We start from the raw sequence: 72,089 nt of genomic DNA on the forward strand, positions 1-72,089 counted from the left end.
TGTGTACTTTTAGATGGTGGGCCGTAATTACGAGCTGTCTTGGTGACTTGCTGCAGCTCACAATCTAATCATAGCTAAGCTTCCAAAACCTCCACCTGCCCTCATACAAGATTCTGTGACCACACTCCCATTTATACAGCACATTCATTTATAATTATAACCCCTTATTCTTAAAACTTTTTTAAATCAATAAGGTTGTTATTATAGTGATTAAAAAAATCACAAAACTGTCATTAAAAACAACCTTGTTATGGAGAATAACATGCTTCAAGTAGCCTAGATGATTCAGTCTTCATTTCCCAAATATGCCCTGAATTTGCAGGGTTAATAAAATGCTTTCTGCCACTGTATATTCATGTTACCCATAATGCCAGTTAATTTCAACTCCATTCTCTGTCAAACATTGACCTTTTCTTGCATTAGCCTTATTTTAAAGTAATGTCACACCATTTACGAGCCAGCATAAATGATCAATGTATGGCAGATTGCCCCTTCAAACATAATTAGAAGCCTATTAATAACTACCCAACAAATAACACTTATTTCCTTTGACTTAAATATCAAAGTAGCGAAAGTGTAGCAGGCCTTTTTGTACAAAAAGACTACTGGAAATGCCTGACATGTACTTTTATTCATTCAGTATTTACATTGCTATTACAAAATATCTGACATACCATAAACTTACATTTACTTGCTATGTAAAAGTTGTCCATTTGCATTTTTTTTTTCTTTTTCCAAAGCTGAACAAATGGCTAGGACTTGATGTACAATGACAAGACCATGTTGAAAAACACGTACAGATATCGTGATTAAAAACTGTACAGCATTTACATTCCATTATATTTGCATGAGCACATACTGATAAAAGTATTGATTAATTCCTGATCGAAAACAGAGGTCATTCTTTAAATAAAGCCATAAAACAACATACTGTGATTCTTGGGTTGGAAATGCACATCATGAAAGAAATGGGGATTGTTGGTCACTTTATCAACAGCAAATTATTTAAATAAAAACACCATTAAAAAGTTAAAATAAACAAATAAACAAACAAACAAACAAGTAAATCAGGCATCAGCAACCAATGGTGTAAATCGGGTCGGAAACTGAGTTAGGAGCCTAAATGCAATTAAAGTGTAAGATTTTAGCCTGCTCTAGTCAATAAAGTGTGCAGCTGCTAACCATTTGCAGACCTCTGCGTGCATGTTTTTTTTGTTGTTTTTTTTCCAAAATTCAAACAATCACCATGTTCTCCCAGCTGTTTGACGTCAACACCAAGAAAATAAATAAAATAAAACATTCTGCACACTAGTTAGTTTATCCAATTTACAGTGTTTATAAAAGGTTACAGACATTTCAGCTAAAAAGCTTCTTTAGTGTTTTTAGTCCCCTATTGCAGATTGTACAAAGAATTTAAACTTAAACTCAATAATCCTTATTATTTCAGAAACACATCACAGGTTTAAAACCCATTTTTGTGAAAGACAAAAAAAAAAAAAAAAAAAAAAACCTTCAGAAATATCTAAGATTCTGCACTATTTATATGATACTCATCAGATACATTTGTGATTAATCATGTTATGATAGGTAACATGGATCATCATGCTTCAAATATAAAGTGTGTAATCTTCCATTGAATATAAATAAACTTTTAAAAACATTTTTATAATTACATAATGATTGGGGGGGAAATTAAAAATGGCACTTCACAGCCAACCCATGCATGAAGTAAACAAATTGAATAGCTTTAGCACACTTTGTTTAAAGAACAGTGCTAAATTGCATCTATTTCAGCTTGAGAGCCCATAAAACACCTAAATGTAGGCACTCATTGAGTCATAATGTCTTATAATGTCCATCTACAGGATCTGCATGTTTACATGATCACAATGCAATAATAATAAAATTATGACGTAGAGCTGAAATGTGTAATATTTGTGCCACTAGTCACCAAATGGAATTGCAAGAAAAATTACTGTTTTCAAACAGGTTGTCGCCATTTTGCGCTGACATGTTTCTACAGTAGCCCTAAAGCCGGAGACACACCTAATGATTAGCTGAAACATTCTAAGAGTGAACTGAACACACATACCGATTGTTTCCTTCGACTGAAGCCGATTTATATACTCACACATGGAATTTGAACACCGACTGTAATCGCGGACTGAACGCAACTGGCTCTGACTGGACGCGTTTGAGCGCGATCAGTCATAAGTATCAATTTACATTCATAATCGGCCTTACAATCGTTAAGTGTGTGCGCGGCATAAATGGACAAACTGTGTTGGCCACCGTAGCTTCTCTATATTGCAATTCGCAATCTCACCGCTAGATGCCACTAAAATTTACACACCACACCTTTAATCATTAAAATGATTTATGTCTATGGCTTTTTAAACTATAGATCCTTTTCTTTCTGCTGACTACTTCTCAAATGGGGTTAAGCTGGATACAATTTTATAAATTACACCAGTAATGACTTTCTCAGCAGAAAGAAAAAAGGAAACTGTGTTATAGTGCAATTATAACCTTTATCTACAAGATTAATGGTCATTATCCTGTATAATAAAACACTATGTACAGAAACTTGAGAAATATGAATGCAAAATAAGATTTTTCAATGAAGGCTCCCTCAAAACATGATAAAAAAAAACAAGATAACAAAACAGATAATGTGTAGATCTAGCAGTGGATATTTCTGGCCATGTTTAAAATGGAACACAGCTTTTATCATTGGAAATGTCCTTTTTTCCACAAATAATTTGTGCTTTATTTTTTTCCAACCACAAAAAAATTGTCACGTCAAACCAAACACCTATTTCAGTGAACATACTTGTATCAGACAGAAAAAAGACACAACTTTATATAGCTCAGATACATTTGTGTACTTGTGATGTACACAAAAAATACAAGAGACATACATTGGCTGCAATTTAATGTGAAGTACCAATGTAACATGCATGATCATTTTTGTCATGGGCTTCAATAAAACTATTTAAATCTTATTTACATTGTCCTTCATAGTCGGTAAGTCAAAGGCATTCATTTCTGTTTGCTTAAAGGTGCACTCAGTAATTTTTCTTTTTAAAAGGAAACATTATAATTTCTTAAAGTTTTACACAAAGTAATTATTAAAAAATAATGTATGCTCTGCTAAAAGCTGTTTTATTTTACATAGAGTGGGCTGCCTCATAGGGGCAGACATGTTGAGATCACATGACTAGACAAATCTGACACTTTCACTCATGAAATAAATAAATTACATCTGACTGCGAACAGCACATTTCTACAACAAGCATAGCTAAACTGAAACCTTTTTGCTTAAATTGCATAATTCTGCACTCCAGGCACCTAGGTGTCAGTATAAGTCCAAGACGACCAGCGCAACATAAACAAAACATTACGGAGTGCACCTTTAAAGTCGTTATGAAATCAAAATTGACTTTGTTCGATCATATTAGTAGTCTTGTGGTGAACAATTAATCCGTGCAAGTTATTACACAGAAATAAATTGTTTGTCGTGGTAATTTTTAATCAAAATCTGAAAAGTTACTTCTGGTCTGGAATGGCGTTTCTTTGAAAATGCTTAACCACTCCCCTCCAACCGTTAGTCTGCTATGAGCGAGAGATGGAGAGGAGGTGCGTTAAGGTAAAACCCTGCCCTCTATTCAATATTCCGTATAACTTGGAAATACGTCACAACACTGGAGAAAAGTCGGTTGCAACTTCCAGTTCACGGGGACTTTAATATCTTTGTGTTCTGGCTTCATAATAACGCAAATAAGGTATTTTCACCTTATGTATACTTTATAATAGCAATCTCTTTATAACAATTTCTCAAAACAAATAAAAATTTGTGACTAAATAAATAATACTTGAATAAACAGAGCTGTAAGCATTTTGTAACCAGTTGCTCACAACTAAATTGATATAATAGTGTGATTTTGACATTCAGGTCCCTGCTTGCATAAAAGTCTCTGTGGCAACATCCAATTTTCGATCTCAAATTCACTTCAATTCTTTAATCGACAATTAATCACATTCACACTCCAACTCCAAAGAGAATAAACACACGTTTGCACACTCACTCCACTGCCAGAAATAAGACGCACAAATAAAACTCTACATTCATTTGAACCTTCATTGTCTGTAATGAGTTTTTCCGCTCTGCCTTAAAAGCGTGGCTTTGTAAATCCGTCATTTCACATGGCAGTGAAAGATGGCACTAACCTCTTATGAAATTTTCCATCTCTCCTCCTCTACACGTGCAGTGAATAATGTCCTCAGCAGTGCAATATCTTTATGAAAGCCTTTCTGAACTCCACATTGAAAGTGGTATATATGATGGGGTTGACGGCGCTGTTCACATATCCCAGCCAAGTGAAGGCATTGTACATTTCCAGTGGCACCACACAGCTCGTGCAGTGAGTTTTCAAAATGTGGGTAATAAAAAAGGGCAGCCAGCAAATAATGAAAACACCTGCAAAAGAGAAAATAAGCTGAGGTATTCTGAGGACAAGACCTCAATCTAGGGCTTACTGCTGAGCAATACTTCTATAAAATGACAGCATCGTGACCTCACCTAGAACAATGGCCAGCATCTGAGTAGCCTTCTTCTCTTTATGCTGAGATATCTTCCTCTTACTCATGGTTTTGGTCACTGTAGTTAGCGTTTTGCCATTGGGCAGTGCCTGAGTTTCAACAGGTTTGGCTTCTTTAGGGATCTGGACCTCCTTGGTATGCCCATTTTTCTCATCTCCATTTGACTGACATTCACCATGGGAGGGAGAGGCATGAATGGGGCTCGGGTTGGCCATCAGGTCGACGACCAGAGTGGATGCCTGTTTCTTTTTCTCTGGAGGGCTGGTGCCTGCCACGATATCCACCCCCACATCACCACCCGGGTGCAGGACCTCCTTTATCAGTTGCTGTTGAAGATGTATTTTTCATTAATTGTGTAATGAGACTTTGAATCTGTACTGTATGTCATGTACTAGTAGATGAACATGGGAAAAAGTACAGAAAAATTGAAAATGATGTTACGTGTGAAAATAAAAAGGGTATTTGAGCTTATTTGCTCTAACCTGACAGTTTCTGACAGCGGTAATTGGGTAATTGGTGAACTTATGGCCTCTCATTAACAATTCACATTTAAAGCAGTTGCTAAATCAATGCTTATTTAACACAGGCAGCCTGTCAACACAGATGTATGACTCACAGTAATCCAACAATAATCCATCTGATGTGATACATGACTCACAGTAATTCAACTGTAACAAACATGCAGTTCGTGAAAGAGGCATATCCACAGAGTTTACCTGTTATACTGTGTTTAATAATGTTTTTTTAAACCATGGTTTTAAAAAAACAATCTTTATCTTCTACTAAACACTGATTTTCCATGTTCCTACTATTATTTTTTAATGTAATGAGGAAAAAAAACATAAAAGGCTGTCATGGACACTAAGAGTGGATGTGTCTATATAATGTTGTTTGCAAAACCTGGGTTATCTCATTCATAGGTATTCGAACATAAAGTGTCCACATACATTTTTGTACATGAAGCCCCTAAGGGGACATGGTGATGGGAAAAATATGAGATGGGAGAAAAATATATATATTTTAATGTTTTTGAGCTCACTCACAAAAGTTTTATGTTCCCTTGAGAAACTTTGCATTTGCTCAAAAAACTTTATAATTTTTCCTACCATCTCATATTTTCCCATCACAATGTACCCTTAGGGTCTTGGTGTTTGAATACTGAACAGTACAAGATCTAAAACATAAATTTACTTATGTACAATTTAAGAAATACTCCAGAATACTCAAACACAATCACACAGCTTGGTGTTTATGAATAAATGACAAAGAAATAGAGTCCATTTTAATGGCATAAAATAGGGGTGAATTCAGGTTGATTGGGACACATTTCCCAATTCATGTCAATGGCAAAAAGTATCCCAATCACCCTGAATTCACCCTATAGATGGGATATATATATATATATATATATATATATATATATATATATATATATATATATATATATATATATATATATATATATATATATATATATATAATAATAATAATAATAAAATATATATATATATATATATAAGAGAGAGAGAGAGAGAGAGAGAGAGAGAGATCTAGTCTTTGTGGCGCAAAGTTTGTTTAAACATACCAAACAGCTCAACAATGGCACAACACTGGCTCAAATGGCATCTTATATATAAGTTATTTCACACGTGTTAATGATTTATTAATTTCAGCCTTACAAAGAGAGTGAATTATTTTACTTTTATCTTATGCTCATTAAGGCTGCATTTATTTCATAATAACTACAGAAAAAACAATAATATTGTGAAATATTTTTGTAATTAAAATTATGTTTTTCTATTTTAATATAATTTAAAATATTATTTATTTCTGTGATCAAAGCTGAATTTCCAGCATCATTACTCCAGTCTTCAGTGTCATTGAATTTTTTCAAAGTAAAATAAATAAAACAGATCATAAGAGTATGTTTTATTTGTTCTACTTCAAAATTTCATGTTTAATTCAATGTGTTACCACAGGCTAGTAGATGTGTTTACAAGAGAAAAAAAAAGACAATATTCATTTAAATATTGAAGACAAAGGACAGTTTTAGCTCTAAACTGCATTGTGGGTGGTTAGTAAACCCAGGTATTTGACATACCACATGTAAAAAAGGTAACCTAAAATGGTAACATCTAAATGAACTGATTAATATTTTGTAATATAGCTGAATTAACCTAAATATTTTAATTTATAGCACAAAAACTATGTGGTACTTAGACTTCCAAATGACTGGCTCGTTTTTCTGTACAAATTTTGTTTTATAACTGCACTCCTTCCCCATAATGAGGCAAAGAGCACTGGGGTGTAATTGTGTTGATGTAAAGGCGGATGCATACATTAATCTACAAATATCAATTTATAAGTAAAACACACTTACTGCTTTCTTGTTTTTGGCAGGTAAACCACCGTTGGTCTTAATGATAACTGTGCAGAGTTTCACATCTTCAGGATGAGTGCACTTTTCCTGTGGCAGAGGTAATAAGAATTTGATTCAGCATGTGGTCGACATTAAATTTCAAAGGCAGCATGGAGCCTTGGAAATCATTCAGAGGTATATTTGGTGCCACTTAATGACACACAATGCAAATAAATCCACTGAACACAAAAGAGCCTTTCTAGAACTAAAAGGGGAATGAAACAGTGATTGCTTCAGTAATTTGTTAGTACCACAAAAAGTCCTTGGGACTTAAAACCAGACGGCTGAACCCATTGATCCAAAGTGGCCATTAAAAACAGCTGGTGTAGGAAATCAATGACGAAAGAGCGCAAAGGTCAGAAGAGAGAAATAATTTGTAGCACTTCTGCATTGTGAAGAAAATAGAATATGAAGAAAGGGTAACCTGTATATCATATACGCAATACACAGTGGGGATGCTGAAATGAGACTAGGGCTGCATGCGTCTATACTTATCTGGACACATTTGAAAAAGCATCATTTTCTCTAAGATTTGGCCTTCCACCCATACTGAGATGGCGTTTTTTTTCCTGTGAAAAGTGAGCTTTTTGAAGACGCTCTCCCAAGTGAATAAATTTGAAAGTGCCATTTTTTAATTGTAGTGTGGACCTTGAAAATGAGGGAATTCGAAAATGTTTAGTCATGTGACCCATATTGTACCAACAGATACCTATGTTTATACCAGTATGTCCCTGCTATGTGCTATTCACATTCACAGTGTTGCTAAAGATTTGTACAATTTTCATATTACATTGGCGGGTTATCATTGTAATTAAGTCAGAAACAGACATTTGATATAGAGTGCTATAAAGCAGGATAATTAATCAGTTTTAAAAAGGTTATAATTCACCTGTATGTGTTTTAAACCTTTGACGCAGACAGCATTTTAATCTTTTGTTTGCATAAATTACGGTGGATTCATGTGAAATATCAACCCACACCTACACGTCCTTTACATAATCATCATTCGATCCCTCCTCAGTGAACTGTAAAGCCGCAAGATGCATAGATGGCAGTAATGCACAATTTTTGTTTGTGATCTAATAAGACGCCACGCGGCTTCAATGCACTGCAGGACAAAATGAAAAACAGAATGTAGCTTTTGGTCATGGTTACATAGCTACTTGCTGGAAAAATTTGTTAGTTACTGGAAAAGCTACACTTAAAAGCAACTGAGCTACCGGCAAGCTACTGAAAAATGTAGTTAAGTTAGTAGCATCGCTACTTGTTGTTAGCTATTCCCCAACACTACCTGGAAGTACCAGTAAGTGGTGGGATATTCAGCTAATAAAATGATTGCGCCAGAAAGAATAGTATGAGAATTTCAATGTGATCTCATGAGAAGAAGTATTTTTACATCAAGTGTGGTTCTACCACACGTACATTTACTTGCATTTTCATACACATGAAAACTTACAATATTAACGTATTTGTAGCACTAAAACGTAAAAGTACTTATGTATTGACAGCAATAACACAAATTATTTATGTATCTAAGTGTGGATGTGTATGAATTCCCATGTATTAATATTAAAATCAAGGCATTAAAGTTTTTTATCTGTTGTATTCAATTGTCATATCAATAAGTTTTTAGCACCATTTATTAAATGCAGTTTACTCATAGCCTACTTAATATGAAATGACATTTCTGTTCGTGACTTGTGCTGCAAATTTGTTTCGGAGGAATACATAATGTTAAACAAGACTACACTTTAAAACCTTGAAATGAGACACATAAGGTGTTTTCTCCTTTGCAGAGACAGACACCAAAACATGACACAAATTCACAAATCACACCAATTTTATTTGTTTACTGCACTCCAAATCTTTAGAATCCATATGTTTGCAAGGAACAGATCAAAATTCAGCCCTTTATCCATCGATCTTCATCTTCATTCTCAGCCGTGACTGTCACTGTCAAAGCCCACGCTCATTATGATTCAAATTAAGTTGCGCCCGCCCCTCTAGAAGCGTTACGACATGGTTTAAGGCACTGATATTGAACGCTCATTGGTTGCCATGTTTCAGTGGATTGACATTTGAAATGAGTATGCGTCTTCTTAGAGAGAAGCCGGATTCATATTTTCATGGATTAATAACTTAAATTCTGCTCTGTATCCCATAAAAACAACTATTACCGCCAGAGAGGACTGCAACTGCCGATTATGCTTGTTTGTCTGTTATTCTTTCATTTAGAATAGTTTGTAGTTTTAAGAAATGGTTAAGGATAGGTTTAGGAGTAGGTGTAGTATTAGCGGCTTAAAATATCATTTTAAAGCTAAGTTGTAACAAAAAGTGTCATTTTCCTGTATATTTGTTACACACACAAGGGGACGGAGACACAGGTAATAGTTAAGATGTGTTTATTAAACAACCAGAGGATGAATGGCAGAATGCAGGTGAGTAAATTGCCGGATAAGTTTGTGACTGGAGCAGTGACTGGATCTGATGAGGTTTCTTATCTTTTCCCAGGGAACGTGGATGCAAGCAGACGTGGAGCAGACAGCAGATATAAGGTAAGCATAACAGGTAGGTATGCGTTAACGAGACCGGACAATGACTGAGTGATCTGGACTGTCTTATGTAGTGCTGCTGATGGTGACTGTGATGAGTGTCAGGTGGAGCTTGTTAATACTCAGGGGAGGGAATGCATTGTGATTGGGTGAGTGAAGAGCCTGGCGTGTCTTTGACATTACCCTCCCTCCACGGTCCGCTCCTGAGGACCGTGTACCCCGACGTCGTGGTGGTTGACCCCTGCCGTGTGGAGCTGGACGGTTAGGATGTCTGGCATGGAAGTTATCGAGAAGGCTGGGATCGAGAATATGGTTCCTGGATCCCAGTCGACCAAGTACTCCAGGTGACCACCACGGCGCCGGGAGTCCAAGATGTCGTTAACTGTATAGGCCGCTCCTTCGTCCTTGCGGCGGTTGGGAATGGGCAGAGGTTGGAGCTTCCTGGAGGGAAGATGTCGCGGGGTCTTGGAGATGGCACATTCCCGGCACCCCTGTACGTACCTCCTGACGTCAGATGCCACGTTTGGCCACCAGAAGCGCTGTTTAAGCAGCGAGAGGATTTCATTGAACCCTGGGTGGCCAGTGCCCAGTGAAGAATGCGTGGAGTGAATCGGGGAGTGCGCCGTGTCCATGGGATATACTGCAATCCCTGGGGGCAACCCGGCGGGGTGTTGGTGGAGGCACTCGTCTCGGGGAGCGTTTCTCGGGGATGATTGGTTCTGGATCGTCGGAAGTTTCTTCAGGGCTATAGATACGAGACAGAGCATCAGCTTTCACATTCTTTGATCCAGGGAGGTATGAGAAGGTGAACTTGAACCTTGTGAAGAACAACGACCATCTTGCTTGGCGGGGATTTAGTCTTTTAGCGTCACGTAGATACTCAAGGTTCTTATGGTCTGTAAGAACCGTTGACCTCCGCCGGGTTGAGCTTGTGGGAGAAGAAGGCACATGGATGGAGCTTACGGGGATTCCCCTGCTGCTGTGACAATACCGCTCCCATTCCTGTGGTTGAGGCGTCTACCTCAACGACGAAAGGGAGCTCTGGATCTGGATGAGCCAGGAGGGGCAGGGTCGTAAAAGCTTCCTTGAGTGTGTTTCCAGGCTTGCGTGGCAGCTGGAGTCCAGGACAGAGTCTTGGGCTTGTTCTTGAGGAGGTTTGTGAGAGAACTTTTTATGGAACTGTAACCTTTGATGAAGTGACGATAGATTTGATGAAGTTTGCAAAACCCAGGAACCTTTTTAACTTAAGTAGGAGTTGGCCACTCTTTGACAGTGGATACCTTCCTCTCGTCCATGCGGACGCCACTGATTGATCATTGATCAATGATGTAACCCAGGAACTGCACTGATGAATGGTGGAAAGTACACTTCTCGGCTTTCAGGAACAGATGGTAGTCTCTCAGGCGTTGGAGGACCTCCGCAATGTGGCGGCGATGGTTGGCCATGCTCCAGGAGTATATCAGAATATCATTGATGTAGACCAGGACAGACTTGTGGAAGAACTCCCGGAGCACCTCATGCATAAAGTCTTGGAATAAGGAGGGGGCATTGACAAGTCCATATGGCATGACGACATACTTATAGTGGCCAGTAGGTGTCACGAAAGCTGTCTTCCACTCGTCCCCTTCACGTATTCTGATGAAGTTGTAGGCGCTGCAAGGGTCCAACTTGGTGAACACAGTGGCACCGCGTAGTTGTTCGAACGTTGATGGGACGAGAGGATGTGGGTACCTGAATTTGATAGTGATTTTATTTATAGCTCTGTAATCGATGCATGGCCGCAAGCCTCTGTCCTTCTTCGCCACGAAGAAAAAACTGGAAGCAGCAGGGGAAGTAGATGGGCTTCGTTAATGTACTCCTCCCATGGCCTTCTCCTCAGGGATTGACAATGAGTATATCTTTCCTCTGGGCACTGGCTCACCGGGGATGAGGTCGATTGCACAGTCCCATGGCCGATGAGGAGGAAGAGATTGGGTGAGTGAAGAGCTTGGCGTGTCTGTGACAACATTTCTGTTCATTATGTTTTATTCATTTAACACTCTCGGGTCGGCGGTCACGCCGGCGTGATCACCGCGTTTTTTTTCTAACCAGTGTGAAAGAGACTCAAAATACTCTGTCAATGTTGCACATACAATTAAGAGTTATACACCATTCTAATCTGTGGAATATCTTATTTTATTTGTGTACACTCAGAGTAACAACAAAATGTTGTGCTTTTTGTAAAATAAAGAAAACTAACATGATGCGTGATCTCTCGTCTCCCTCTGAACGAAGTCCAATCTGATAGTTCTCAGAAAATGAACTGTAACTTAGTGAATACGAATGACAAAAAAATTAGACTTATGTCTAAATAAACGTTGAAATGTCAGGTTTTAAATCATGTAAATCAAATCGAAAACAAACATTCTGTGTTTATGTAATCTGTATGAAAAGAGACCCGTGTCAGAAATCCGTGATTCAGCTCATTATCCGCTAATGCGGCCACGCCCATGCCCACGGAGCGAGCGCTATTCAGACACAAATTCTGAGTCAATGCATGCATTCATCGTCTCAATCGTGTATTTATTGTCTTGAAAAGTGTTTTGAATAGCCATAGTTAGCGATCTCTGGCCTCTGTTAGTTCAGTTATTTCCTGGATTGCCTATTCTTCTTTAGTGCTCAGGCATTTGTGGACTAAAGGTGTACAGAGCGCCCTCTGGCTGCAAAGTATGAATTGAAAACACAGTATCCAGCACTCATAGTAATGACTATAAATTCTGAATAAATATTACTCCTCTTTATAGAAAATTGACAAACATATGAGAATCCATCAGTATTTCTTCAAATGTGCATGCTTTTAAGCTAAAAGCCTATATGAAATGTCATAGAGGTAACATAATTGTTCAGACACTTTGCATCACAGAAATACATTATATTTTAAAGAATATAATGGAATACCATTATTTTAAATTGTAGTAATATTTCACAGTATTGCTATTTTTTCTGTATGTTTGATTTACACCATGATGAGATTTGAATCATGATTACAGAGGGTTTTTTCACAGCCTACCTGACTGAAAGAGCTCATTATTTATGCAACTCATTAGAGCTCTTTATGGAATTCTTTTGTCTTCTCAGGTGAGAATCATCCATTATTCATGATTATTCATGCCTCCACGCATACTGTGTTTCTTGACCAAAGATGTTTTAGAAAATTTAAATCTCTCTATTGTTTTATATGAACAAGCAGGCAGCATAATTTTTACCTCATTTTGAAGCAAAAACTCTAGTCTACAACCTCAAATACCCAGAAGTCTTGTGAACAAAGATTTAATATATATTGTTTGGCTTTATTTCAGTGACTTAAGTTTTTTGTTTTTTCAATAACCACACATAAACGTCATTCCTTCAAAAACACAAACATGTACATACATGTTCCTTACATATTATTGTAGCCTAGTTTGTGCTGAATACAGTATAATGACACTTTTTCCATTAATATGTTTATGAACAACTGAAAAAAGCACATACCCCTGAGGGTTAATATTCTGTATTGGTATATATTTAGGTTTGGGGTGGGGTTTAGGAATCTTACATTTATCTATAAAATGATAAAAGGGAAATTATACATATATCTTTATGACATGAAAGATTCGTAAAGCTTTTACAAAGTGAAGTATTTTTACATTTAAATGCTGTCAATACGTCCATATTGTGTCTTTGAAAGTTACATATTAATACCTACATATTAATGAGACCAGGCTGAGAATTTTGTCTGGTCTCTCTGTATCATCAAATGCTTAAAAATGCTAGTGTGGACAGAGAGCATTTTAAAATGAAAACGCCATTATCAGGTTAATGTAGATGTAGCTACATTATACATAGATGTAACTAAAGATAAAATCATTATTAATTTTCATCTGCATCCCTATTAAGATATACATCTGCCATTAGCCAAAATCAAGCATTCAATTAAACTTACAACTGATAACACTGATTCCAGGGGCGAGTAAAGGTTTTGGGGTTACTGTATCTCCAGTAGTGTCCTGTAGGTCCTGGTATTACCCCAGAAATTCTATAATTAACACTGAAAGCTGCTCCCCAAATTTTCTAGAAAGAGGCCAAATTAAAATGACACTGACACCATGTCTTGTCCTGTGGGGAGTGCTGGGTATTTTCCCTGAGGCTACTGTCTCACATGGTGAACATCACCTTGAGAGAGGGCTGAGCATCAGCATCTGTCTTCTGGCAGCTCCGTTTAGTGTTGACCCGTTTCCGGCGCTTGCGAAGAACTACGTAGATCTGCACGTAGACGAGGAGTGTGATGATGAAGGGCACGTAGAATGACATGATGGAGGAGTAGACAACAAAAGCAGGGTTGGCGATTTCACACACGGCACCATCCCGTGTAGCTGAGAAAGAGAGAGAGAGAGGTTACACAATTAATTATGGTTGCAAAACTAATTAGTTCAGTGTGGCACTGGCAAAAGCTTGTATGGCAAATTTCCCATATCAAGTGCAAATTAGCTCTAGATTATAATTAGATTAGAAACATACTGGAAAATGTATAACAATATGACAACAGTGTTGAGTGAACTCAAACCTAAATACTACCTAAGTGTTGTTATAGAAAATGGAGTTTATGTAAGGAAGTACATATATAGGTTGTGTTCAAAATGACAGTAAAGACATGATTCTAGACAAGATTCTAATTACAAATAAATTATTTCTATTAATGAAAGAATCCTGAAGAAATGTATCACAGTTTCTACAAAAATATTAAGCAGATTGTTAACCATTTTCAACATAGATAATAATACAAAATGTTTCGTGTGCACTAAATCAACAAATTATTTCTGAAGGATCTTGGGACACTGAAGACTGGAATAATGGCTAAATTACTATATTTTTAAATGTAATTTTAAATTATATTTAAAATATATTAAAATAGAAAATGTTTATTTTAAATTGTAATAATATTTCACAATTTAACTATAGTTTTACTATATTTTTGATCAAATAAATGCAGCCATGGAGAGCATTGGACAGCAGCCTAAAGTTTGGAGAGAGTGTATATATTTGACGAATTATTATAATAAAAATAAGTTAATATCACCAAAATGTCAAAAAGACAGTCAAGCATATTTTCATTTTCCATATCCAAGAATAAAGCTGATGGTGTTTGTGATCAAAAGAGATCCTACTAATACTAATCAGGATAAATCAGATTTAAAACATGGAATACTATGATAGTAAGTAACCACATTTATTTATTTTGCAAACTGTTCCTTTAAGAATGTTAGGTGAAAAAATCTGTCATTTACCTGTATTATTTAATCCAAACAGGAGGGGGCAAGAAATAGCGAACGAAAGCACCCAAACCACTGAGATCATTACAGTGACACGTCTCTTGGAGCTGTAGCGTGTGTTGTACAACATCGGCATGGCAACAGCCGTGTACCTGCACGAGAAGCCCAGAGGGAAGATGTAAAGAGGGTGTGTGGGATGGGGTGATTTCGAATTTAGGCAGACAAACAGAGGAAGAAACAATGATGGTCACACCTGACAAGCTGCCTCTGCTACCAGCTGCCATTATTGTGCCATCATCTCTCTTGCTTTTGTAACTGTAATAAATCTAAACCTCATCATCATCATTTCGAAAGCTTCAGTAGTCTTCCTACTCTAACAAAATGCTTGTGAAAGTGTTGTTTATTAGTGCTGTCTGCAAAGTTTTAGTACTGAATTTAGTACTCAATGTTTTTTTTCATGGCAGAATTCCCTGATCTTTGTAGCAAACTAATTTGACATACTTTACTGAGATTTTGCATCATCACTCCAGCATTGAAATGTGCCTATTTATAATGTTCTTCTCTATCAAATGGTCATCATTTGATGAATCACTGCTGACATGATCAATAAAACTGTAGACAAACATCTCTTCTTAAATAATATTCAGTATAACACCTTCTTTCTGTGGCAGGACTAGCATGTTTTAAGTGTGGAAAGTAATTTTGCACCTGACTAAACTGGTGACCACTGACTTCCATTATATTAGGAAAAATATAGACATTTCTCGAAAATATCTTTCTTTCAGTAACACAAAATCAAGTAGGTGAAACATGTTTGGAATGACATGAGGGTGAGTAAATTATGGCAGAATTTCTTGGTGAACTACCTTTAACTATCTTTCATTTTTCCCTCACTATTTTTAACAGCTGACTCAATTGATGCGTTTAAACAACATCTGGAGACTAGCACAGCTATATCAACAGAATCCAAGATGTCACCCCCATCCCACTGCCCACTGGAAGACTGATCTATGGTATTCTTTTCATTTAAGAGAATCATTACACTTTTCCAAAACTGATAGCAGAACCTACCTGTCAATACTAATAGCACACAGATTAAGAATGCTCGCCGTGCACATCATGACATCCAAGGTGACGAAGATGTCACAGTGGATCTTACTGAAACGCCATTCCCCCACCACCTGCAACATAGACACATGCATATACACAAAATCAGTTTTGAAAAGACAAGCTCAATTATTTACTGAGGTCAACATGAAGAATACTTGTCGGATAAATAAATTAATAATTAAGTTTATAGAATTCACTGGGAGAAACTCAAAACTGAATACAAATGTTCTGAGTAGCGGTACACACGCACACTACTGCTGAAATGTTAAAAAAGGCTGCATTTATTTGTTAAAAAATACAGTCAAAACAATACTATTGTTAAATATTATTATTAGAGAATAAGGCCGAAGCCTTATTCGGAAAGGCATAATGGCTTCAAAACGCCAAGGGATAGCACAGCATGATATTATATAAACATCTAAAATCACTATGCAGTAATGCGTGTGAAGGGAATGAGTGTAAACTTTATGAATTAAATGAGCAGATAGCTAATAAAACAGCCATGTTGCCATCTCTGTGCATCTCTCAGAAACCAGGGCTTTGACAAGAGTGATAACTAAATAACTATACACCATACACATTTATATGTCTGTTTAAATGTTTTAAATCTTGTATGATATGAAACATGAATGAGTGTAAACTTTATGAATGCAATTTTTAGCTATTTTTATCCAATGAAAACTTCCATCCACCTATTTTATGTAGAGTCCTCTTATTTGAGGTTGTGGATATTCCAATGGCATTCAAGGACGCAAATCAGGGCCGGAAACACGGCACTGGCTGTCATTTCCTCAGAATCTTTCTCCTTCATACAATAATGCAGAGTTCCTCAAATCTGGTCCTGTATTGCCACTGCCCTGCAGAGTTTAGCTCAAACCCTGATCAAACTCATCTACCTGTGATTTTCTAGTGATCCTGAAGATTAGCTTGCTCAAGTGTTTGATCAGGCTTGGAGCTAAACTCTGCAGGACATCACCCTCCAGGGCAAGATTTGAGGAACCCTGCAAGAATGTGACTTCGAGTCATCACTGAAAGTAGATTTTAGGACTGCAAAGAGCCCCTTGTGCATTCTGGTGACTAAGAATGATTTTGAAAACTTGTTCAGTCTGTGCAGGACTTATAGAGCTTCCTGATGGACACGAAATGTATGTCTTTTGCCTGGACTGCACCCATCAAGGGCTCTAATTGCCCCAGTGGGCGAGTGAGATGTCCATCGAAGGCATCTGCTCGGCAGCAGGATGGGCTTCCCCCGAGTGCTTTCGACAAATTTTACAATCTGTATGTTTCTTCACCAACTTCTCGTATTTTCTCAGTGCAGTAGGGCTATTTCAGCGTGTTAGCCTGTGCGAACTCTCAGCTCGTCTGATGTAACAGCCTGTCAAGAATCTATAATATGTTAGTGATCTGGGATTCACCGCTTCCTTTTCAATGTCACTGTGGTGGCTTGATGTGCCACTTGAACATTGTTATTCTTTTCAACTGAATTGTGTTCAGCGGCTTAAACCATCCCATTTACTTTGAACCCCTGAAACACTGGTGTTCAACTAGGTCTGGTAGTCTTCCCTGCTGTGTATTAGATATTGTTATAAGATATGTGTTACTGTATAACTGCTGGTATAGTTATCTCCCAAATGCAGTATTTCCCACTGCGGAATGTTTTACTTAGGGCTATTAGCTCCTTCACAGTAACAAGGCGTGATTGGACTACATTCCCCATAGCGTCATCAATGATGCAACGTTGAGAGACCAATATTAAAACAGAATGTCTGCGGTTAGTGAAATAACCTCAGTTCCCTGAAATGAGGGGACGAGACGTTGCGATCATACCTTGTCACTTATGCTCACGGTTTTTGGTCAATTACTTATTCAAGATTCTGAGGAAATGGCACCCAACGCCATGTTATTTATGGTGCGTTCCTGCCCCTAATTTGCATGTTTAATGCCACTGGACATTGCAATGCAGGCGTCAGTATTCTAAGAAAACCGAGGTTGCGTTAGTGACCAGATATGTTTTCAGTGTTACATACTGTAGAAATCATTCTAATATGTTGATATGTTGATTTTTTTTTTTTTTTGATGCTTAATGAAGTTTAATAAAACATTTTGAGGTACAGAAAGTTTGAAGAGCTTCATTAATTTGAAAAAGAAATAATTTGTCGCTCAATTATCTTCAGTGTGAAAAGATGGACCTCAAAATCATACAGTCACTGCTAGAAAGGGTTCAAATATGCAAAAGATGCTGGAAAATCAAAGAATCTGCAGAACCTGAAGGATTTTTCTTAAGAACAGAGCTCAGTTTACCTCAGTTTTTGATTCTGATATATATATATATATATATATATATATATATATATATATATATATATATATATATATATATATATATATATATATATACGTTTTTTTTTTTTTTTTTTTTGCCTCATCTGACCATAAAACATTTGATGGGAACTTCAAATGGGATGGGTAATATAGTCAGATGAAGCAAATTTGCTTTTTTAGCAGCAAACACTTAAGATGGGTTTGGTGCACACAGGGGTAAAAAGTGCCCCATGTGTACAATGAAATATACTGCTGGATCTTTAATGTTGTGGGCTTATTTTTCTGCCAGAGGTCCTGGACATCTTGATTAGATACATGGCATCATGGATTCTATCAAATACCAACAGATAAAAAATCAAAACCTGACTGTCCCTGTTAGAAGTCTTATAATGGGATGTGGTTGGATCTTCCATCAGGACAATGATCCAAAACAAACATCAAAACCAGCACAAAAATGGGTCACTGAACACAAAACCAAGCTTCTGCCATGGCCATCCCAGTCCCCTGACCTGAACCCTCTAGAAAATGAGTGGAGTGAACTGAAGAGAAGAAGCACCAACATGGAGCTGGAATCTGAAGGATATGGAGATATTCTGCATGAAGGAATGGTCTCTGATCTTTTGTCAGGTGTTCTCCAAACTCATCAGGCATTATAGGTGCAGACTCAGAGCTGTTATCTTGGCAAAAGTAGGTTGCAAAAAGTATTGAATAAAAGGGTATGATTAATTGTGAGCAGTGTGTATTAGAGAAAAACATTTTTCTCATAATGAGATTTTCCCCCATTTAAAATTATTATTCTCCAATGAAAGGTTGGATTTTTGTAGATTTTTTAAATAAAAGATCAAAAGTATTAACGATGCAGATTTATTTTCACAGCCTTCTTTGGTCATATTTACCAAGGCTATGAATAATTTTGGGCACGACTGTGTATATATATATATATAGTCGTCAGGCTATATAAGGCCGCCTAGAGAGAATGTTATCAGCTTTGTTTTCAGGAAGCCATTTGTCTGTGCTTGTGAACTTTCTGTTTGTAGTTGCTAGGAGTAAAAAGAAAGAGAATGTGTCTAGCAAAGCATTCAGGAACTGTGTGGCCATGACAGGTACAACATCAGGCGATCTCCATGATTTGTGTATTATGTGCAGAGCGGAGCATGCTCGATCAGCCCTCAAGGGGGCTGGTTGCCTGCATTGTGACCACTTACTAATTCACAAGCACAGTGAGCAGGCATTTTGTCAGTATGGCATAGTGGGTGTTTTGTACCCATAGCATCAACTCAAGTTGCAGATGCAGTGTAGAGTTCCACTTCAAAAGGGAACGCCTCAGGTTATGACTGTAAGCATGGTTCCTTGATGACACTGCATCACGTTGCTATACAACTGAAGTTGATGACTTTCTTTCGAGGTCCCTTTATATACCCTGATGGCGTGCGTGTGATGTCATGACCACAGTATCCAATCCTATCCAATACTGGGATGTAAAACACATGCTTCAAGACACTGGCTCACAAGGAGCATTACTTTTGTGTCAACTCATGATGTAAGTGTCTCCTTCTCCTTCTCTGGGAACCATGGTTACAGTCGTAACCTGAAACTTTTTGGATTAATAGTGGTAAATACTGAGAAACAATATTTTTCAACCATGAACCTAAAAAGCTTTTCAAATAAATTTACTCATGAACTAAGATATATATATATGTAAGGAATGTCATGTTGTTTTTCCACAAAACCTCTAATTTAAAGCCTCCAAGCCTTTGTGTATGGAGAGATATATTTAACACCCCACAGAGCCTTAGCAATACTGCTGTTAAGCCATTAACTCACACAAATCAGTGTGACGACAAATAGCACCATTTCTATGAAATATTCAAGTTAGCAGTTTTACAAAGCGAAAGATGAAATGGTAGCTCACAGAAATGTAACAGAGCTTGAGATATGGGAGATATATTCATGCCTTATCAATGTTGTATGAAAGGCTTTTTTCTCAATCATAACCCATTGATTTGAATGAATGAATGTATTAGATGTGATTTGAATTAGGATATGCTTCATTTACTTCCTGTAATTGTATTACATTTTATATATTGTATTATGAAATGGACTGCATTCAATTCCTTGCAAAGTATAATCTAATCTATTTTGAAAAAAAAAAAAAAAAAAAAACATTTTGTGGTTATTTAGCTTTGGTTTTTACAATTTATTTCCTAATGCATACTTTAAAGTCTACCTTTCCATTCAAGTGCAATCAACAAGCTCTTAGTGGAGCTCTTAAGCTCTTAGTATGAATAAGTAAAGAGGTATTTAACTGTATTTGAAGTATGCATACTTAAAATGCTAAGCATAGTATAATAAAGTAATTATGTGTTTGTTTTCTAGCCCATTGTGCATTACATATTTCTTTACTTATTTCCGGCCTTGTCTTATGCAGATCTCATGAACACACACAGATTTATTTACCCATAACACAGTTTAGTTGAACATAGTCAAAGACCTAGTCCCTCTCAGTCAAAATGAATGTGAAAATGGATTGTAATGCTTAAATAGAATATACTGTAAAGATAAATGAATAAATAATAAAAAAAGCCATGTGCATAGGCTTTCTAAGATTAACAATAGACTACTCTAGCAACTCTAGCAGTCTGTTTGGCAAAGTTACATTTTGATTGGCACATTTGACATATTAACCTAAGAACTTCCTGTGTTACGAAGAATTCAGCTGAGTAGGCTAAAGGTATGATGCATATAAATAATATATATAAAATTATGCATCTGTTAAACAGGTCAAAATAAGCGTGTGTTATGTGTTAGTGAAGTGGTCACAATGAGCTTGTGTTTTTTTAAAACGGACACAATTAATTACTTTTTGTGGTGGTGGTATCATAGTAACTTCATGGTATCATGGTCTGCATTCATGGTAAAACCATTGAAATTGTGTATCTAAGTCATATTTATATCTGGTGGTCTAAAACAAGTCGAATTTTTGAGTATGTTAGCCTAGGCAAATCTTTTGTTTTATGTAGTAATACTATTCAGTGCTCTGCCATCTGTATTTGCTCAGTAGCTTTTAGTTTAATATTTGTAGTAGCAACAGGTTTGTTTATGGTCTGGCAAATATGTGAATGGGTCATGTATGTTTTTCTAGCTAGGTATAATTTGCATTACATCATCTTCCCCTTTTGTTACCTCAGATGCCCCCTCTTCAGTGGCTGGCGCCAGCTCTGCTTATGTCCTGACAGATTAATCAATTATTGTAGGTGTTGTTATTCATTACAAATATTAAATGCATTATCTGGTGTTCTGTATAGTGAATAATTGTTTAAGGTTTGGTGTTACCCGGACATATGTATGGTGAACAGACAGGAAGTAAAGTTTGTTATGATATGTTACTACCTATGTCCTGTCTCGTGCTTCCCATTAACTTAACATGGTGTCAGAAGTTTATGAAAACCAGTTAGTTACGATGCCACTATAAATACTTTGGAGAGAGTGTGATCACTTCTCTGTTAAGCGGACAGATACAAAGATGAAAGCGATCGGGGAAGCCACAAGAAAAGAAAAAAAAAAGAGAAAGAAGCGGAGATCAGTGAAGCAGCGGATGAGCAAGTCGGAGAAAAGAGGATAGATGAGCTGGAGAGAAACAGCAGGAGAAAGAAAAGGACGTGACAATGGATGATGAAGCAGCAAGTGTGCCACATTTGATGCTGTCGCTGATGCCTCCAGGCAAGTTTGATTTCAGCGATATGAGTGAATGGCCCAAATGGATGCAATGCTAAATGTTCATCCCCTGTCTGAGGAGGAGAAAAAGTCATATCAGACATTGAAAATGGCGTTCACACAGCATTGTGTAAGCAAACGTAATGTAATTGTAATTTTTGAACGTGCACGTTTTAACAGACGTAATCAAGAGGCAGGAGAGAGTATAGAAGATTTCATCACTGCTGTACATGCATTGGCAGAACATTGTGAGTTTGGAGCCTTAAGAGATGAACTGATAAGAGACAGAATTGTCGTTGGCATACAGGATGCAAGACTGTCTGAAAGTTTGCAACTTGATCCTGAGCTCACATTGGAAAAAGCCATGATTAATGTGAGGCAAAGTGAGGTTGTGAAAAGACAGCAAGTGAGTTCAATAGAGACAAGTGAGTGGAATGGTCAAAACACAGAGTTCAAGCTGGACACTGGCGCAGCGGTTACTGCAATCCCAGAAAGCAGTTTTTCGACAGACATTCACTGCAATCTCCAGCCACCCTGCAAAGTCCTGTATGGCCCTTTTGTGCCCCATTATTTTAAGAAGAGTGACAACGTTCTGTGTGCGCAACTTTTTTGCAACACGTCTCGCTTTAGAAATCAAATTGGATGACCGTTGCTCCTTCAATGCGTCGTCAACTGCTAACTGCAGGGTATGAGCCGAGCACCTCACACTGCGCAACACATGTCCTGACATCATAGAGTCAAGTTCAATTACCAAATCAGGTGTTTCACATTGGATTCCATCTAGCTCATCCTTATCAATTTCTGCTCCAAAGAGATCAGTTTCATTCTCTTCATCAGATGGGGTGCACTCTTGCATGTCGGATAGTAAATTCACCGCCTTTAACATGTTAGTGCCGTTATCTGACGTTACTGAGTAAACTTGCCGTAATTCAACATTATATTCTTGCAAGACATCATTTACAACGAATGAAATGTATTCGGCTGTGTGTTGTTCAGTTAGCTCCCTTACGGCCAAAGTGCGCAACACAATTTTTTCTCCTTCAGTGTACTGTACATTTATGCCAAGAACAGATCGATCTCTGCATGTGGCCGAATCAATTTTAAGCATTAGTAGCCTTCCCTTTAACTCATTCTTGAGCTTCTCCCTTCCCACGTGAGCAACACTTGACACCATATCACGGATATTTAAGGAGTTGATGACAAAATCATTTCCTATAGCCTGTTGTATTGGCTCGATGATTTTTCTGAAGCCAGTGTCTTCCATTAATGTAAATGGTCTCCCGTTGACAGTTACAAGCTCTATGCACGCATCTTTTAGAACATCAGGATTCAATTGAATATGTAGGCCTGTTGTCTTTGGCTTTTTAACTATGACCGCATCCAGAGTTGTTTGTCCATCTGCTGTAGATGCTGGTCTTTTATCGGTTGAATCAGATAAAGCAGCATGCGGGATGTTTATGTTGAATGTGCCTCTGCAAGTTACCTCCGTGATTCCCAGCTACTTCTCCCCCACATCCTTCAAAATTGCAGACAGACTTGTTAGACGACTTGTCGTAGGAAAAAAAAGATGACGAAAAGGATTTTCTTGGTGGCGACCCATCTAAAAAAGTAATTGACAGTGGTATAAGCTTATTACAGGCCCTGGACTTTTTTGCGTTCTAAAAATTAGCTCACATTATTTACAAAAGAGAAACAAAAAATATATTTTTTGCATTTTGTATGGCTAATCTTCATGTTTCTACGCAAGTTTTAACCTAAACATACCTCTGAACATTTGATGGGTAGCCTACTTTGTGTTTATTTAAGACAAATGTTATCGGGCCGGAGAGACTCATCTGCAGATGACTGCTGTGTGGGCATTTCACTCACGCTTGATGCGTCAAAATCACATGTTGTACTATTCAATTCATGAATGGTCACTGCCAAATTAAAATATTAAAGAAAATGATAAAATAACGTTATTAATGTTACGTGCTGGTGTTGTAGAGAAGAGGCGTTCACAGGACTTCCACAGTAAATGGGTATTTATTAACATAAAGGAGCTAGAAACAACATCCAACACATCAAATAACATTTAGAACAGACAAGGAGTGAAGGGAGTGAGTCCATATATAAAGGGAGTGCAAACGAGGAAGTCCAGGTGATAACGATAAGTGATGATGGGGAGATGACGAGGGAAGTGAGTGCAGGTGTGGAGAACAGGAGGACTGTGGGAAATGGAGTCCGGGGAACACGGGAACTGTGACAATTAACTGGTTAATGGTCATTTTAAATAAATGTTTCTGTTCAGAACGATTAAAATTGATTTTGTTTTCGTTTTTGTTTTTGTTCCTGTTCCTGTTAAAATTTCGTTCGTTTCCGGTTTTCGTTTTCGTTCCTTGAACTGGATCAGAGCCCTGCTTAACACCTGGTGCTACATTTCAAATGCCTAGTGCTGTAAAAGGCAGTAGCATTTGCTTCCATCACATCACCTCATAAAACATTTGTATCCACACAAAAATCTGGTTATAAAAGTTAAACTGTTTAGGTTATTCTGAAAATGTCATTTTTCTTGCTTTTTACAACTGAGAGCTTATTAGTTCTCATATGGCACCACATTAGACAGCAGTTGCTGGTACCAGGGGAACAGATGAGGGTGGAAGACTGAGTGAGCAAATAGAAAGAGCAAGATTTTCCAAAACAGCTCTATACAGTAACAACCAGAGTCAGTCAGTCTGCTTTCTTTATTGTCTCAGGGGACATAAAGAATAATTGGTGACACTTTACAATAAGGTTCATTAGTTAACATTAGTTAACTACATTAGTTAGCATGAACTAATAATGAACTGCACTTCCACAGCATTTATTAATCTTTGTTAATGTTAATTTCAACATTTACTAATACATTATTAAAATCTTGTTAACATTAGCTAATGTACTTTGAACTAACATGAACAAACAATGATCAACTGTATTTTCATTAACTAACGTTAACGGAGATTAGTAAATACAGTAACAAATGTATTGCACATGGTTAGTTCATGTTTAACTAATAAACCTTATTTTAAAGTGTTACTGAATAATTCTTTCACCTCTTATTACTTATCACCTCAGCAACCTTTTATATCTGATTTACCTGTCATTTTTCACCAACAACAAATTGCAGAAATGAAAGGAACTCAGTATTCAGGCTATTTCAATTTAAACTGACAGTCCAAAAAGTTGACTTTATTCTTGTCATCATATCTCCACAGTCCTCAAACTTTTGTACTATTAGAGACATGAATATAAATCAAGAGTATCATGACTTGTGCAAATATCTTCAGGGTGAATTCATTCACTACGAATGAATTGCACCCTCTGATTGTACTGGATATTTATTGACAATGCATGTGTGTTAATGCTTAATTTAGTGTTGGCATGAAATAAAAGTTCCAATGTCTTTTCTTCCCTATTGATGTACAAACCCAATTCCAAAAAAGTTGGGACACTGTACAAATTGTGAATGAAAAGGAATGCAATAATTTACAAATCTCATAAACTTATATTTTATTCACAATAGAATATAGATAACATATCAAATGTTGAAAGTGAGACATTTTGAAATGTCATGCCAAATATTGGCTCATTTTGGATTTCATGAGAGCTACACATTCCAAAAAAGTTGGGACAGGTAGCAATAAGAGGCTGGAAAAGGTAAATGTGCATATAAGGAACAGCTGGAGGACCAATTTGCAACTTATTAGGTCAATTGGCAACATGATTGGGTATAAAAAGAGCCTCTCAGAGTGGCAGTGTCTCTCAGAAGTCAAGATGGGCAGAGGATCACCAATTCCCCCAATGCTGTGGTGAAAAATAGTGGAGCAATATCAGAAAGGAGTTTCTCAGAGAAAAATTGCAAAGAGTTATCATCATATATAGTGCATAATATCATCCAAAGATTCAGAGAATCTGGAACAATCTCTGTGCGTAAGGGTCAAGGCCGGAAAACCATACTGGATGCCCGTGATCTTCGGGCCCTTAGACGGCACTGCATCACATACAGGAATGCTACTGTAATGGAAATCACAACATGGGCTCAGGAATACTTCCAGAAAACCTTGTCCGTGAACACAATCCACCGTGCCATTCGCCGTTGCCGACTCTATAGGTCAAAAAAGAAGCCATGTCTAAACATGATCCCGAAGCCAGGTGTTTTCTCTGGGCCAAGACTCATTTAAAATGGACTGTGGCAAAGTGAAAAACTGTTCTGTGGTCAGACAACCCAGGACAACCCAAGTTGTTATCAGCGCTCAGTTCAGAAGCCTGCATCTCTGATGGTATGGGGTTGCATGCGTATGTGTGGCATGGGCAGCTTACACATCTGGAAAGGCACCATCAATGCTGAAAGGTATATCCAAGTTCTAGAACAACATATGCTCCCATCCAGATGTTGTCTCTTTCAGGGAAGACCTTGCATTTTCCAACATGACAATGCCAGACCACATACTGCATCAATTACAACATCATGGCTGCATAGAAGAAGGATCCGGGTACTGAAATGGCCAGCCTGCAGTCCAGATCTTTCACCCATAGAAAACATTTGGCGCATCATAAAGAGGAAGATGTGACAAAAAAGACCAAAGACAGTTGAGCAACTAGAAGCCTGTATTAGACAAGAATGGGACAACATTCCTATTCCTAAACTTGAGCAACTTGTCTCCTCAGTCCCCAGACATTTGCAGACTGTTATAAAAAGAAGAGGGGATGCCACACAGTGGTAAACATGGCCTTGTCCCAACTTTTTTGAGATGTGTTGATGCCATGAAATTTAAAATCAACTTATTATTCCCTTAAAATTATATATATATATTTTTTTCAGTTTAAACATTTGATATGTCATCTATGTTGTATTCTGAATAAAAAATTGAAATTTGAAACTTCCACATCATTGCATTCTGTTTTTATTCACAATTTGTACAGTGTCCCAACTTTTTTGGAATTGGGTTTGTATATCTGAGTGAAACAGCTCTCGAACAAGAAAAAAATGTAGGGTGGGACTTTTTGTCCAATTTTGTCCATGGGAAATTGTTTGGATGGTTGGATCATTGTGGCTTGCTATTGCTGTGATCTGATGTTAGTGACAGAATACACAAATACACAAAAGTCATAATTCATGGCCTTTGAGGGCTTCCGTGCTGTCACGTATATGTTTTTAACTCTCTACTCCCTAGGGAAAAGGCATGTCCATTGGCAGTTTTTGCTGTAATCTGCTCTGTTCAATGGAACCCTGCACATGACACGCAGGGAAAAAAATAGAAGGCTAAATCATATGCATGCTTTATTAAGTCGTTCCCTTAATTTATAAATCATGCACACAATTTACTTCTCTGTTCCCTTTGATTTGTTAAATTGTGTGCACGATATTATGTGCAGAGCGGAGCATGCTCGATCAGCCCTCAAGGGGGCTGGTTGCCTGCATTGTGACCACTTACTAATTCACAAGCACAGTGAGCAGGCATTTTGTCAGTATGGCATAGTGGGTGTTTTGTACCCATAGCATCAACTCAAGTTGCAGATGCAGTGTAGAGTTCCACTTCAAAAGGGAACGCCTCAGGTTATGACTGTAAGCATGGTTCCTTGATGACACTGCATCACGTTGCTATACAACTGAAGTTGATGACTTTCTTTCTAGGTCCCTTTATATACCCTGATGGCGTGCGTGTGATGTCATGACCACAGTATCCAATCCTATCCAATACTGGGATGTAAAACACATGCTTCAAGACACTGGCTCACAAGGAGCATTACTTTTGTGTCAACTCATGATGTAAGTGTCTCCTTCTCCTTCTCTGGGAACCATGGTTACAGTCATAACCTGAAACTTTTTGGATTAATAGTGGTAAATACTGAGAAACAATATTTTTCAACCATGAACCTAAAAAGCTTTTCAAATAAATTTACTCATGAACTAAGATATATATATGTAAGGAATGTCATGTTGTTTTTCCACAAAACCTCTAATTTAAAGCCTCCAAGCCTTTGTGTATGGAGAGATATATTTAACACCCCACAGAGCCTTAGCAATACTGCTGTTAAGCCATTAACTCACACAAATCAGTGTGACGACAAATAGCACCATTTCTATGAAATATTCAAGTTAGCAGTTTTACAAAGCGAAAGATGAAATGGTAGCTCACAGAAATGTAACAGAGCTTGAGATATGGGAGATATATTCATGCCTTATCAATGTTGTATGAAAGGCTTTTTTCTCAATCATAACCCATTGATTTGAATGAATGAATGTATTAGATGTGATTTGAATTAGGATATGCTTCATTTACTTCCTGTAATTGTATTACATTTTATATATTGTATTATGAAATGGACTGCATTCAATTCCTTGCAAAGTATAATCTAATCTATTTTGAAAAAAAAAAAAAAAAAAACATTTTGTGGTTATTTAGCTTTGGTTTTTACAATTTATTTCCTAATGCATACTTTAAAGTCTACCTTTCCATTCAAGTGCAATCAACAAGCTCTTAGTGGAGCTCTTAAGCTCTTAGTATGAATAAGTAAAGAGGTATTTAACTGTATTTGAAGTATGCATACTTAAAATGCTAAGCATAGTATAATAAAGTAATTATGTGTTTGTTTTCTAGCCCATTGTGCATTACATATTTCTTTACTTATTTCCGGCCTTGTCTTATGCAGATCTCATGAACACACACAGATTTATTTACCCATAACACAGTTTAGTTGAACATAGTCAAAGACCTAGTCCCTCTCAGTCAAAATGAATGTGAAAATGGATTGTAATGCTTAAATAGAATATACTGTAAAGATAAATGAATAAATAATAAAAAAAGCCATGTGCATAGGCTTTCTAAGATTAACAATAGACTACTCTAGCAACTCTAGCAGTCTGTTTGGCAAAGTTACATTTTGATTGGCACATTTGACATATTAACCTAAGAACTTCCTGTGTTACGAAGAATTCAGCTGAGTAGGCTAAAGGTATGATGCATATAAATAATATATATAAAATTATGCATCTGTTAAACAGGTCAAAATAAGCGTGTGTTATGTGTTAGTGAAGTGGTCACAATGAGCTTGTGTTTTTTTAAAACGGACACAATTAATTACTTTTTGTGGTGGTGGTATCATAGTAACTTCATGGTATCATGGTCTGCATTCATGGTAAAACCATTGAAATTGTGTATCTAAGTCATATTTATATCTGGTGGTCTAAAACAAGTCGAATTTTTGAGTATGTTAGCCTAGGCAAATCTTTTGTTTTATGTAGTAATACTATTCAGTGCTCTGCCATCTGTATTTGCTCAGTAGCTTTTAGTTTAATATTTGTAGTAGCAACAGGTTTGTTTATGGTCTGGCAAATATGTGAATGGGTCATGTATGTTTTTCTAGCTAGGTATAATTTGCATTACATCATCTTCCCCTTTTGTTACCTCAGATGCCCCCTCTTCAGTGGCTGGCGCCAGCTCTGCTTATGTCCTGACAGATTAATCAATTATTGTAGGTGTTGTTATTCATTACACATATTAAATGCATTATCTGGTGTTCTGTATAGTGAATAATTGTTTAAGGTTTGGTGTTACCCGGACATATGTATGGTGAACAGACAGGAAGTAAAGTTTGTTATGATATGTTACTACCTATGTCCTGTCTCGTGCTTCCCATTAACTTAACATGGTGTCAGAAGTTTATGAAAACCAGTTAGTTACGATGCCACTATAAATACTTTGGAGAGAGTGTGATCACTTCTCTGTTAAGCGGACAGATACAAAGATGAAAGCGATCGGGGAAGCCACAAGAAAAGAAAAAAAAAAGAGAAAGAAGCGGAGATCAGTGAAGCAGCGGATGAGCAAGTCGGAGAAAAGAGGATAGATGAGCTGGAGAGAAACAGCAGGAGAAAGAAAAGGACGTGACAATGGATGATGAAGCAGCAAGTGTGCCACATTTGATGCTGTCGCTGATGCCTCCAGGCAAGTTTGATTTCAGCGATATGAGTGAATGGCCCAAATGGATGCAATGCTAAATGTTCATCCCCTGTCTGAGGAGGAGAAAAAGTCATATCAGACATTGAAAATGGCGTTCACACAGCATTGTGTAAGCAAACGTAATGTAATTGTAATTTTTGAACGTGCACGTTTTAACAGACGTAATCAAGAGGCAGGAGAGAGTATAGAAGATTTCATCACTGCTGTACATGCATTGGCAGAACATTGTGAGTTTGGAGCCTTAAGAGATGAACTGATAAGAGACAGAATTGTCGTTGGCATACAGGATGCAAGACTGTCTGAAAGTTTGCAACTTGATTCTGAGCTCACATTGGAAAAAGCCATGATTAATGTGAGGCAAAGTGAGGTTGTGAAAAGACAGCAAGTGAGTTCAATAGAGACAAGTGAGTGGAATGGTCAAAACACAGAGTTCAAGCTGGACACTGGCGCAGCGGTTACTGCAATCCCAGAAAGCAGTTTTTCGACAGACATTCACTGCAATCTCCAGCCACCCTGCAAAGTCCTGTATGGCCCTTTTGTGCCCCATTATTTTAAGAAGAGTGACAACGTTCTGTGTGCGCAACTTTTTTGCAACACGTCTCGCTTTAGAAATCAAATTGGATGACCGTTGCTCCTTCAATGCGTCGTCAACTGCTAACTGCAGGGTATGAGCCGAGCACCTCCCACTGCGCAACACATGTCCTGACATCATAGAGTCAAGTTCAATTACCAAATCAGGTGTTTCACATTGGATTCCATCTAGCTCATCCTTATCAATTTCTGCTCCAAAGAGATCAGTTTCATTCTCTTCATCAGATGGGGTGCACTCTTGTATGTCGGATAGTAAATTCACCGCCTTTAACATGTTAGTGCCGTTATCTGACGTTACTGAGTAAACTTGCCGTAATTCAACATTATATTCTTGCAAGACATCATTTACAACGAATGAAATGTATTCGGCTGTGTGTTGTTCAGTTAGCTCCCTTACGGCCAAAGTGCGCAACACAATTTTTTCTCCTTCAGTGTACTGTACATTTATGCCAAGAACAGATCGATCTCTGCATGTGGCCGAATCAATTTTAAGCATTAGTAGCCTTCCCTTTAACTCATTCTTGAGCTTCTCCCTTCCCACGTGAGCAACACTTGACACCATATCACGGATATTTAAGGAGTTGATGACAAAATCATTTCCTATAGCCTGTTGTATTGGCTCGATGATTTTTCTGAAGCCAGTGTCTTCCATTAATGTAAATGGTCTCCCGTTGACAGTTACAAGCTCTATGCACACATCTTTTAGAACATCAGGATTCAATTGAATATGTAGGCCTGTTGTCTTTGGCTTTTTAACTATGACCGCATCCAGAGTTGTTTGTCCATCTGCTGTAGATGCTGGTCTTTTATCGGTTGAATCAGATAAAGCAGCATGCGGGATGTTTATGTTGAATGTGCCTCTGCAAGTTACCTCCGTGATTCCCAGCTACTTCTCCCCCACATCCTTCAAAATTGCAGACAGACTTGTTAGACGACTTGTCGTAGGAAAAAAAGATGACGAAAAGGATTTTCTTGGTGGCGACCCATCTAAAAAAGTAATTGACAGTGGTATAAGCTTATTACAGGCCCTGGACTTTTTTGCGTTCTAAAAATTAGCTCACATTATTTACAAAAGAGAAACAAAAAATTTTTGCATTTTGTATGGCTAATCTTCATGTTTCTACGCAAGTTTTAACCTAAACATACCTCTGAACATTTGATGGGTAGCCTACTTTGTGTTTATTTAAGACAAATGTTATCGGGCCGGAGAGACTCATCTGCAGATGACTGCTGTGCGGGCATTTCACTCACGCTTGATGCGTCAAAATCACATGTTGTACTATTCAATTCATGAATGGTCACTGCCAAATTAAAATATTAAAGAAAATGATAAAATAACGTTATTAATGTTACGTGCTGGTGTTGTAGAGATGAGGCGTTCACGGACTTCCACAGTAAATGGGTATTTATTAACATAAAGGAGCTAGAAACAACATCCAACACATCAAATAACATTTAGAACAGACAAGGAGTGAAGGGAGTGAGTCCATATATAAAGGGAGTGCAAACGAGGAAGTCCAGGTGATAACGATAAGTGATGATGGGGAGATGACGAGGGAAGTGAGTGCAGGTGTGGAGAACAGGAGGACTGTGGGAAATGGAGTCCGGGGAACACGGGAACTGTGACAATTAACTGGTTAATGGTCATTTTAAATAAATGTTTCTGTTCAAAACGATTAAAATTGATTTTGTTTTCGTTTTTGTTTTTGTTCCTGTTCCTGTTAAAATTTCGTTCGTTTCCGGTTTTCGTTTTCGTTCCTTGAACTGGATCAGAGCCCTGCTTAACACCTGGTGCTACATTTCAAATGCCTAGTGCTGTAAAAGGCAGTAGCATTTGCTTCCATCACATCACCTCATAAAACATTTGTATCCACACAAAAATCTGGTTATAAAAGTTAAACTGTTTAGGTTATTCTGAAAATGTCATTTTTCTTGCTTTTTACAACTGAGAGCTTATTAGTTCTCATATGGCACCACATTAGACAGCAGTTGCTGGTACCAGGGGAACAGATGAGGGTGGAAGACTGAGTGAGCAAATAGAAAGAGCAAGATTTTCCAAAACAGCTCTATACAGTAACAACCAGAGTCAGTCAGTCTGCTTTCTTTATTGTCTCAGGGGACATAAAGAATAATTGGTGACACTTTACAATAAGGTTCATTAGTTAACATTAGTTAACTACATTAGTTAGCATGAACTAATAATGAACTGCACTTCCACAGCATTTATTAATCTTTGTTAATGTTAATTTCAACATTTACTAATACATTATTAAAATCTTGTTAACATTAGCTAATGTACTTTGAACTAACATGAACAAACAATGATCAACTGTATTTTCATTAACTAACGTTAACGGAGATTAGTAAATACAGTAACAAATGTATTGCACATGGTTAGTTCATGTTTAACTAATAAACCTTATTTTAAAGTGTTACTGAATAATTCTTTCACCTCTTATTACTTATCACCTCAGCAACCTTTTATATCTGATTTACCTGTCATTTTTCACCAACAACAAATTGCAGAAATGAAAGGAACTCAGTATTCAGGCTATTTCAATTTAAACTGACAGTCCAAAAAGTTGACTTTATTCTTGTCATCATATCTCCACAGTCCTCAAACTTTTGTACTATTAGAGACATGAATATAAATCAAGAGTATCATGACTTGTGCAAATATCTTCAGGGTGAATTCATTCACTACGAATGAATTGCACCCTCTGATTGTACTGGATATTTATTGACAATGCATGTGTGTTAATGCTTAATTTAGTGTTGGCATGAAATAAAAGTTCCAATGTCTTTTCTTCCCTATTGATGTACAAACCCAATTCCAAAAAAGTTGGGACACTGTACAAATTGTGAATGAAAAGGAATGCAATAATTTACAAATCTCATAAACTTATATTTTATTCACAATAGAATATAGATAACATATCAAATGTTGAAAGTGAGACATTTTGAAATGTCATGCCAAATATTGGCTCATTTTGGATTTCATGAGAGCTACACATTCCAAAAAAGTTGGGACAGGTAGCAATAAGAGGCTGGAAAAGGTAAATGTGCATATAAGGAACAGCTGGAGGACCAATTTGCAACTTATTAGGTCAATTGGCAACATGATTGGGTATAAAAAGAGCCTCTCAGAGTGGCAGTGTCTCTCAGAAGTCAAGATGGGCAGAGGATCACCAATTCCCCCAATGCTGTGGTGAAAAATAGTGGAGCAATATCAGAAAGGAGTTTCTCAGAGAAAAATTGCAAAGAGTTATCATCATATATAGTGCATAATATCATCCAAAGATTCAGAGAATCTGGAACAATCTCTGTGCGTAAGGGTCAAGGCCGGAAAACCATACTGGATGCCCGTGATCTTCGGGCCCTTAGACGGCACTGCATCACATACAGGAATGCTACTGTAATGGAAATCACAACATGGGCTCAGGAATACTTCCAGAAAACCTTGTCCGTGAACACAATCCACCGTGCCATTCGCCGTTGCCGACTCTATAGGTCAAAAAGAAGCCATGTCTAAACATGATCCCGAAGCCAGGTGTTTTCTCTGGGCCAAGACTCATTTAAAATGGACTGTGGCAAAGTGAAAAACTGTTCTGTGGTCAGACAACCCAGGACAACCCAAGTTGTTATCAGCGCTCAGTTCAGAAGCCTGCATCTCTGATGGTATGGGGTTGCATGCGTATGTGTGGCATGGGCAGCTTACACATCTGGAAAGGCACCATCAATGCTGAAAGGTATATCCAAGTTCTAGAACAACATATGCTCCCATCCAGATGTTGTCTCTTTCAGGGAAGACCTTGCATTTTCCAACATGACAATGCCAGACCACATACTGCATCAATTACAACATCATGGCTGCATAGAAGAAGGATCCGGGTACTGAAATGGCCAGCCTGCAGTCCAGATCTTTCACCCATAGAAAACATTTGGCGCATCATAAAGAGGAAGATGTGACAAAAAAGACCAAAGACAGTTGAGCAACTAGAAGCCTGTATTAGACAAGAATGGGACAACATTCCTATTCCTAAACTTGAGCAACTTGTCTCCTCAGTCCCCAGACATTTGCAGACTGTTATAAAAAGAAGAGGGGATGCCACACAGTGGTAAACATGGCCTTGTCCCAACTTTTTTGAGATGTGTTGATGCCATGAAATTTAAAATCAACTTATTATTCCCTTAAAATTATATATATATATTTTTTTCAGTTTAAACATTTGATATGTCATCTATGTTGTATTCTGAATAAAAAATTGAAATTTGAAACTTCCACATCATTGCATTCTGTTTTTATTCACAATTTGTACAGTGTCCCAACTTTTTTGGAATTGGGTTTGTATATCTGAGTGAAACAGCTCTCGAACAAGAAAAAAATGTAGGGTGGGACTTTTTGTCCAATTTTGTCCATGGGAAATTGTTTGGATGGTTGGATCATTGTGGCTTGCTATTGCTGTGATCTGATGTTAGTGACAGAATACACAAATACACAAAAGTCATAATTCATGGCCTTTGAGGGCTTCCGTGCTGTCACGTATATGTTTTTAACTCTCTACTCCCTAGGGAAAAGGCATGTCCATTGGCAGTTTTTGCTGTAATCTGCTCTGTTCAATGGAACCCTGCACATGACACGCAGGGAAAAAAATAGAAGGCTAAATCATATGCATGCTTTATTAAGTCGTTCCCTTAATTTATAAATCATGCACACAATTTACTTCTCTGTTCCCTTTGATTTGTTAAATTGTGTGCACGATTTAGCAAATTGAGGGAACTAAATATTATGTTGTGCACACAATTTAGTAAATCGAGGGAACGACTTATTTAAGCATGCGCACAACTTACTTTTTTTCCCTGCATGTCATGTGCGGGGCTCCGTAATGTTCTGTTTCAGTAAGCAAGGCAAAGAACAAAACATTGAAATAGCCTGAATACTGAGTCTGTTAGTTTACTTATAGAAATAAGGATATATAGGCCAGTTAAGGACCATACATGAACATCCTCTCTCACTTTTGCCTATGACCAGCCAAAAAATAACATTCTGCATACACCATTCTGTTTCATCATATTTACACTTAATGGTGAAAAAAAAGGTGTAGTGCCAAATGTATATGCACAGTCCAATGTCACAAAACTTACTGTGAGAAAAGTAGAAAAAATTATCCAGACACAACGAATAAGGCAAGTTCACACTTACAAATAATTAGATAGAGTAAAGGGGTAGGCATATTTGCATATGTGCTGTCCATTGGGAGGGCTCCAAGCTTGGAATTTTGCCTGAGTACTCTCCACATATCCCTTACTGGGATAGAAACCAGCTGAGAGTGAGGATTTGGGGTTGTGGAGGGATGCAGAAAACTGTTGAGGAACATAGGTGAGTAGGCCATGTATATATTCTTTAATTCTGAGTAAGGTTGAGAAATTAGTTTAAAAAGTGCAGATAGATCTTGTGATCTTTGTGTGTGATTAATGAATAAGACATTTTTGTTACCATATATGCAATAGTGACAAAAATATTATAGTAAATTAGTCCAAGTATTATCTTCCAATACCGTAGCTGGTGGAAAAGTGGGCCATTTTTCTCTGACATTGAAATAATTTATTCTAATATTGTCCTACATTATGAACACTATATGTACTCTTCAAGACCTTTTTAAACTCTCTAGAGAAATATCTGTTACGGATGTCCCTTCTGTAAGAAGGAAATGGTGGTTTACACTTCAGAGTAGTCATTGATTTGGTGTCATTGCATTGATCTCACTGCTTCAGCCTAGCCACAAACAAATCCCTACTATAAAAACTTACATTCAGCAATGAACACTTTGTGCAATATCATCAGTTTCAAATCCTAGTAAATCATGTCCTGTCATCTGGAACTGTCAGCATAACTCAGCATTAATTCTCTCAATGTTCTTTTGCTCTTGTCACTATATCTTCAGTTTTTCTCAACACAGATACCATTAACTTGACTTAGTTTACAAATCAGTGCTGACATAATTAATCAGCCTTCCCTTTCTCTGTCCTCTCTATCATTAGATGCAGAAATCACAGTGAGAGCTTGTCTGCCCAAGCACATCTTTCTAAAGCCATTCATTATTTATAGGTAAACTATGACAAGACGACACTTCTTTTACATGGCCAGACTCTCTATCTCTGCCGACAGCTCAATACAGTGTATCTATAGCAATGTCAGGAAACTCTAGAGTGATTGAAGATATATATCTGATCTATCTACCCATAAATCTCAAAGCCTTGAAGTAGCTGCCGCAGTAGCATTCACTGTATGTTGGGCCTAATCCAGGCTCTTCAACAGGGGGTCTATGGTGGTACTACTGGGGGTCCACCAATTATGGTTTGATCTCAAACTATTTTGAAAATAATGAAGGTATGCAATAGAAAGAATATAACATTACACTAACTTTAACCAAATCTAAAGTTAAGAAGCTAAAGTTTTAGTTTCACTGGCATTTCCACATTAAAATGGATTCAGTTAAATTACAATTATATGACTGTGTACACCAAGACCAGCGAAAGAGTAATGTTCCCTAAAAGAGCTATCACAGACGGAAAGTGTCTTTTTAAGGATGTGTGTTTCTGGGCGTGGTCGATATCTCTCATCCTCGGACCGCCACAATCTCTGTCTCAAGTGTTTGGGTCATACCCATGCTGAGAAAGTGTTTGTAAATGGCTCATGTCCTCATTGTGAGAACATGACCATGGCAAAGTTGCGAGTGCGACTCTCTTTTCTAGTTAGAGAAGGAGTCACTTCAGTTGCTCCCATCTTGGTCTTTCTGCTATGCACAAGGCCATGGTGCTAAGCGCTGAGGGTGATATGGGGACAACAATGGGAGCATTTCCACCGGGTCAGTCCCCACAGGTCTCCCATTCCTTATCATGCTCATTGCACCTGGTCGAGTTCCTGAAAAAGTTAGATGGCTTTTTGGAGAGCCTAATTTCTCATTCGGTGCTCCAAATGAGGATGAGGTTTTGATTGCAGCGTTGAGAAAGAAAGCGCCAGTCCATTAGGAGAGGGCCAAGAACCCAAAGAAGGCTTTGTAGCATCCCTGGGACCCAGATATTGCAGGAGCTGCTCTTTCCCAGGAGGTGATATCTAGACCGCTCCTTACACTGCAACAGACCTGAAAAAGCGATACTTTCACGTTCTACTGCAACACAGACTGTTTCCTCGGCTTGCTTTTGAGGGTCAGGCATATCAGTACAACACCTTCCCTTTCAAGCTGTCCCTGTCACCTTGTGTATTCATGAAAGTCGCTGAGGCCACCTTTGCCACGGTAAGGGAAGTGGGCATTCGTATCCTAAATTATCTCAACAACTGGCTAATTCTAGCTTACTCGAGATTTATTTTGTGTGCACAGGGACCTGGTGCTCAGACATCTCAGCCTATCGGGGCTTCAAGTCACCTGGGAATAGAGAAAGCTCTCTCTAGTGAAGAGCATCTGGGATGGAGTTGGACACTATAACAGGGTGTCACACGAACAAGCTTGCCCAGTCGGTGCTGAATGGCCTGAAGTCATTCAGGGGAAAAACAGCGGTCCCACTGAAACAATTTCAGAGGTTCATGGATCATATGCCATCCTTGGCGGTGGTTATGCCACTAGGGTCAATGCATATGAGACTGCTTCAGCACTTGCTTCAGATACGAATCAAGAGATGGGGATGCTGCTGTGGGACAAATCGCATGGCTATCATGCTGATCTGCACATTCAGCCCTTGGACAAACCTTACAGAACAAGTGTCCAGGTGTGTTGTTGTCACAGCAGATGCACCCAAGATAGGCTGGGGTTATGTATGTTACGGGCACACAGCGTTGGGCTCCTGGACAGGACCTCGACTGTGTTGGCATATAAACTGTTTTGAGATGCTAGCAATATTGCTGGCCCTGCGGATGTTTTGGCCATTGATCCAGTGCAAGCATTTTTTGGTCCAGATGAAAACCACATTGATAGCAGCATATATATAAACTAAAATGTCTCAACTTACCCACCATCTGCTTCTTTGGAGTCAACAGCAACTGTTGTCACTGCAGGCCGCTCACATCCCAAATCAATTGTGCAGTAGACACACTGTAGAGGTGGCTCCAGATCCACATCTGGCACAGATGCACTGGCACACAGCTGGCCCTGGGACCTACGCAAATATGTGTTTCCCCCCAGTGAGCCTGATTGCACAGAGGATTTCAAACAGAGGATTTCCCACTGGATTGTGAATACCATTGCCTTGGCATAACAGGCCCAGGGCTTGCCGTGCCACCTAGGAGTGTGAGCACAATCCACTAGGAGTGTTGCATACTCCTGTGCTCTAGTGGACCCTAGACTTGCTTTTTCCTTCCAGCACACTGCAGCAGCTGAATTCAGCAGAGGAATTCGCTGCCAAGCCCAGTATTTGTGAAGTATGCCCTTTCAGGTCAGCCCATGTACTTGGATTAGGTGCTCTATATGTAGTGATTCCCTGTTGGGAATCCCATATGATGTATTTTCCAAAGTATGGTTTCCCTGATGGTAAACCTGAGTCTTCCCCTGCCACCAGTTACTGTGTTTTTAGAGCTCCTCTCTTTTCAGGTAAGGCCTACCAAAGATATTTCTTTCCATGTGTGGTACTTCCTGGTTGGTAAGTCCATTTAATGTATTCTCCACATGTTAACCTCCACGGTGTGGCAGGCTGCTATCCGCGGCTCTTCAACGACTTGTCAACTGGAGCCAGGCTTGGGAAGCCATTCCTGATGTGTTAAATTGGGTTATAATAATCAAAAGGGGTTCCAGTTCACTCACAGACCCCCCCGCTTCAGGGACGTCTCACACATCCGTTTTGGACTTCAACGCTCAAATTCAATAATTTCTGTTGGCCCAAAATTTTGAGCATTTCAAATAGATGTATAATCAAATTGGCTCTCTTAACACTCAGAGGTCGGCTGGTTGTGCTGGTGATACCACCTTGCTTATTTCTTATCAGTATGAAAGAGACTCAAAATACTCCATCAATTTTGCACACAAAATTAAGAGTTATACACCATTTTAATCTGTGAAATATCTTCTTTTATTTGTGTACACTCAGAGTAAAAACAAAATGTTGTGCTTTTTGCAAAATAAAGAAAACTAACATGATGTGGGATCTTTCGTCTTCCTCTGAACGAAGTCCAATCTGATAGTTCTCAGAAAATGAACTGTAACTTAGTGAATACTAATGGCACAAAAATGAGACTTATGTCTAAAGAAACGTTGAAATGTCAGGTTTTAAATTGTGTAAGTCAAATCGAAAACATAAATTTTCTGTTTATGTAATCTGAATAAAAGTGACACATGTCAGACGTTCGTGAGTCAGCTCATTATCCACTAAAGAGGCCATGCCCACGGATTAAGCGCTATTTCAGACGCAAATTCTCAGGCAATACATGTATACATCGTCGCAATTGTGTATTTATTATCTTCAAAAGTGTTTATCTGCATGTTATAGACATGGTTATAGCGATCTCTGGATGCCTCTGTTAGTTCCTGGAATGTCACATGTTACGCCTGTTCTTCACTGAGTCATTTGTGGACTAAATGTGCACAAAGCGCCATTCGGCTACAAGTATGAATTGAAAACACAGTATCCAGCACTCATAGTGATGATAATAAATATATTGAATAAATGTTACTCCTCTGTATAGAAAATTGACATAAACATATGAGAATCCATCAATATTTCTCCAAATGTGCATGCTTTTAAGCTAAAAACGCTGATGGATGTTGTTTTGTCAAAGTTAACGACTCCCTTTTCATATTCATAACTCCTGACACATAGGCTATTAACAAATTATGGTCATTATAAGAGTAAAACAGAGGTCAGAATGTGAAGCTTGAGTCTTTGATCTTTTTAATGATATATAGTTTGTCAACTGCACATTAACAAAGTATATTAAAATAGAACACCATTATTTGGTTAGAAACTTAAGTATAATAGTAAACTATAATAGTAATGCGTCCAATCTTTTGACTGGTATTATAATTTAAACTATAATAAGCCTATACAAAATTTTCTTCACATGTGCAATAATACATGCATGCATGAGACCACAAAAATCATGTTTTTTGGTCAAGAGTAGACATTATATTTACGTTAATACAGCTGATATGATCCTGTTATCAGAGTGTTTTTTCACATAGCCTACTTGACTGAAAGGGCTCATTATGCAGGTCATTATGTGGGTCTTTGTCTTCTCAGGTGTGAATCACAGCATTATTCCTCCACACATACTGTGTTTCTTGACAAAAAGTGTCTTACAAAATTTAAATCAATATATTGTTTTATATGAACGAGTAGGCAGGATAATTTTTACATAATTTTGAAGCAAAAATTCTAGTCTACAACCTCCAATACCCAGTAGTCTTGTGAACACATATATAATATTAGTTTTGTGGCCTTATTTCAGTGACTAAAGTTTTTTGTTTTTTCAATAACCACGCATAAACGCTATTCCTTCAAAAATACAAATACATACAATGTACATACATGTTGCTCACATATTATGGTAGCCAAGTTTGTGCTGAATACAGTGTAATGACACTTTTTCTATTAATATGTTTATGAACAACTCAAAAACGCACAAATGTCAGGGCATGTCAAAACTTCTCCAGGGCCCCAAAAATCCTCAGACCCCAGAGGGTTAAAGTCCTCCTGTAGTCAATCATTTTATCCTTTAAAACTCATCTTTGATCACTAAAATGACATATTTAAATGATTAAAAACAATTGTCATGCCTTAAAATAGCTTGAATGTAACTCTAAACCCTTTCCTCATTTATTATATGTTGATCTATGAATATACTAATTAGCCCTGCCTCCACTCACTTGCACAAGCTTAGAGATCCACTCGGTCAACTTACTGAGGTAAACGCTGCACAATAGCTTTTTACAACGTCGGACACATAACTGTAATTAATATAATTAGCCTTTTTCTTGACTACATTATCAAACAGCTAATAATGTGTTGGTAATTTTACATAAACCATGTTCCCATTCACCATCTCAAAGTCAATCAGTTGCCTTCTAAAAAATGTCCTTAGAAACTATTTGAACAACTCAGAATGTCAGTGGAGAAAGGCATACAGTCTTCCTTTGAGACTTTGCATGGTCAATTAATGATGCTAAAGCCCGCCGACACATTGACGTGATTGGTTACAAGGTAGTTTGTGACGTCACAAATACCAGCTATTTCAAACTGCATTTTTGAAACTGTCTTTTGATCACTGTAGTTTTAAAGAGAAAATACTCAGCAATGGAGCTGACTTGGTTTGTCTTAAAGCATATTAAATACACCACATAGACATATAAACAACATCAAAGACTTGATTTTCACCACAGGGGGACAGGGAGACAACTGAGTCAACAACTATGAACTTGTAGACAAATGTAGAACGTCAGTCCTTGATTTGAGTTTTCCAATATAAACTGCTCTTTGTGTGTGTGTGTGTGTGTGTGTGTGTGTGTGTGTGTGTGTGTGTGTGTGTGTGTGTGTGTGTGGGTATGTGTGTGTAAGTAAATTAAGCTTTCTTTCACTGTCCAAGAATGGTGGATAACCATTCATACTTCTGGTTGTGAGCTACCTTAGGGCTTCATTGTAACGATATTTACAGAATACATTGCATAAACCCTTCTAATCAAGCTAAGCTTACTAATTCACCGTAAGCAATACGGTGGCCACATTTTTTTCAGGAAGGGTAAAAGAGCAGCTGAGCTGACCCAGCAAAGTGCAGCCAAAGGCCAGTTTCACAGACTGATGCGGAGTGAGATGGACATTGGTAAGCAACATGGCAATGATGCCAAGTGGGTCTCTCCTTTTCTCTTGACCTGCTGTACATGAAAAGCCAATTGTGCAGAGCCGCAGAATTTCAAAGTTACCACTGAATGAAAATGTCAGCATGCTTTCATTTTAACCATGATTATGCTTCCCATGTATCTTTAATAATGCTGTGCTACCACTAAGGTTTTTGCACATCTGAGGTTAGAGTGAAACTTGATATGGATGATATTACAAGGCCGCATGCACATTTATGTGGAGAGTTTGTAAGGTTTGATGGTAACTGGTTTATTATTATTCATTGTGGGAAATTATTTTTTATGGATTCAACATTTTAGCTCATTAAAAACTGTTTGTATGGTCATTTCTAATGCCTGATGGGCTTGTTTCATTGATATCTCAATAATACTGAATGGTCTCATGGACCATCTGTGCTACAAAAATGCATACATTCCCTACATTCTCTGCACTATTATCATTTTTTTCTGGTTAATGGTGAGAGCAAAGAGGAGTTCAACAGAGAATGCCTGCTGCACTTTAGCAGTGGGATTGTAGGCTTTTGAGATAATACTGCCCGAAGCACAAACTGAATCTGTATATCCAACAGTTACAAACAAGAGGTTTCTCAGTCACTCAGTCTCTGCCAACCAGGGTTATTATAGTTAAAGGGTTAGTTCACCCAAAAATGAAATTTCTGTCATTTATTACTCACCCTCATGCCGTTCCACACCCGCAAGACCTTCTTTAATCTTCGGAACACAAATTAAGATATTTTTGTTGAAATCCGATGGCTCCGTGAGGCCTGCATAGGGAGCAATATATTTCCTCCCTCAAGATCCATAAAGGTACTAAAACATATTTAAATCAGTTCATGTGAGTACAGTGGTTCAATATTAATATTATAAAGTGACTTATATAGTGATGGCCGATTTAAAAAAACTGCTTCAGGAAGCTTCGGAGTGTTATGAATCAGTGTGTCGAATCAGCGGTTCAGAGCGCCAAAGTCAGGTGATTTCAGCAGTTTGATGGTTTGACACGCGATCCGAATCATGATTCAACACAGAAAAATCATAACACTCCGAAACTTCCTGAAGCAGTGTTTTGAAATTGGCCATCACTCGTTATTTTGTTATTTTTGGCGCATAATATTAATATTGAACCACTGTACTCACATGAACTGATTTAAATGTGATTTTAGTACATTAATGGATCTTGAGAGAGGAAATGTCATTGCTAGCTACGGAGGCCTTACTGAGCCATCGGATTTCAACAAAAATATCTTAATTTATGTTCCGAAGATTAACAAAGGTTTTACGAGTGTGGAATGGCATGAGGGTGAGTAATAAATGACATTTTTTTTTCATTTTGGGGTGAACTAACCTTTTAACTATAACTATAACTAAAACTAAAGCCTTTTTTTGGTTAGCTAAACTAAATGTCAATTGGGATAAAAATTACAAAGCACACAACAAAAATAAAATAAAATAAAAAAAATAAATAAAATTGAAAAATATAACAAAAATATTAATAAAAAAACTATAATAGTATCTATCTCTGCCATTGCTGCCAACCAGGTTCAAGCAAAAGCAAATGGGGTGCTCGAACAACAACATAATGACAAAAGCTTAGTTAATTTTTTGTAATTCTATGTCACTGGAAGTCAAAGTGTTTCTCGTAATAATCTATGAGTGGAGGTTAATATACCATTATCAAATGACCTTCACCTATATCAAATAACCTGCATCAGTGATCTATCAGAGGAGGCCAAGATATTTCAGCTGCTAGTTTGGCTAGCAAGATTAGCGTATTTAGACTTACAATGTGCACAAGAGTCAAGACAACCCTTTGTATGTCAGGAGTAATTGTAAGCAGTTGGTTACCATGCACATCCTTGAGCTTCATGCTTGAAACCAAGGCAGAGACTGTAACTTTGTTAGTCACTGAGGAAAACTGAATGATTTTGCATATATTCAAATGTGTGTTAGACCAACAATATTATAAGTTGTTTTTGCAACTTGCCTAACAGAGAGACATCTGGATAAGCATGTTCATATTGAACAATGCTGCTGATTTGTTAATGGTTGTAAGTTCACAGCATGCACTTTGGCATTAATAAACTGTGTATTTTATTATTACCACTGTTAGTGAGGTTTACTTGTTAGGTGTTGAATAGGGATGCAGAATACTGGCACCATATCAGTTATCGATATTGGTTTTAGGCTGATATTAGAAATGTAATTGTGGATGCTCATTTGCCCTATTTTTTATCATTTAGATGACCGTTTCAATAGGATTATAATATCTTCCATTTATCGTTTATCAGCCATAATATGAAACAAGAAATTATCTGCTGAATTTTAATATCAGATGTATGCATGTCTTTTCATACAAAACCTTAATGTTGTAAGATGTCAAGCAAGAAACTAAGACTCAAAGATCTTATGTTGCCTTTTTAACCTCTGTCTTTTATGTATCTCCATCACAAGTTCACGATAGCACCTGTATGCTTCTTTTTGTAGTCTTAAACAGAATGTAACACCTAAAGATGTAAGGATAAAGAGTGAAATGACCCTACTTCATGTATAACTCATTTAGTCCTCTGGTTTCTGTGAAACCATTGTGGGGCTACAAATTATAGTCTGAGGGGCGATATGTTTCGAGGACGAAGGACGGATCAATCGGCTATCTGGGAGCTGGAAATCACACAGCCAACACAAAAGCTGTGAGGTGCCATGTGTGTTATATACTGAAAGCTGTAAGGTGCCAGCTCAATGCAGCCCCTGGGATATGTCCAGAAGGTGTTAAGCGATTATCCAATTAAATGAATTGAACAGTGCATATTTAAACAACAGCCTCGTATCCTTATAGTGTTTAAAAGTCAATGTTGAGGCTCATTTTTTTTGCATACAGTCTGAGGTTATTTTCAAAATCTAGCAATCTGAAATGTGGCTCCATATGACACAATTAATGTTTCTTACCTCAAGATACACCACCCAGGGCATAACTAATGTGGCCACGAGAAGATCTGCCACCGCCAGGCTGACAATGAGGTAATTAGTGGTGGTCTGTAGCGCTTTCTCTCGGGAGACTGCCATACACACCAACACATTGCCGAAGACAATGACAAAGATGAGGAGAGTCAGGAGCATGGCATAGTAGTTATACTGATGCTTGGCCTCACAGCTTGTGCCGTTGAGGGTCCCGGTCCCGTTGTCATAATAAGTGTCATTGTAGGGATACTCCGTGAGGAAATCCATGAGCTGTGGCCAGGAAAGATGCCTGAAACTGAGAGACATAATTCACTGTCAGTGAAGCCACTAACACAGAATGAAACCAAACAGCAGTACGTCAACACAAAGGAAAATGTTATTGATCAGAGGTTGCTCTATCATATCTCGTTAGAGTTTTTGTTTATGTTTTATTTTAAGCAGAAGTATAATTTCTATGTTATGTTCTTCACCAAATTAAACAAAAATGAAGATTGTTTTCAAACAGCTTTTCTGAACACTACTCAAGTCTTCCATTGGTTGGAAAACACATAGTCCAACTCAACCCATTGGTTGAACCAGTTTTGCTGTCTTGAGCTAGTCAGTGGTTTTTATACTTTTTGGGAAAAAGAAGAACTGGCCAAAGGAAAACCCCCAACTGAGCCTGGTTTCTCCCAAGTTTTTTTCTCTATTTCCGTCACCTGATGGATTTTGGGTTCATTGCCACTGTCACATTTGGCTTGCTTAGTTATGGTTTAAAAGATATTTAAAATTCAGTAGTGTTATAGATTTGATTGCACTGGCACTATTGGATGAGAACACAACTTGAACGTTAATAATATGACTGTTTTCTACAGAGCTGCTTTATAGCTAATTCAGCTTTGTTTCATAATAACATTCATAATAACAAATTTTGCAACATCGGCTACGTTACTGAACTACATTGCATCAACGTTGAACTGAATTGAACTCAACACAGTTATTGAACTGAACTGAATCAACACTGAACTAAAAAGCTGAATAATGACACTATTGTCTTCTGGAGAGCAGCTTTACAACAAAATTTGAATGAATTTGAATCAGAATTTTGTCTCATATTTGATTTTTTTCATTATTGATCATTTTCATTTTTTACTGTAAAGCACATTTGAAACTGTTGTATAAAGCGCTATAGAAATAAAGGTGACTTGACTTAATAATCAACGTACAAATAGTTTACTAATAAAATTTTATGCACATTAAGTAATGGAGATATGAGCAAGTATTTATTAAATGGAGAAAATATACAGTAGAAGTATATGGCTCTAATGTTTATAGCACAGATTTGGTCTTGGAAGAATTTAATGAGAAAGGTTTGAGTTTATATAAACATCTCAAATTTTAATCGCAGCCTGTGGTACCTGAGATGTAGACTAGAGTCTTTTTCTGAGGAAAAATATCTGAGAAGCGAAAGTTTCTTTCCGAAAGTTGCTTTCCATTTAATCTCACTGCTGTCTAGGAGAAATAATTGAGATCTCATTAATACAGTTATAAAAGTGTCAAAACACTGAGGAAAAGAAAATTAATTAGAATGTGGGTGACACTGAGCATTGTAAATGAACAATCAGCACAATCACAGCATTCAGCTAACACTCTCTCAATCACACCCATCTTCATTTGCAATGTATAATATTTGTTAAACACACATTAAGGATATATCTTCCATCCTTCCACCAATTTCTCCTCTAAGCACCATAACATTGGACAGATGCTGAAACAAGATTGATTTTTCTGTGTGAATAGTGGCATAATAGCTGTCTTGTATTGATTTGAAATTTAAACAGCAAGATCTATTCCTGCTCCAAAATAAACATCTCAAACCAACCAGAAATAGCAGTGAGACTGAGCATACAAGCTTACAGACAATATATATATATATATATATATATATATATATATATATATATATATATATATATATATATATATATATATATATATATATATATATATATATATATATATATATATATATATATATATATATATATATATATATATATAGTATATATACGTCCAGGACTATTTGTCATAAGGGTTGAGGTAAATTGAGGTAACTCTCAGTAACTGTCTGAGTCAGAAATCCAGTTTCCAGTTTCAAAAAATATGTTTCTTGAATTAGAGCATTTTCTGTCAATTCTGTTACATACAGTAACAACACAATAAAACATTATTATAAATTAACTTAACTGAAATAAATTAACTTAAATTAACTGAACTGAAAAAAGGTGTTATTTTCTGATTGTAAGTTAATAAAATTCCTTTATAACTAATTTATTTTGGCCAAAACAATGTTGTATATCTTTATTGTCCACCGAGATGGAAAATTTTCTTTGGCTCACCAGCACATAAAATAACTGTACAAATACTAGTGTTAAAAAGAACAAAGCAAAAAACAGACAAATTCACATTTCATAAAAGATTACAATTCATGTCGCTGTCATTTAATTTAACAAACACAAACACAGCATTTGGAATAAATGATCACTTGAACACAGTTGTTCCCAGGCGCAAGTGCCGTGAAGCAAAGCAGTAGCCATAATGATGCGAAATTCATGACGATATACGGGGTAAGATAACGTTACCAGCAAGCATAATTCACGGCAGATGGCAATAACAGTTTAAAAACAAACCTTAAAACTCCAACAAACAAACAAAACAAGCAAACAGGACACACGCGGTGAGCACAGGGTCAGCAGCTGAGCCGTGCCCCCCGAAAGAACAATGCTTTGGGATTTTAGTATGTTACATTTTTGCTGTTTCATGATTTTTTTGTGTTTCATGATTGTTAAATTAAATTGTGATACTATCATACTGATTAATGTGGTAGCAAACCTACACTCTTCCTTTCTCCTGAATATCCTGAATTAGACATGCATTTTGGTGTGGAAATTCAGTCTGATTTATGTTCATCATCAGTCAAGTGCTTTGCACTTGTGAATGACAGTTTATCTAATCCGGCATGTCACTGCCTCATTGTGCTTATCCACTCTGTTACTGATTAAGGCACTGAAGTCTCAAGAGAGTCATAATTTTATCTCTTGTTAAACTCAGTCAATCAATAATTAAATGCTTTCTTGTTATGACAAGCCAGTGTACAGAAGAACCATATGTTGCACTATAAGACACTCACAAATGATAATAGCAAAGTCTAACAAACCGAGAAAAACACAAATGTTCAAGCTTGAAGGTAAAAAAAAAATAAAAAATCAATACGTAGTGCTTCATCTTTGTCATTCCCATAGAAACCAAAAAGTAAGACAAAACTACAAACAAAGAACGAAAAGCGAAACAAATGGCCTTTTACAGAAGCAATCTCCCTGGTCCTTTTATAGCAACAATCTATATTCGTTGCCCTCGACAGTTACCCAGCATCACCTCTGTAGCTGAATGTGTGTGTGACGCTGATGCCTCAGACCCAATGGAGCAAGTGAGGGTTGCTGATTGATGCAAACTGCCTAACAAAATGATGTCTGTGTCAAACACAGCAGAGAGGACCCTCCATTCGGCTTTGACCAAAAAGAATCAATGAATCACTTCGAACCACTGAGTGTCTTCCCTTTGCTCAGGATTGCTCATCTAAATTGCTTGGCCTGCTTATTTCCAATCCTAAAATGACTAGAATGTACTCTGCACATTTTTATGACACAGAGGGCACTTTTATTTAAATATATATGTTTTGGGATTGTAAGATGTTTTAATGTTTTTAAAAGTATCTTGCGCTGCATTTATTTGAGCAATATTGTGAAATATTATTACAATTTAAAAACTTTAACTTTAATTTAAAATATTTTATTTATTTCCATGATGATAAAGCTGAATTTTCAGCTGTTACTACTCCAGTCTTCAGTCTCACATTATCATTCAGAAATTAATTTAATATGCTGATTTGGTGCTCAAGAAACATTTCTTATTTGTATTAATATTGACTATTGTTGTGCTGCTTAATATTATTGTGGAAACCAAATACATTTTCTCAGGATTTATTTGAACAATTATTTATTTGAAATAGAAATATTTATTTATTTATTTATTTATTTATAACAATGCAATATATCAGTTAAAAAATGACAGGTGCTATGGGGCAGATTTAACCACCGTTTACATTAATAATACATACATATATGCTAATCCATGCGTGTCCTTGATCTTTAAAGTGTGACTGACAGGACAGTGATTTTCAGTGCTCCAGGCATAAAGTACGTTCTGTTATCAGGGTACGACTGCTGCCTCTCGGTACTTTGCCTCTTGGGAAATCTAGGTGAGGGCAGAGATGGATTAAGCTTTTGAATTAAGATTAATGCTGGCGTGATTTCAGCCTCTGCCAGGTAACAGTTAGTCTGAAACATCTTTTACCGATCAATAGCATGTGACACTTTGATTTGACTGACTGAATGAAGGCTGGTTTTTCAGCCCAGAGGATTTCTGATAGTTCAGTGTGCTCCCTGATTAGCTGTCCAATACACCTTGCTCTAGTTGGATACAGTATTTGACATGTTTTTCTTGGACTATAGAGGCAGAGAGCCCTGTTTCTGGCAGTGTATGATAATCATCACATAAATGAGAAATGACCCCCTGACCAGTGGTTGTAAGATATCACAAAACACAGTGGGACTATATCCAGCAATAAGACAGTGTGGAAACTATAGAGAAAAAGCAATTTCAGTGTCGTTTTCCTCATATCCGCCCCCACCTACAATAAAAGTGGTCTTTTCGGGATACGCACTTGAACATATGATGGGGGAGAAAGATTGTATTGCAATTTCTGCTGGCAAAGCATCATTCAACTGTATCTCACAGCAAGCAATATGTGCAGTCCGTGGCATTGGTCTCCGATGGAGGATATCCTATTGCAGGAGTGATGTAGAGAATGGTGATATACCGGGTTGTGAAATTAATCGGGAAGATTTCTTTTCAAAGAGTGAATATCTTTTTGAGTTTTGGTAAAATTTTAGTCATTAAATAAAGCAAAACATATGGCCTTAAATAATGTAATGAATGTATTGAATTGTGAGTAGAATAAACACTTTAATCTTTGAATCTTCAGGTGTTGGGAGCATTAATTAGCAGGAATTTAAGCTGTTAACAGAATTTACAGATTCATTATGTTATGTTATATCAAGGGTTTTCAAAATGTTTGATGCCAAGGGCCCTGAGATATGATGATCCTTTTTTTCATGCAACAGAGTGCAACAGTTGGGTTCTGGAATTCTCCGTAGGGGAATTGATTTTTAACTATAACTTATTAAAGACAGACCTACTGTGAGCTAGGTTGTTTATAGATATGCCTTTGTTGAAGCCATCAGCATGCATTATTTCAACTTGTTGTTAAATAATAATGTTTAACAATGGAAGTCCTGTTACCTATTATTCTGCTAAGAAATCTCCACTAATCAGAGAATTGTGACAAATTGTCCCAAGAGAACATCTTACAGTGTGAATGACTGATGTAACATTAAAGTTTGTAAAACCAATCTGGCTCCATCCTTTATCATTATTCAAAGTAGTAAGAACAACAGACAATCTGCATTAATGGACACAATTTTAGGTAATAGTGGGCCCACAGCTGATTAGCAGAAGTATTTCAGTTAGACAGCAATGTGCAGTGCTTCCCACAGGTTTGAAATATACTTGCGGTGGTAGCTGGGTGGAAAATCCTCCTGTTACCCATGGCACAAAAATGGTCTACTACATGTGACAAACAACAAATAATTTGTGATTTTTAACAGTATTTTTATTTATTGAATCTATTTTTAATTTCATATGCTACTACTACATTTAATTACTAATATTATGTATTATTATGCATTGTAAATTACAGCAAAAAGCAAAATTACAGCATTTAAAAGATAGAGTTCTCCTTGTTTTGTCATATATGTCTCTCTCAGTGAATGGGACACAGATTTTACTAATAATATTAACTATATATTGAATAATATGTGTCAAATGTTCCTGGTCTTTTCTTCTTGTGGAGTAGCATCCCAGCCAGATACTACAATAGTTTACTATGTAGTAAACTATTGTAATGGCTAACGGCTAACTGCACTGATGTGAGTTACCCGGTTAGCCGGAGACATACAAAATAGATCTAAAACACAAAACTATGTATTTTGAACACTGTATAAAATATTTATTTCAATTACAGGTTGTGATTCTGAGGAGCAAGTTGGTCCAAATAAAGTAGGTTCTGTCCCATCTGTAACCACTGATTTGTCGAAGCCTCATACTTTGAAAGTGAAAATAAACCAAATTTACTTTAACAGGGCAGAGCACAGCATCCTGTCGAAATGTTATTCACATGAACAAGCTACAGCATTTGAGGGGGGTTCAAGTTTTTGTGGGATGTAGACGGGCATTATGCAAATGTGGATTAATGTGGATAAATGTGGATTGTGGATTGACGGAAAGTTTGATGGATAGATGCACACACCTCGCTGGAGACACAGTAAATATACTTGCAGGTACAAACAGAAGTCTCAAAAAAGGGGAAGACCCTGGAGAGGATCACAGGAGGGAGCGCTCAAGAAAACACAGGAGGTAATGCTGGAGATAAACTTTGGAGAAACAAGGTAATAGTCCACTTCGTAGGAACGATACCGGACAATGAGCTGAAGCAAGGTGTGTGCTTAAATGGGCAAGATGATGATGGTGCAGACAAGGTGCAGGTGCGTGGTAAGTAAGAAGGAGTGCGTTGTGATTGCCTGGTGCAGGAGCCTGGCAGGTCTGTGACACATCCATCCTTCATGCTTATGTCAGTTATAAAAACCTAACCTAACATTCAGAACAAAGTAATTGGCTTTTATTTCCCATTATACTAGAATGTAATCAAATGATTACAAATGATTAAAACAGGTCCTAGACAATATTTAAGTTTTCCATTCAGAAGTTTTGCATTCATTATATATATGAACCTTAAGATGAATATACACTATATTCAAATTGAGTTGCATAGGACTTTTCACATGACACACCATTCCAAGGTAGCTTTTCAGAAAACACCGCCTTATAACCAGTGAGCAAGCAAAAGAGAACAGCAAGGGAAAAATGTTTTACTTATCATATTACCTGTAAAGCTTATATGATAATGAAATTACACTGCTCAAAGGCTGTGAATGAATTTGCTATTCTTAAACGTCCCATCTGGAGTATGAATTTACTATTAAGAAGTTCTTTCTCCATCATTTACTGATAAACCTGTAAACTGTGTAAGTAAACTGTGGAACTGCTGTGTGGTTATTGAGTGGGATTTTGACTGGTCTTGAGAGAGCAGAATTAAACTGTTTCGGTTACTAACATAACCATGGTTCTCTGAAATAGATGGGAACAAACTATCATCAATACCTGACGCTATGGGAAATCCCTTTCTCCAAAAATACTCAAGGACGATTGAATGAGGTACAACTGAACAGACCAATGGCTTCTTAGCGCACCCAAATAAGCTGCCTCTCAGTGTTATTTCATCAGAATCTTTCGACTGAGGAAGCGCCAAGCGAACTTTTAACAGTGCAAGCATAATAACACGGCTGGCTTATGCAATATTCATTCCTGTCCATCTCAGTGAACAGGAGTTACGTTAGTCACTGAAAAGTTCCCTTTCGATAACAGTTCACTCGCATTGTGTCGATAGATGATGCTGTATGGAACGCAATCCAACAGTGCTGTGTTATATGCTGTTATAGGACTGTTTAAGCCCAAAAAGGCAGAGAAAAGATCCTGTGAGCATGGTCCGGTGATAGCTCAACTCAGTCCAAGAATAGCTCAAGCTCAAAGATAGACCACTTAGGAGGATAGAGACACCTTGTGAATGAGAGTCTCGCCTCTTCAATGCTGTTCACACACTTTGCGATAGGAGCGAAGGCCCCTGTTGAGCTGGCCAAAGATGAATGTCTCACAGTTCCGGCTGGGATGCCAAACTGAGCCTTTTCTCTAGTAGAGGAGGCCCCTCCACAGTGGAATAGGCCAGGGTGCTGCCGCTAACAGCTGCACCATCTTGGGGAACCATGGTTGGTTTTGCGAGAGTGGGGCCAACAGGAGGACCGAATGTCTATCCTCACTGACCTGGCTGATGACCTGCGGGAGCAAGGCTACCGGAAGAAAGGCATACAGATGCACTTTGGACAATTCATGGGCAAGTGCATCCTTCTCCATCAAGCAGAATATTAAACAGTGAGTGTCCATTATCCTGGAGTCACCCCACTCCAGGATAGCATGTCCAAACCTTGGTTCAGACTGCCTAGCACATGAAACACGAGCAGAACAAATTTTTGTATAAATCGTTCTTAAAGCCTTTCTGACAAGTTGTTTGTTTGTACTATGTACTACTATTGTATTAATATGTTATGGTATAATGTATGTCTTAATGTATTAGGCTACTACTACTATTAATAATAATATTGCACCCCATCGGTAGCTGATTCATATGTATCTTTAATGTATCATATTGTTGGCTATGCATCGAGATGCGTATCGCATCGGCGTCAGTTATGGAGATGCACATCCCTAATATATATTCTTTACATACTTTTCATACAGTTACTGTAGACTACAACAGATATAAAAATCCCATATGTGGGACCGTACCGCTCAAAAGGTTAATCTGTTCCTGAACAGTACAACCCAAAAGTTTGCTTGTGCACAGCTTATTTTAGAGAGGACAGCTTCCTGAACCTGGGAGAGTACAACCCAGGCTATATAGAAAGACTACTTAACACTGTTAAACATTCTGCTCAAGTCGTCCTTGCAAAGTTGGCTTAGATCAATCGGCTTGATCATCCGCATTTTCAGAATCTAACTCGGAATCTAACGACTGTTAACCTATTCTGTTACACCACATAATTAAAATAATAAACTTGTAAAATAGCATCATATGGCCCCTTTAAAAAGTAATTCTGTTCCCTTTATAGTTTTCATTTAAGAAATATGCCTTCTATAACTCCTAAAATATATTTTACTTTATTATAATTGTAAAATGTATGTAAATATCTTTTAATTAAAACAATAATATAAATGTTTAATAAAAGGAAAAACTTTTATTTTCCATAATCAGTGCCTTTCCGAATAAGGTATTTGGCTTCGGGCACGTCCCTACAGGCTAGCCTACTTGTTTTGTTTTTCCAGTGCTCTATTTACATGTGGGAATATATAGAGAGACCTCACATCCGCCCTAGATCATGTGCAAGAAAACAGTTACTGTATAAACAGTATGAAAAAATTTATTACACATATTTTTTAAATGGTAATCCAAGCTCAAAGCACAGTTTGTTAAGTGCTGTGCTTGCTGTTTAAAGGGCAAATTTGTATAATGATGCCATGACCTTTACTTATCTTGGGTCCTAAAGTGTGCCAGAAGTATATGATGTGTAATTTGCAGTGGAGAGCAGTTTTCAAATTCCTCTCGGAACTGTTAAGGTCAACGCAGAGAAGGAAAGTTGATCTTGCACAACCACAAAAGGAGAATGTAACCCCGCATTTGTGTCGTATCTCATCTGCCGTATTATGATGGGAAACTCCTACTTAATATTGAAAGGGAAAAGCTGACAGCTTCCCAGGGTCAGTTTGCAGAAATGACAGTCAGAGTATCATTCAGTCAATTTATCATGTAAACATGCCAGTTTGTTATGTCCCGGTGAATGTAGTGCCAAGAGCAGGGTAAAAGAAGAGAATCTGAAGAGAATGTGAGTGTTACAAGGATGCTGTGGGATGCTAGGTTGGTCTAGGCCGGAGGTCAGCAACCCGTGGCTCTAGAGCCGCATGCGGCTCTTTAGCGCCCCCCTAGTGGCTCCCATGGAAAAAATATATTTTTTGTTTTCATATGGTTTCTGTAGGAGGACAAACACAAACATTCTTAACGTTTTCCAATGCTGTAAAAATGTGTATAATACATATTTAATTTCAACATTCCTGTCAACGAAGATTTGCATCATAGCCATCGACGACGTCACTTTCCCGCTGAAAGCACGCTCCTTCAGCTGGACTGAGTGGCAAAAGAACCTGCTGCATGACTAGATTTAACAGGGGAAACTGCGAAAACCCGAGTAAAAACAAACGAATTACACTAAAGGTTGGACTCGAAAGTGTTTCTTACAACTTGTCAAATAAACCTAATCCATGAATATAGACATGCGGCCTGGAGTCATGTTTCCTGACATTTATATTTATTTGACGCTGGGGAAATACATAAAGCAAATCTGCCTGTGAATCATGGGTGTCGGAACCATTGTATGTGGGTGGAACAAGACCCACCCACTTTTTAAGACCAATGATATTGGACCCACTCACTTTTACCGTCTCTAATTCAGCATTTGTCTAATCCCCCTCGGGTGATGCTACTCCACAAACCACCAACAGAGCATAAAAAATACCAAAAATAAAAATATTTTTTTAAAACATTGCCAAGTAAAACGCTGCGTTTATATAGAACTGTCTCTTTACGACCACAACAAACAGGACATTTTTCAGACGCGCATTCCGACTTCGCCTCAGCGCTTGGCGCAAGTCAAACGAGCGCGGAAAAGGTAGCTTCAACAGTAAGTGAACTGCGGTCAGATGAGATGTTGTCAGGCTATGTCAGTAAATCTCCAATCAGCCGTTAGCCTACTGTGCTCGAAGCGTGAACCCAAGAATTGCTCGAGCAAATGCGCCGGCGCGCGCTGCATATTACTTTATTATAGCTTAACTAAAGCGCTAAAGAAACTACGGACATGCACTGTCGTTATTCTGTTGTAAAGTAAGTCATGAAATTACCAAACATGCGATTAAAGCTGCCTCAAAACTGTGCATGCATGTATGTATTTGTTGACATGGTTTTAAAGCTATTGTTATCCAATTTGTTGGCCTTAAAACGTATTAAAATGCATATATATACACCAAGGAAATCAAAATTTTCTCGGGAGAGCATGCCCCCGAACCCGCCTAGCACAAACGGGATTGAATGTAAAGGTTTGTGTCTCGTTGTTCTATTCAAAAAAAAAAAAATTATGCATAATATAAGATGGAAAATATTTAATAGATGATTTATCAACATAATATATAACAATACAATATAAATGGAACGATTTTACCTCAAAATCCAACAATTTTACACAAAATGATAACTGCAAATCCACGTTTCTCTGCTGGAGTCCTGCTGTTTCTGTGAATTGCACCGATCCATTTGCTTCTTTTTTCTGTAGCTTTCAGCAGATTTTAAATATATAACTTACCTCGGGAATACCTCATTATGTATTTGTAGCGTACTTAGTCATTTTGATAGTAGGCTAATATAGCTAATATACACTTACAGCCTGTGTTTCCTTCATATAAGGCTTATATAAGGCTTTTAATTTTTTGCAGCTCCAGACAGATTGTTTTTTTGGTCCAATATGGCTCTTTGAACATTTTGGGTTGCCGACCCCTGGTCTAGGCTGTGCGAAGTCTGATAACTCAGAAAATTAATAGCACACCTTTCCTCAACAAGTCTTGTGGAATCATTTATGTTGGTAGCATGACGAGTTACACTGAAGTCTACAAGTAAGGTTCATTCACACTGAACATGTTTTTCTTAATGCTTAAAGATGCTCTAAGCAATCCTGGGCGGCGTAACTTCCTGTTGACGTTTGAAGTGTTGTCAAACAAAACAGAGGTTAGCTAGACCCTCCCTCCTCCTCCTCCCCCTCCCCCTCCCCTCCGTGCTTCCCTGAAACAGTCATGAACGAGCATTTAAAATCATTCTTGTCGGTTATTGGCTGGAGCACTGCAGATACTGCATTTTTTTACAGTGTGTTCAGGGGACAGGCAGCTAGCGGATATTGAGGAGATGTTTGCTGTATGTGATGTTTTTTAATGTTTTTCTTAGCCTATCCAGTTGAACCCATTTGATGCAGCACTGCTGCATTGCTCATTCAAAACATTGCAGAACAAGAGAAGCTCAATGCGAAGATCTTAGTTACATCAAAACCGTAACCAACCCGTTCAACACATTTTTTCGCAATGATTTTATATTGTTTTCTATGTAAACAAGCGCTGGATGGACATATTTGACCACTGCATGTTTAGAAAGCCATGTAAAGTTAAAAGAAATTCAATGTTTAAAAAACATGTCTCAAGACTTTGTAGGGTTTTTCCAATTCCACTGCATCTCATGTTTTTAAATGCAAAAAAAAAAAAAAAACGTGGTTCTTTGTATTAAACTATGAATAAACGCAAACTGCTGTTTTTTCATAAATTGTTTATGCAATTTATGAAATTATATTTTATTTATGAAATTATATTTGATTATATTTGTGAGATAAGAACGGGCGACAGCAAACACATGTAACATTAACAATACTGGACACTGAACAGAACACAGATAGGAACTTAAATACACAATGAAAATGATGAACAGCTGTGATGTGGTTAGTGTCCATGGTGATTGATAAGTGGTTGGAACTTTGAACAAGGAAGCACATGACAACCAAAACAAATGGGACAAGACGGTGACATTACACCCCCCTCTGACGAGGCGCGTCCTCGTGCCATAACGAAACATCCAAGGGGAGGGCCGGAGGGGGTTCTGGAGGTGGTCCAGGTGATGGTGATGGAGTGGTGAAGGGATGACGACGATCCCCTGGCGGCGTTGGTTGTGAACCACCAATGGCACAGACCCAGAGCTCCCCAGAACCGACAGTCCACGGCAGAGTTGAAGATGGAAGGAGTCCAGATGATGTTAGGCGGACTGACAGCATCCAGGGGACGACCGCCGGAGACTCGGCAGGTGTATTCCAAGGCGCAGACGGAGAGACGGTGAACTCCCACGAAGTCGCTGGCTTGGGAGACCTCAGCGACATTGTGGCGATGACTGATGGAGGTAGAACAGGAGATCCCGAAGGCTGAGGTGATGCTGGTGTGACGGAAGACAGAGGCGACCTCGAGGTGAAGGAGGAACCCCCTGTAGCCGAAGGGGTGGAGGGATTGAGTGGTAAGTCTGTGGCAGAAGAGGACGGACGACTGACCAAGGGGGAGCCGGCCAGACGAGGGAGAGCCTGGATGGAGCTGGCAGGTCAATGGGCCGAGATGGATCGAAGAGGTCGAAGTCGGAAAGTGAAGCCACAGGATCTACTTGCCTGGGTGCTGCTGATGGATGTACGACCTGCGGCTCGACGTCACAGGGATTCCCCAGAGACGGTGCAGGGCTGTGAACATCCGGCAGCAATGGGACTGGAGGACTGGCTGAACGGTGATGTCTGCATGGGCAAAGGAATGGTAAGGGAGACAGAGTTCAAAATGTAGTCCATGGAAAATGCAGATGATGATGATTATGATGATATCAGGTGGGATAGGGTGGGAGTCAAATCCACGCTGAAGTCAATCAGCCAGTCCTCCCTCTCCGTAGTCATCTCTCCCTCGTCCGCAGATGTCGTGGGCTCACGCCCCTGGTCAGACGTCAGATGGAGTTCCACTCCCGGGGCGATGGTCACCTCTGTCCTCGTGGTTTCGGGATCTGGCTGACGGGTCGTGGCTGGTGGAAACTCTCCGTCTGCGGGGGGCTCACTCAAGTACTCCGCGGCCCATGGAGGAGATACGGGCTCTGGTTCTGGCTGTGCTCTGGACCGGGGATGAACACTCTCCAGACACCTGATGATGGCTTCGTTCCAGTTGAGCCCGGAGGTGTCTGGGAGGTCCATGGGATGATGGTAATTCGCCCCGATCCAGAACAACGACTTCAAGGTCTCATTGTCGTAGGGGCAGGTGAGTGCAAGATGAAAAAAGTTCTATGTGTATAAACAAAAATCGTGGCTCAGAGCGCAAACTTATTTGCGTAATCCATTTTTGGTCAGGTATTCTGTAACGCATGTGCTCCAAGGAAGACGAAGAAAGAAGATTCAAGAAACACAGCAAAGATTAATCTCAAAGAATGGCAGAACGGGAAACACATGTAACATTAACAATACCGGACACTGAACAGAACACAGGCAGCTGTGATGGTGGTTAGTGTCCATGGTGATTAATGAGTGGCGGGAATTTAGATCAAGGAAGCACTTGACAACCAAAACAAACGGGACAAAACAGTGACTGTGACAATTTGATTTATAAACGTTATTTTAAACATAATGCATCTTTTTTGTACAGAAAGCCATTTTATTTCATTGCTTTGAATAAACAGTTTAGTGTGGTTCATTAATATTTTGCTTATTATGGTCTCAGGAGACAAGCTAAAAGCTTTTTGCCCTAACTAAAATGATGCCTTTTAAATTAGAATATAATTTAAATATTAGAAACATTTTAGTATCGAATTCGAAGTTAGTTTTTCAGCCATTTTCATAGCCCTAGTGTATAGACTATAAGTTTTTAGCTTGAATCCTACCAGTTAGGGGATATCAAACATGTTTGATAGCAACAAGGCACATGCTTGTACATCAGTTTATTCTGTTTCTGAACAACTTGAAAGTACTTGGTAGTGTGTTATCCCCTATAATTTAGTTTACGATGCCCAGTCTTTCTTTGTAACCATTTACAAAGTCAGCAATGATGCTTAGTGTTTGAAATCTGTTCAGATTTTAAAAGTCGTGTAGTGAATTCCAGTGAATTCTTTACATGGCTTGGTGTCTGCTTATGTCTTATGCTAGGATGCAGCTTCGGTTTGAGTTACTTGGTTGCCATGGAAACATCACTAAAAATGCTTTGTGTCTCAACACAGACCAGATGATGGGCATATGGCAAAAGAGAGCATTACTGTACAGAAAAAGTTTCCTAGACATACAGGATCCCTCTGCATATCCTTTATACAGTAATACAACTATAATAAAACTCAATCCATACTTTATGCAATGTATGATCATGAAATGATGCTGTAAAATGTTGATTATTTTAAAATATAAGTTTTACAGAAAACTGCAATATCGAGCAGCACAGACTATATTTGAGTGCTCATGTCTTGCTGTGTGTTGGCTCAAAAACAACTCATCTGGGACTTCATGGCAGACATCCTGCATCCAAACATGATAATGCACCTCTTCTAAGTTCTGTGAGTGTGTTCTGTGTCTGGGGTCACATCAAAGAGTCTACCCGTGGAATTGCTCTCTCTCTTTCTCTCTGAGCAGTATGTTGGAATATGCTAGTGCCCCGGGCCACTGGAGCTCTGGCTTTGCCCCACTGACGCCTCTGCTCTGTCTGATCTCATTAGTTAGCCGGGGTGCAAGCAGAAGTAAGAGAGAAAGAATGAGAGGAGAAGAGCGATGGGGATAAGACAGGATAGGCAAGGTTAAGAAAGGAGTGATGGGTAGAATAAAGGAGAAAAAAGAAAATATTAGAGGAGAAGATAATTGCTCTCTAATACTTCAGTATCTTTCACACAGTTAGACTCCCATTCCAATAAATTGTAAAAATGTATATATATATATATATATATATATATATATATATATATATATATATATATATATACAGTAAAGTCCAAAAGTTTGGAACCACTAAGATTTTTAATGTTTTTAAAATAAGTTTCGTCTGCTCATCAAGGCTACATTTATTTAATTAAAAATACAGTAAAAAACAGTAATATTGTGAAATATTATTACAATTTAAAATAACTGTGTACTATTTAAATATATTTGACAAAGTAATTTATTTCTGTGATGCAAAGCTGAATTTTCAGCATCGTTACTCCAGTCTTCAGTGTCACATGATCCTTCAGAAATCATTCTAATATGCTGATTTGCTGCTCAATAAACATTTATGATTATTTTCAATGTTGAAAACAGTTGTGTACTTTTTTTTCAGGATTCCTTAATGAATAGAAAATTCAAAAGAACAGCATTTATCTGAAATACAAAGCTTCTGTAGCATTATACACTACCTTTCAAAAGTTTGGGGTCAGTAAGAATTTTTTTTTTTTTTTTTTTGAAAAGAAATTAAAGAAATGAATACTTTTATTCAGCAAGGATGCATTAAATCAATCAAAAGTGGCAGTAAAGACATTTATAATGTTACAAAAGATTAGATTTCAGATAAACACTGTTCTTCTGAACTTTCTATTCATCAAATAATCCTGAAAAAATATATTGTACACAAATATTTTGTACAATTGTACACATTAAATGTTTCTTGAGCAGCAGATCAGCATATTAGAATGATTTCTGAAGGATCATGTGACACTGAAGACTGGAGTAATGATGCTGAAATTTCAGCTTTGCCATCACAGGAATAAATTACTTTGTGAAATATATTCAAATAGAAAACAGTTATTTTAAATTGTAATAATATTTCACAATATTACTGTTTTTACTGTATTTTTAATTAAATAAATGTAGCCTTGGTGAGCAGACGAAACTTCTTTTAAAAACATAAAAAAATCTTAGTGGTTCCAAACTTTTGGACTGTATGTATGTATGTATATATGTATATATATATATATATATATATATATATATATATATATATATATATATATATATATATATATATATATATATATATATATTATATATTTTATTACAAATAAATTTAATATTTATTTATTTATTTATTTTTATTTAAAACAAGATGTTCTTCATCAACACTGGGCATTTAGGTTTTTAGGTCAGGGTTTTGTTGTTGTTGTTGTTTTGATACAGTAAGTGACAATTTTGAATTCACAACACAATTCACCACAAAAATGTATGTGTGTGTGTGTGTGTGTTTGCTGAGTATATTATATATATATATATATATATATATATATATATATATATATGATAGTTGGTTTCTGATATTCCTGGTGGATGATTCACAAAATACATCATCTGATTAATTACTTTTATAAAGCCTGGATTTCCAAACAGAGCAAGCCCATCAAGTAATGTGACACCACCAAGCATCACACTTTATATATTTAACCAAGAGGCAATTTTCCCTTCAAAAGCTAGACAGGTAATTTAGCACAAATATATTCAGGCAGCCAATTCACTGACAATGCCTGCTTCACAGGAGGAGCAGTACATTTTCCCAGCCTTAAATTAGAAATACTCAGGGAAAGCATAAACAACTAATCTTCAATTGTAAATTGGGTGTAGATTTACATGCTAGAAATCATAACCATCCAATAATATAACAACTCCATTCAACCGAGACTTTCAGCAGACGATGTTTAATTTTCTCTCTACAGTAAAAGCCATTCAAACTGTTTCTCGGAACAAGATGGGAAGCTGTCAGGAAAAGATATATCTCTAAAGCAACTCCTTCCTTCCTTCCTTCCTTCCTTCCTTCCTTCCTTCCTTCCTTCCTTCCTTCCTTCCTTCCTTCCTTCCTTCTTTTTACAAAACCTGAACTATGTTGCCAATGCCATATATAAGTATAAATTGCTGTAGTTCTCGGGTGAATTTTATTATTTTTTAAAAAATATAAATGAGGTTTTAATATGGTTAAAACGCTGATCTTGTGACACTTTACAATACTGTCATTAATGAATAACTAAACGGGAACAAATGAGTAACGCAATATTAACATTGCAGATGTCATTAAAGGGGACCGTGCCTTTGCTGTGTGTGCCCCTAAATTATGGAATGCTCTGCCTTTGTATATTAGACAGGCCACCTCTTTACCTGTTTTTAAAACCCTTCTCAAAACCCATCTGTTTTCTTTGGCTTTTGATACCTAGCAAGTTGTCGATTTTTATGTATTTATTTGACTTATTTTGTTATTTAAATGCTTTTATTGTGTGGTTATTACTTATGTTGTTTTTCTGTACAGCACTTTGGTCAACCTTGGTTGTTGTAAAGTGCTTAATAAATAAAGTTGGTATGGTATGGTATTACTAGTTACCATGATCTTCACTTTAGAATGAATTTTACATTATGCATTATTCATATTATTTATGAACCTATACATAGTAGTTTTTAGTCTTTAGCAGTGTCTTGTTAGCAGTTACTGGAATGTTAATATTGTGTTACTCATTTGTTCCTGTGTAGTTATTCATTAACAATGGAACAGTATTTTAAAGTGTTAATGCTGGTCATTTCTCTAAATAATATTCTATCAACTTTTAAATCAACCAGCACAACCAACAGATTTTTTTTTTTTTTTAACCTTAAACCTATCCCTATCTGGATTCAAATCTAATTTTAGATCCAAAATTCAACCTCAGAGGAGAGCACAGCATTTTCTGATGCATTTAAGCCACTTACAGAGCATTCAAGTTTCATTCTATGTGATCTGGGAGTCGAAGTCATGACCTTGTTGCTGGTAGTGCTATGCTCCATTTGTACAGCTACAGGAAGCCCTTAAAAAGGTTCACAACAACATATGTATACAGCTCACCCTCAGGCTGCTCTTTTTTATGGAAGCTTGTTTCTGCCACTGAATGAAAAATAAAAGGTAATTTCGACTTTTTATCTCACAATTCTGACTTCCTTTTTCTGAGAATTTAATGATATAAACCCACAATTGCGAGTTATAGTCAGAATTGCGTGATATAAACTCGCAATTGCATGTTATAAAGTATAGATATAAACTTGAGATATAAACTTGCATACATTTTCATATGACTTGTGTGCTATTTCCAGGTCTTCTGAATCCATATGATAGCTTTGTGTGAGGAACAGATTGAGTATCTTAAAAAATAAATAAACAAATAAATTAAAAAAAAAATAATAATAATAAAATAAAAATGCTCCTCTAATCTTGATTGGTGTAAACTTCAGTTTTTAGCACTACAAGTAGACACTTCACATAGAAACTGCAGCAATATGTACCTACAGCAATATATTTTTAAAGATTAATATTGAATCCGTAGTATATAAGAGCAAGCTGCAGTATGAAATGTGTCACCTTGTCTGACACACAACCTTTTTTACCTCAACAAGAAGGCACCCTTATATGGAAGGTCACCAAACAGATTAACCTTGACTCTGGACATTTCATAGTGCCTTAAGTTATATCGGTGTTGACACTGTCAGGTTCTATATCACTGATATCTAGTAATATGCACTGGGTCTACCTCAAGATTCAGCATTATAGTATCAAAGTACAAAGCTCTGGTTAGAGTGTTTGAATTATTCAGTGTCTTTTGTGAATTCAGACCTGTCTTTTGGTCTCCTAAGCAAAGCAAAGTATCCCACTGACTTCCGTTGTATAGACTAAATATAGAAGAGAAGTCAAAGGGAACCAAAACTGTTTGGTTTTCTATAAGGCTATATATGAATGGGGACTATCAGTACTGCAAAATCAAAATCAATAAGTAATTTTCTTAATCTTTGAGTATAAAAACATCCTTACAAATTCTGTGTAGTAAGAAGAGTGTTTCTAAAAACCAACTGACAGCACCTGTATGTCCTAGGTGGATTAAATTACCAGCCCATTCAATATTTAAGGTTCTTGACTGACAGACTTTTCCATTGAAATGACAAGGCTTTGCAAAATTTACCGTATCGAGATACAGAGAAAAGATAATTCTGCAGGTGCTAAACTTTGATGAAGGATAGGGAATGATGGTTTTTCCAGTGTTTAGCTTATACACTTTGTACTTCAAACACACAAACACAGAGGTCTGTGCACAAATATATGAATACACTATAAATCTCCACGTACAAAAAAAGAAACATATGGTTATACATATGGATGCAGTACAGCTTCCAGACAAAGCATGCAGACTTCAAAAACAACCTAGTAAATGAGAAAAACGTGGGAGGAGATCTTACATTTTGAGAGAAAGATACAATAAATTGCAGACTTACCACTAGTAATATATGATGAGACATACTACAAGAGTAATGGCTATTGATATTAAAATTAAATTTGAAAAACACCTGCATCAAATCATACCTTTGGGCATTTGTACAAGTATGGCTGCATTTATACTACTGGATGGCTAAATTATAGAATTTATCCTATACACATATTATGAATGTCTCCTTTTGCTGCTACAGTTGAACATGGAGTTGTAACTGAACATAAAATGAAGCACAGTGACCTGTGTGTAAAGGTGGGAATCTTAACATTTAACCACAAACAGTCAGTTTGATTCAATATAAGAGACGTCACCCTTGCTGACCCTGCACGTTACACAGACATAATGACTCTCCAGTTCTCTGCTTTCATGTGATCTTGAGGTGAATTGTTTTCCAAAATGGCTGAGTATTTGCCAGATGCACCCCAGCAACCTCGACACAGAAGGTTAATGTAAATGGCTTTTTCATTGAACAAGCTGTTGGAAGTATGAGATTATAATAATTGTAATTGTGCCATGATATTTACATGCAAATATATATTACAAGGGCTTTAATTATTCTTTAGCTAAACTAAAGAATAATTCAATCTCTACTTAATCAATCAGTCATATACCAAACAACATTTATATAACTGTACAATTGGCCTTCTAAACTTAAGATTGCAAGTGTAATTTAAAAAAAAATAATGTCAGCTAGATATACGGGGACCATCAGTACTGAAAAATATAAATCAATAAGCAGTTTTCTTAATCTCTGAGATTAAAAACTTCCATTTAATACTCTATGAGCAGCAAAGTGTTTCTGAAAAACAGAAAAAAAGAAAAACACTGTGACCATATAATTTCCCCTGAATGTCCTAGCTGGATTAAGTTACTAGCACAGAAAATACAGTGCTTTGCTGGATTCACTCCAGCAGCCTTGATGTAGAGGTATAAATTGATGTATAAAAAAAAAAAAACATATTCACTGAACAAGCTATTGAAAGCATGAAATTATGAGAAATGTCATTATGCAGTAATAATATTTTGCATTTAAAAAAAAAAAAAAAGAAAATACCTTAGCGTGGAACCATCAATTTTTGTGCAGAAATGTAATGCAATATGAAAGTTTTAAAAATGCAGATTTTGACCTAATATCTTGACATGGAAAGATTTTTAAAGAAAGTTTTAAAGAAAGATCGCTAAAGAATGCTGAGATGCATATTTATAACACTGTACGTTGCAATTGCTATATTGTTTTTGTGAATCCAGTAGAGAAAAGGTTCCTATCATGAAACAACTTACTATAACTTTAGGCTCAAATTGACCTTGGACTAATTCCTTGGAGTGTGTCAAGAGATTTGACAAATGTGGAAAAATCTAAAATCTAAAAATCTAAAAGCCTTATAAAATCCCTTAATTTTTCAGGACTCAATTTTAAACAAACGTTTGTGGTTTGACACAAAAATGTCTCGGTTACGTATGTAACCTTAGTTACCTGAATAGGGAACAAGACGCTGCGTCAGAACGCTGCGGGAATGCCTCTGCATGATTGCATCATCAAGCACACATGAAAACAGTCCAATGGACTGACAGAACGTCATAGGCGGGTGATGTCACTGACCAGGAAACTATAAAGCAGTGGTCACCAACCTTTTTAAGCCCAAGATCCCTGACCTCGACCTTTTTGAAAGACAAGATCTACTTGATAGAAAAAGACAGCCCAGATTGTATTTAGTATTTTTTTCGTGGCCAATGTAGATTCTGATTTATTTATTTATTTTTACAAGTAAATTGGCCGATTCTGATACTGGTTGCAGATATTCATTATTAATATTATTATAGTAAACAAAAATACATAGCCATTTCAAATTGGGAACCACTGCTTTTTGATCACAATCCAAACAAAGATACTACGCATGTTGCATGAGCAGTTATTTTTATTTATTTTTTTTAATTAGATTTAATTTCTGGATTTAAAGCAGAAACAGAACAGTCTGACTTTATCTTTGTGAAATTGTAATTTACAATTATGCTACATACACAAAAAAACATGAAACAAAAACGTACATTCAACAGCAGGTGGCGCTTATGGAGCAGCAGTAATACAGTGTTTCCTTGGTTACTGCTGTAAACAATACTGAAATGCGCTAATAATTAGCTGCTAATACAGGTAAGAGGAAAATAAAATGTCATTGCCATCGAAATCTTTCTGAAGACTGATCTCCTTTTAAAGATGCATTCATATAAGCCCTCACCCAAATTCATTATTTATATTTTCTTCCTATATTTCGAGCATCGTGAACAGTGAGCTGATCTGCCTGCTACAGAATTGTCTCCTCTCTGCGTCCGTCTTAAGCATCTCTGGCCTCTTGTTAACGGCTGTTTACAGACTCAGAAATGATGTAGGCTATTTACCTTTATCTGTCCCAGTAGCGCCCAAAAAATAAAATAAATACAAAAATACAGTACAAAGACTGGAGATATTTCTGTTATTTTCGCGAGCTACTGGAACAGTGATAAAGATCGACCAGTCGATCGCGATCGACGGGTTGGCGACCACTGCTATAAAGCTTACCCGAGAACAAACACATTCAGCTTCTGAAAAACTGAAGCAAGTTGTTACAGGTACGCCGGGAGTATGGCAGGGTGTCGCAGCGTCTCGTTCCCTATTCATGGAACCAAGGTTACATATGTAACCGAGATGTTCCCTTTCAAGGGAACTTGACATGCGTCGGAATAGTGTGGGAAGGCTAATACCAGAGATTGTGCCCAGATAGCGCACATTAAGATGACAAAAAACCTGCTAGAGTGGAAACCTCCAGAGTAGAGCCAAGGTCTAGTTCATAGAACCTCACAAATGTATGCGGTGAGGACCAGCCTGCCGCATCACAAACATCTTGGAAACTCCTGACAATAACGCTTTAGAAGCGACCATACTCCTAGTTGAGTGAGCTTGTGCAGCCAAAGGTGAAGGCTGACCAGCCGACTCATAAGCAAGTGCAATGGCCTCGACCACCCACTTGTTCATCCCCTGCTTAGATGCAGGGTAACCTTTCTAGGTGACCCAAAACAAATGAACAGCTGTTCTGACTTTCTCCACAGGGCAGCTCTGTGTACATAAGCATCTAATGCCCTAAAAGGGCAGAGCAGATTCAGTTTCTCCTGGTCTAACGTCCGGAAGGGAGGACAGAAGGCCTGTAGTATGATGAATCTTACAGTATTAGTAAGAACCTTAGGAACATAACCCGCGCTATGGTGAAGAAAAGCCTTTGACATACCAGGTGCAAATTCCATGCACGAGGGAGATACCGAGAGGGCTTGAATGTCTCCAATTCTCTTGAGAGATGAAATAACCAGCAAAAGATGGTCATTAAAGTGAGAAACTTCTCAGGAACTTCTTCAACGGGCTCGAAGGGAGCCATAGAAAGGCCTTGCAAAACAACGGACAAATCCCAGGCCGGCACCCTCGTACGAACTGCAGGTCGATGTTTCAAAGTGCCATGAAGGAAACGAGTAATAAGAGGGTGTCTGCCCAAAGACAAACCACCCAAAGGAGCGTTGTAAGTAGCTAAGGCCGCCACGTAAACATTTATTGTGGAGGGGGATAACCCTGTGCAAAATCTTTCCAGCAGAAAGTCTAGCACTGCACCCACAGGGCAGTTAACTGGGACCCACTGGTGATTTCCACACCATGAAGTGAACAATCTCCACTTCAAGACATAGAGTTTCCTCGTGGAGGGAGCTCTGGAGTGGAGGATGGTCTCAATAACCTCAGTTGAGAGACCTGAACCTATGAGCTGGGCCCCCCAGAGGCCAAGCCCACAGTTTTCACAACTCTGGGCGAGGGTGAAGGATTGACCCGTTTGCCTGAGAGAGAAGGTCCGTCCTGATCAGAATCTCCACTGGAGAGCCATCTAGAAGGGATATTAGGTCTGAGAACCATACTCAGGCCGGCCAGAACAGGGCTACCAGCGACAGGCAGACCCCGTCCCTGCAAACTTTCTTCAGAACTCCCGGGAGCAGAGCAATCAAGGGAAAAGCATACAGACGTAGCCTCGGCCACGGCTGTACCATGGCCTCCAGCTCCAGAGGTGCTGAGTTTGTCATGGAGAACCATAATGGACAGTGAGTCGTCTCTCGAGACGCAAAAAGATCCACATCAGCTCAACCGAAGTTCTCCCATAGGAGCTCCACCACCTCGGGGTGAAGTCTCTACTCCCCAGGCCTCGGCACCTGTCTCAACAAGATGTCTGCTCCCTGATTGAGGTACCCTGGGATATAAACTGCCTTGATTGAGCACAGTTTCTGGGTCCAAGGGGGGATCTGATGAGCCAGTTTGTGTAACGGGCGTGACCTAAGGCCCCCCTGATAGTTTATGGATGAGACAACTGATGTGTTGTTGGAATGAACAAGTACATGATGGTCTCTGAGGTCTGGGGGGATGTGTTTCAGAGCCTGAAACACTGCCAGCATCTCCAGGTGATTTATGTGCCAAGTGAGAAGCTGGTCCTGCCACAGACCCTGAGCAGAGCGACCACTCATGATCGCTCCCCAGCCTGTGAGGGAAGCATCCGTCGTTAGCCGACATTGACCATACGGAACGGATTCGCCCTCAGAGAGAACCCCTTGGTTTTAAGCCACCACTGTAATGGTCTCATGTTCACTAGGCCAAAAGGTATCACGTTGGACGCTGCTACCATAAGACCCAACAGTCTGAAACTGTTGACAGTGAGTGACTGGCCTAGCTTCATCTCTGTCACGGCTGAGAGAATTGATGTTGCACGGGCAGGTGACAGAGGAGCCTGTATTGGTATCGAATCGCATACTATGCCCAGATGTGGTTGCTGGAGAAAGAACACTTTTCTTGCATTCAGCCTCAACCCCAACTTCCTCATGTGTGCGAGAACAACATTTTGATGTTGAACCATCTGCTGCGAATGAGCTAAGATCAACCGATGTAGTTTAGAATTCGAATGCCTCGCATATGCAGGGGCATCAAAGCCACGTCTACACACTTCATGAAAGTGCGGGGTGACAAAGCTAGGCCAAAAGGAAGAACTCAATATTGGTACTGGTATTGGTATTCGCCCCCGAAAAGGGGACCTCAGAAACTTCCTGTGTTGTGGGAGGATGGACATGTGGAAGTATGCGTCCTTTAGATCTATCGTGACAAACCAGTCCTCGGACCTGATTTGTGACACGATCTGTTTGCTGCAGTGCAGATCTAAGAATGGATGCAACCCCCATCCTTTTTTGGAACAATGAAGTACAGGGTGTGAAACCCTGACTACCTGCTGGGAGGAGGAACCATTTCTATAGCCTTTTTATTTTAGATAACTATCGTCCAATTTCAAAATTACCATTTTTATCAAAAGTAATGGAAAAGGTTGTTTTCCATCAATTGACAGTATTTTTAAGTGAGAATAATTTGTTGGACAAATTTCAGTCTGGTTTCAGACAACATTACAGTACAGAGTCAGCTTTGCTGAAGGTGTTGAATGATCTTTTGCTGGTTGTGGATTCGGGTAACTGTGCAATTTTGTTCCTTCTGGACACTTCAGTGCTGCATTTGATACAATTGATCATGCTATCTTGCTTGAGCGGTTGAGTAATTGTGTAGGAATTCAAGGTACTGCATTGAATTGGTTTAAATCGTATCTTTCTGATAGAACATTTTCTGTGGAGATTGGGAATTTTTCTTCCTCTTCTGTACCATTAACTTGTGGTGTACCTCAGGGGTCTCTTTTGGGCCCGCTGTTGTTTTCGCTGTATTTGCTCCCTTTAGGCTCGATTTTTCGAAAGCACAATATTCCATATCACTTTTATGCGGATGATACAAAGGTGTATCTCCCTTTAAAAAATGGGGATAATTATGACATAAAGTCTTTGTTGAACTGTCTCGAGGAGGTAAGAGGCTGGCTGGCAGCTAAGTTTTTAACATTGAATGACTCTAAAACCGAAATTGTAGTTTTTGGATCACCAGCTTCTAATATATAGATTAAAAAACAACTGGGTCCTTTAAGTGAGAATTCTCATGCTTATACCAAAAATCTGGGAGTGATTTTTGATAACGGCCTTAAATTTGACAAACAAATTAACTCAGTGGTGAGGAGTAGCTTTTATCATTTGAGATCTATTGCGAAATTAAAAAGCATTTTTAACAGTAAAAGATTTGGAGACAGTGATTCATGCTTTTATTTCATCGAGGCTGAATTATTGTAACTCGCTGTACCTTGGGGTGGCTAAGTCTTCCTTATCCCGCCTACAAATGGTACAAAATGCTGCCGCCAGGCTTCTTACTGGTACCCGAAAGAGGGAACATATTTCACCTGTTCTTGCTTTGCTTCACTGGTTGCCGGTTGAATACCGTGTCAAGTTCAAGGTATTGTTGTATGTGTTTAAGGGGTTAAATGGTCAAGCTCCTCAATACATTACAGACCTTCTCCACCGGAGATGTTCTAGATCTTTAAGGTCCTCGAACAAGTTGATGCTCACTGTGCCACGATCTAGACTGAAATTAAAAGGTGATCGTGCCTTTTCTGTTGCTGCTCCGCATCTGTGGAATGATTTGCCGGAACACCTAAGGTTGTCTTCCACTGTTGATAGTTTTAAATCTTCACTAAAGACTTATTTTTTCTCTTTGGCTTTTGGTTAAATGTAATTTTATGATGGGTTTTTATGATGGGTTACGATGTGTTTGTGTCTGCTGATGTATTTATGTATTTTATATTGTCTGAACTGATTGTACAGCACTTTGGTCAGCAGTGGCTGTTTGACATGTGCTCTATAAATAAAAGTGCCTTGCCTTGCCTTGCCTCCATTCATAGTAGAGTCTTGTGCCATAACCAGAGCCTGCTCGGGGCCCAGCACAGAGGGCAGGAATCCGCTGAATCGGGGCGGATGACTGCATGGCATACCTCTTTTCTAATATCTGCAGGACCCACAGAGATACCCTCGGGTGACTCGCGGGGACCCCCTGCGGCCCGGCATTGCAGCGGGTTTGGCAGGGCGCCCACCTGAGGGCACCGAAGGAAGACGGGCACCG

At 37.9% G+C, this 72,089-nt stretch overlaps 1 protein-coding gene across 2 annotated transcripts; it reads right to left on the reverse strand.

Moving 5' to 3' along the window:
- Positions 1-4,283: 4,283 nt before the first annotated feature.
- Positions 4,284-45,636, reverse strand: drd2b (dopamine receptor D2b). Of its 2 annotated transcripts, XM_067406660.1 has the most exons (7): positions 45,358-45,636; positions 15,933-16,042; positions 14,877-15,013; positions 13,765-13,964; positions 6,983-7,069; positions 4,583-4,916; positions 4,284-4,480 (listed from the first exon to the last, which is right to left on the reverse strand). In XM_067406660.1, the coding sequence occupies exons 1-7, from the start codon at positions 45,634-45,636 to the stop codon at positions 4,284-4,286; spliced, it is 1,344 nt and encodes a 447-aa protein (XP_067262761.1). The 2 variants fall into 2 exon arrangements, with proteins under 2 accessions (XP_067262761.1, XP_067262762.1); XM_067406661.1 differs by lacking the exon at positions 6,983-7,069.
- Positions 45,637-72,089: the final 26,453 nt, after the last annotated feature.

Source organism: Chanodichthys erythropterus, chromosome 13 (assembly GCF_024489055.1).
Source record: "Chanodichthys erythropterus isolate Z2021 chromosome 13, ASM2448905v1, whole genome shotgun sequence".
NCBI lineage: Eukaryota > Metazoa > Chordata > Actinopteri > Cypriniformes > Xenocyprididae > Chanodichthys > Chanodichthys erythropterus.

Excerpts from the sequence above, each read along its gene's own strand:
- drd2b (XM_067406660.1), bottom strand. The coding sequence starts at position 45,636 with ATGGATTTCCTCACGGAGTATCCCTACAATGACACTTATTATGACAAC. Across the intron at positions 16,043-45,357 it reads CCTGGGTGGTGTATCTTGAG|GTGGTGGGGGAATGGCGTTT; the intron begins GTAAGAAACATT and ends TCTATGTTGCAG. Across the intron at positions 4,481-4,582 it reads GATGCTGGCCATTGTTCTAG|GTGTTTTCATTATTTGCTGG; the intron begins GTGAGGTCACGA and ends TCTCTTTTGCAG.